This window comes from Dendropsophus ebraccatus, chromosome 11 (genome assembly GCF_027789765.1).
Source record: "Dendropsophus ebraccatus isolate aDenEbr1 chromosome 11, aDenEbr1.pat, whole genome shotgun sequence".
Lineage (NCBI taxonomy): Eukaryota > Metazoa > Chordata > Amphibia > Anura > Hylidae > Dendropsophus > Dendropsophus ebraccatus.
The window spans coordinates 63,216,787-63,288,409 of record NC_091464.1 but is presented as its reverse complement, the minus strand read 5'-3'; the positions used below and the strand labels follow the sequence as shown (position 1 = coordinate 63,288,409).

The 71,623-nt window shown below is 43.2% G+C and overlaps 3 protein-coding genes across 8 annotated transcripts in view; 1 reads left to right on the top strand and 2 right to left on the bottom strand.

Annotated features, from left to right (window-relative positions):
* Positions 1-33,952, top strand: part of SON (SON DNA and RNA binding protein) — a 76,721-nt gene extending 42,769 nt beyond the window's left edge. For 2 of the 5 annotated variants that reach the window (XM_069944602.1, XM_069944601.1), the window contains 8 exons: positions 1,476-1,619; positions 9,577-9,753; positions 24,558-24,668; positions 25,852-25,968; positions 27,668-27,815; positions 31,217-31,282; positions 31,860-31,975; positions 33,023-33,952. In XM_069944602.1, coding sequence (XP_069800703.1) covers positions 1,476-1,619; positions 9,577-9,753; positions 24,558-24,668; positions 25,852-25,968; positions 27,668-27,815; positions 31,217-31,282; positions 31,860-31,975; positions 33,023-33,187 — 1,044 coding nt within the window. In that variant the 3' untranslated portion in view covers positions 33,188-33,952. Of the gene's footprint in view, positions 1-1,475; positions 1,620-9,576; positions 9,754-10,405; positions 11,947-24,557; positions 24,669-25,851; positions 25,969-26,807; positions 27,135-27,667; positions 27,816-31,216; positions 31,283-31,859; positions 31,976-33,022 lie in introns of those variants that run through there. The other 3 variants (XM_069944603.1, XM_069944604.1, XM_069944605.1) reach the window with 3 other exon arrangements.
* An 8,725-nt stretch (positions 33,953-42,677) lies between these two features.
* Positions 42,678-51,271, bottom strand: DONSON (DNA replication fork stabilization factor DONSON). The gene is made up of 10 exons (XM_069944708.1): positions 50,855-51,271; positions 49,984-50,055; positions 47,162-47,362; positions 46,860-47,038; positions 46,330-46,508; positions 45,978-46,104; positions 45,002-45,100; positions 44,066-44,264; positions 43,770-43,976; positions 42,678-43,339 (listed from the first exon to the last, which is right to left on the bottom strand). Exons 1-10 carry the CDS (start codon positions 51,188-51,190, stop codon positions 43,202-43,204), a joined length of 1,737 nt encoding a protein of 578 aa, XP_069800809.1. The 5' UTR covers positions 51,191-51,271; the 3' UTR covers positions 42,678-43,201.
* Positions 51,272-53,130: 1,859 nt separating this feature from the next.
* Positions 53,131-70,571, bottom strand: CRYZL1 (crystallin zeta like 1). 2 transcript variants are annotated; one of them, XM_069944418.1, is made up of 14 exons: positions 70,374-70,571; positions 69,945-70,018; positions 69,523-69,594; positions 68,168-68,245; positions 67,704-67,776; positions 66,554-66,598; positions 66,310-66,378; positions 58,413-58,546; positions 57,682-57,793; positions 57,411-57,509; positions 55,982-56,100; positions 55,151-55,255; positions 53,997-54,043; positions 53,131-53,314 (listed from the first exon to the last, which is right to left on the bottom strand). In XM_069944418.1, exons 3-14 carry the CDS (start codon positions 69,586-69,588, stop codon positions 53,215-53,217), a joined length of 1,047 nt encoding a protein of 348 aa, XP_069800519.1. In that variant the 5' UTR covers positions 69,589-69,594; positions 69,945-70,018; positions 70,374-70,571; the 3' UTR covers positions 53,131-53,214. The 2 variants fall into 2 exon arrangements, with proteins under 2 accessions (XP_069800519.1, XP_069800520.1); XM_069944419.1 differs by having other exon boundaries at positions 70,527-70,548.
* Between the last annotated feature and the right edge of the window lie 1,052 nt (positions 70,572-71,623).

Below are 71,623 nucleotides of genomic sequence, written 5' to 3'. Positions count from 1 at the left end.
CCGTGTTGGAAATTTCCAGACGATAGTTGGACAAAATATTGTTAAGGTTACAAACACACTTGGCGGGTCTGCAGCGAGTCTCCATGCTGCGTTTTTGCAGCGAGACTCGCTGCAGATCCCGGCCCTATACTTTTAATGCCAGACAAACACGCAGCAGGGATGTACATCCCTGCTGCGAGTTTGTCTGCAGCCCACCCCATTAACCCCCCGGCCGCCGGAGCTGATACTTCACCTGATCCCGGCTCCGGCGGTTCCCGATGTCTTCAGCAAGCCGGAGCAGGGACCAGGTGAAGTATATGCTCCAGCCAGCCGCCCGCAGCCCCGGCCGCCCGATCGCCCCCCCGCAACACCGATCGCTCGCACGCCCCCCTGCAGCCCCAGCCGCCCGATCGCCGATGGGGGCTGCAGGTGGCCGATCGGGGCGGGGGGGGGGGGGGGCGTGCGATCGGTGCTGCGGGGGGGGCGGCCGGGGCTGCGGGCGGCTGGCTGGAGCATATACTTCACCTGGTCCCTGCTCCGGCTTGCTGAAGACATCGGGAACCGCCAGAGCCGGGATCAGGTGAAGTATCGGCTCCCGCGGCCGGGGGGTTAATGGGGTGGGCTGCAAACAAACTCGCAGCAGGGATGTACATCCCTGCTGCGTGTTTGTCTGCCATTAAAAGCATAGGGCCGGGATCTGCAGCGAGTCTCGCTGCAAAAACGCAGCATGGAGACTCGCTGCAGACCCGCCAAGTGTGTTTGTAACCTAAGGAAAGATCTTTTATTCATGAACAGTCTTTCACAAAAGAATACTCAGAACGTTCCCCGAATATTCACGGAAAGATTGTTACTTCTTTGTCTGATGGCATTGTGTATGGGCATTTAGAACAGCTTTAATGGCTGATATGGATTAGTGTGTATGCCTGTCTATGAAAAGGTTGTTCATTAATAGACATGAGCGAATCGGGTTAGAGTCCATCTGAACCCGAACGATCGGCATTTGATTAGCAGGGGCTGCTGACCTTGAATAAAGCCTTAAGGCTATGTGGAAAACATGGATGTAGTCATTGGCTGTATCCATGTTTTCCAGACAACCTTAGAGCTTTATCTAACTTCAGCAGCCACCGCTAATCAAATGCCGATTGTTCGGGTTCGGATGGACCCGAACCCGGTTCGCTCATCTCTATTCATTAACAGTCAACCTACTTTTATCCATGGTTATCTTTAGACAACTGCACATGTGACTATTTATCCATGGGTTAATAAATTGGTTTGTGATTTGACGACCATTAGGATGCAATCTGATTCTACCATTTCATTCTATAGAAGCGCTGGAAAAGCAAAAATCCAAAACCTGAGGGAATTCCATAGAACCTGTATAAAAACACTTTCACTTTTTTCAGATTTTTGGTGCAGAATCTGCTGCATCTGAAACCTGTCTTGTTTTTCCTATTTCGATGTATTAACACTTTTTTTTATTCAATTTTTTTTTAAAGAAATGTAAACAAATTGCTCAGAGTAAAGAAGATGATGTGATTGTAAATAAACCTCATGATTCCGATGATGAGGAAGAAGACCGACCTTTTTATAATCATCCGTTTAAAGTCAGTGAACATAAACCAATTTCCTTTAGTCTATTGGTAGGTACTTCTTGTTGTATCATTTCTGTAGCATGTATAAAGAATTGTGTGGAGGATGGTGGTGGTGCTCGACAGCAAAAATTATGTCTTGATTTGTAACATTGCAAACTCCGCACATGGGCTCACAGAATAAACCATGTCAAGGAATGCCATAGGGTTTAAACCGCACCCATACAGACGTGTTAAGATCGATTTATGTATTTTTTTTGTAATTGTATCCGGTCTTAAAAAAGAAAAAACAACAAAAAAAAAAACCTTAAAGCAGAAGTCTCACCTCAGACATTTTTTTCCCCCCAAAAGAGTCGAGGAGGAGGTGGCTGAACATAACATGCACCTACCTCCTTGGCTTCAGCGCAGGGCTCTGTTGTCCCTCACTCCAGTTCGTGGTCCCCCCGGCAGCTTCCTGGTCTGAGGGGGGACCTGGGTCGTGATGTGTGAACCCTGCTCAGCCAGTCGGGCGGAGGTGGGACCCCACTACATCCGCTGACTGGTTAAGCGGGGCTGATACGTCACTACCTGGGTCCCCGCTCAGATTGTGAAGCGACTGGGAACTGGAGCGGGGGACAGCAGAGCCCTGCGTTGGAGCCAAGGAGGAACGTGTATATTATGTTCAGCCACCTCCTTTCTGGCTCTCTTAAAAAAAAAATGGCTGACGCCAGACTTCCTCTTCAAGTGAGTGCTGTTAAAATATTGCTTATAATTAAATCCAAATATAGTAGTATTAGTATTGCACGACTTTCTGTATTTTTTGGTACCTTTTACTCTGTCCACCTAGTGTAGTGTCAAGGTGAACACACATGCTTAGTTTCGCTCTCTGGGAATTTGGAGGGGGTCATGAATATAGTAAAACAATTTCTGAGGCTGCAGCACCTTCTTAACCCCTTCCGCCAATATGACGTCATGAAAAGCAGTGCCAGAACGCATCATGACGTCCCTGGACGTCATGCCTTCTCTGCCTCCTTCCACTATCCCTATCTGAGATCGGGCAGCAGGAGGAGGCTGTGTCACACAGCCTCCTCCTGCTGCCACTGCCCGGAGGGGAGCCGCACTCCCCCTGTGCAGTTAACCCCATAGACGTCGCGGTCGTTGCGATCGCAGCGTATATGGGGAGATCTGATGCCTCTAACGCTGATCGGGCGGCAGGAGGAGGCTGCGGACATTGCCTCCTCCTGTTGCCACTGTTTTTATTCTTCCCCCGCCCCAATAAAGCTCCGTGTGCTGCTCCCCGCCCCGCCCCCTCCCCTCGATCCTGCTCCGGCTTTCTCCCCTGTGCTGCCTCTCTCCCCCCTCGATCCTGCTGCGGCTTCCTCCCTGTTCTGTTCCCTTTCTCCCCATCCGGCTTCCTCCCCGTTCTGCTCCCCCTCCCCCGATCCGTCATCCTCCCCGTTCTGCTCCCCCTCCCCGATCCGGCTTCCTCCTGTTCTGCTCCCCCGATCTGGCTCTGGCTCCTTCTCCCATTCATTCCCCGTGCTCCCCAACCCCTTCATTTCTGCTCCAGCTTCAAAGCTCTCTAACATCCTAAAAAGTAAAAGGACGTTCACCAAATGACATCACCATAAAGTAGACAACTTCTAGATTTTGCAGTAATAATTAGTTCATGTGGCATAACTATCTTTCTTAGGAAAAGAAAATTTTGAAGATAAAGAAACATACATTTTTAAAAAATTTTTACAAAAAAATACTGTGTATCAACTAAAGTATACCACAAACATAAAGAGGAATATGTCACAAAAAAACTCAGGTGTCTCAGAATAACCGTGACACCTAAAAGCACTGCAGAGTTATCACTACATAAAGAGAGGCAGGTCGGATTTGAAAAATAGGCCCTGGTCATTAAGCCCAAAACAGGCTGCGGAGGCAAGGGGTTAATGTGACATTTTGTTTTACCTACCTATGCACCAACAGAACATAAGTAGTTATATATTCTATTTTAGCTATCTTCCTGGGATACCTGGTTTCTCTGCAATGTATTACATTAAAGGGGTAGTGCGGCGCTAAAAAATTATTCACAGAATAACACACATTACAAAGTTATACAACTTTGTAATGTATGTTATGTCTGTGAATCGCCCCCTTCCCCGTGTCCCACCACCCCCGCCCGTGTACCCGGAAGTGTGTGGTGCATTATACATTACCTGATCTGTGTCGAGGACCGTCCGCCATTTTGTGCCAAACGTCATCTTCGGACAGAGGGACGAATCCTTGCCGCCGCCCCCCCTCCGCCGCATCACAACTGTGCTCAGACGCGATGGGCTGAGCACAGTTATGCTCAGCCAATCGCGGCTGATGACGCGGACGGCCCTCGACACGGATCAGGTAATGTATAATGCACCACACACTTCCGGGTACACGGGCGGGGGTGGTGGGACACGGGAAGGGGGCGATTCCAAAGTTGTATAACTTTGTAATGTGTGTTATTCTGTGAATAATTTTTTACCGCCGCACTACCCCTTTAATGAGATGTGGTCAGAAATTGGCCCGATCACCATTTTTTATCTTATGTTTGTAGAAGAGCCAAAACTTATTAACTTTTATTATCCAAAAAGTAAGAAGAAAAAAAAAGCCAGTTGCACTCACCGAAGTTGTCTTCTGCGGTTTATTTCACTTTAAAAAAGCAAGGACATCGTGCGGACATGTGATGAGCAGGCGCTCAGTGAAAGGAGTGGTGACTAGGTCTGTAGAAGCGCCGTGAGCGTGAAACAGACTGTCACCACTCCTTTCACTGAGCGCCTGCTCATCACATGTTCGCACCATGTCCTTGCTTTTTTAAAGTGAAATAAACCGCAGAATTCAACTTCGGTGAGTGCAACTGGCTTTTTTTCTTCTTACTTTTTGGATTTGTGTTGCTGTACACAGTTAGCACCACCTGTTGTGGCCAAATCCTAACCGATATACACTGTTGGCTCTACCCACACGCTATACCTATAGTGCCGCTAGCCCTCTCTATACATGTGCATTAACTTTTATTATGTAGACAAGGGGTCTCTGTAGTGAAGAATTGTTATGAATGACTTCTAATCAGTTGCCAGTCAATATTGCTTTAAGGGATTTCTAAGCATATAAAAAATACAGAAAAGTACCTATATGTTTGAATGCTCACCAAATGATGCCAACAGAATTCAAATTTAATTACATTTTAATTTGTGTAACTTTGTTTTGATCGTGCCAGAGCTTGCTAGAGATTAGCAAAGCTTTTACAAGTACCACCGGGCTTCTTTAACTCCCCCAAACCTCCCTTATACCTCCCCCATGGTCTGTTTGTTTTTTTTTAGTCAAGTGGCTTACTCTTAGCTCCCCTGCAAAGCCAAATGTTGCTGCACATATTTCTACCAAGTTGATGTGATAAATGTGTATTCACATGTTTACATTTTTGATTGAATTTAGTTAAAAAATAATAATTGTGTGTGTGTATGTATGTGCGCATATATATATATATATATATATATATATATATATATATATATATATATATATATATAATATATACTAGAAAATGTACCCGGCGCTGCCCGGGTATAAAGTGTCAGTGTGTTAATTAGATTTTTTCTGAGGTGCCCAGGAGGCCAAGCTAAGGTATTGTTTCATCTGAGTTAATCAGTGAAATTAGTGTATACCTTTTAGTGCATAGTTGGAGGGGTTCTGTGTACCCACAATGTATAGTTTTTAGGGGTCTCTGTAGTGCATAGTTGGGGGGGTCCTGTATACCTGTAGTGTATAGTTGAGGGAGGTCCTGTATACCTGTAGTATATAGTTCGGGGGGGTCCTGTATACCTGTAGTGCATAGTTTGGGGTCCTATATACCTGTAGTATATAGTTGGTGGAGTTCCTGTATACCTGTAGTATATAGCTTTGGGGTCCTGTATACCTGTAGTATAGAGTTGGTGAAGGTGCTGTATACCTGTAGTATATAGTTGGTGGAGTTCCTGTATACCTGTAGGGTATAGTTTTGGGGTCCTGTATACCTGTATTGTATAGTTGGTGGAGGTCCTGTATACCTGTAGTGTATAGTTTTAGGGTCTTGTATACCTGTAGTATAAAGTTGGTGGAGGTCCCGTGTACCTGTAGTGTATAGTTTTGGGGTCCTGTATACCTGCAGGGTCGTATTTACCATTAGGCACCCATGGTCTGGTGCGTAGGGTAGCACCTTGCAGAGGGGCAGTACCCTCCCATTGAGACTTGCCAGAAAATCTGGTGTCTTTTCGAGGGGGGTATGGCGGTATTGGTCAGGTCTGGTATAGCAGTGTTATCCAGTCACAGTATGGCGGTATTGGTCAGGTCTGGTATGACAATGTTATCCAGTTACAGTATGGCGGTATTGGTCAGGTCTGGTGTGGCAGTGTTATCCAGTCACAGTATGGCGGTATTGGTCAGGTCTGGTATAGCACTTTTTTCCAGTCATAGTATGGTGGTATTGGTCAGGTGTGTTATGACAGTGTTACCCAGTCACAGTATGGTAGTATTGGTCAGGTCTGGTATAGCGGTGCTATCCAGTCACAGTATGGCGGTATTGGGCAGGTCTGATATGGCAGTGTTATCCAGTCACAGTATAGCGGTATTGGTCAGGTCTGGTATGGCAGTGTTACCCAGTCACAGTTTGGTATACCTGTTGTGCCCTGTATATACATGTACTGTATAGATGGAGTAGGGGGTCCTGTATATACATGTACTGTATAGATGGAGTAGGGGGTCCTGTATATACATGTACTGTATAGATGGAGTAGGGGGTCCTGTATATACATGTACTGTATAGATGGAGTAGGGGGTCCTGTATATACATGTACTGTATAGATGGAGTAGGGGGCCCTGTATATACATGTACTGTATGGATGGAGTAGGGGGTCCTGTATATACATGTACTGTATAGATGGAGTAGGGGGCCCTGTATATACATGTACTGTATAGATGGAGTAGGGGGCCCTGTATATATATGTACTGTATAGATGGAGTAGGGGGTCTACCAGTTATTACTGTGGATGTTGTGAGGCAGCTTCCCTAGCAACCATTTCTCCCTGTGAAAATGAAAGCAGTAATCCTATTGGTTGCTAAGGCTCCAGCTGCCGTGTCTGCTGCAGCTAATTATATCACCTGTGTTTGCAGTGAGGAGATTTTCCCATTCATCTCTATGGGCGCCTCTCTTTCCCCTCCCCCTCCCCTCCTGTACATCTGGCGGGGACGGGACCTTCGCTAAAACCTTCCCGGGCACCCGATGTATCTGTGTGCCAAATTTGGGGTCAAACGGTTCAGGCATTTGGAAGTCTATTTGGGACAGACAGACAGACTTTGATTTTTATTATATAGATATATATATATAATATATATATTACACACACACACTACCGTTCAAAAGTTTGGGGTCACCCAAACAATTTTTTGTGTTTTCCATGAAAAGTCACACTTCTTCACCACCATACGTTGTGAAATGAGTAGAAAATAGAGTCAAGACATGGACCAGGTTAGAAATAATGATTTTTATTTGAAATAACATTGTTTTTACATCAAACTTTGCTTTTGTCAAAGAATCCTCCTTTTGCAGCAATTCTAGCTATTAATCTGTTGAGGTAAGCTGGAGAAATTGCACCCCACGCTTCTAGAAGCAGCTCCCACAAGTTGGATTGGTTGGATGGGCACTTCTGGCGTACCATACGGTCAAGCTGCTCCCACAACAGCTCAATGGGGTTCAGATCTGGTGACTGCGCTGGCCACTCCATTACCTATGATAGAATACCAGCTGCTGCTTCTGCTGTAAATAGTTCTTGCACAATTTGGAGGTTTAGGGTCATTGTCCTGTTGTAGGATGAAATTGGCTCCAATCAAGCGCTGTCCACTGGGTATGGCATGGCGTTGCAAAATGGAGTGATAACCTTCCTTATTCAGAATCCCTTTTACCCTGTACAAATCTCCCACCTTACCAGCACCAAAGCAACCCCAGACCATCACATGACCTCCACCATGCTTAACAGATGGCGTCAGGCATTCTTCCAGCATCTTTTCATTTGTTCTGCGTCTCACAAACGTTCTTCTTTGTGATCTAAACACCTCAAACTTGGATTCATCCGTTCACAACACTTTTTTCCAGTCTTCCTCTGTCCAATGTCTGTGTTCTTTTGCCCATCTTAATCTTTTTCTCTTATTGGCCAGTCTCAGATATGGCTTTTTCTTTGCCACTCTGCCCTGAAGCCAAAAATCCTGCAAACTGCCTCCACTGTAGATGTTGACACTGGTGTTTTGCAGGTACTATTTAATGAAGATGCCAGATGGGGACCTGTGAGGCGTCTGTTTCTCAAACTAGAGACTCTAATGTGCTTATCTCCTTGCTTAGTTGTGCAATGCGGCCTCCCACTTCTTTTTCTACTCTGGTTAGAGCCTGTTTGTGCTCTCCTCTGAAGGGAGTAGTACACACCTTTGTAGGAAATCTTCAATTTCTTAGCAATTTCTCGCATGGAATAGCCTTCATTTCTAAGAACAAGAATAGACTGTCGAGTTTCAGATGAAAGTTCTCTTTTTCTGGCCATTTTGAGCGTTTAATTGACCCCACAAATGTGATGCGCCAGAAACACAATCTGCTCAAAGGAAGGTCAGTTTTGTAGCTTCTGTAACGAGCTAGACTGTTTTCAGATGTGTGAACATGATTGCACAAGGGTTTTCTAATCATCAATTAGCCTTCTGAGCCAATGAGCAAACACATTGTACCATTAGAACACTGGAGTGATAGTTGCTGGAAATGGGCCTCTATACACCTATGTAGATATTGCATCAAAAACCAGACATTTGCAGCTAGAATAGTCATTCATTAGCAATGTATAGAGTGTATTTGTTTAAAGTTAAAGTTATCTTCATTGAAAAGTACAGTGCTTTTCCTTAAAAAATAAGGACATTTCAATGTGACCCCAAACTTTTGAACGGTAGTGTGTATATATGTATGTGTATATCTATATGTTATGTATAATTCGTTCCAGGACTGTGCTTCAAATCCACTGTTAAACCAAAGCAAATTTTCCCTTAAGGAATCATTGAAATGCAGACAAATGATTCCACACCTCAAAAATAATCATTTTTTAAAGTTCTGAATGACATGTAAATCAAATGAAACAATGAGAAACAGCTGAATGTCATATTATGTTACTGTACAGTATAGCAAACAGCATGTGAAGTATAATGTATAGTAAGTGCATAAACCTGAAAAAGTAGCAGCAGTTTGTAGATATGGGGAATTGAGAATCACAGAGCTGTGCAGGCACATTATAGCAGGAATGGAAAGGGTAGGAAACACAGGGGCTGCAGAGACTGCAGGGAGCATGAAAGAATGAGCAGGACAGATGTGGGCACAGTATAGCAGCTCTCAGGGAGAGGGGAGAGAGGGGTTACACCTAAAGTGTAAAGTCTAAAGTGACTGTACCACCAGGCCCAGGCTGAAGCACTGGAGGCGGGCCGACCCACCCTTAGTGGGAAGAAACTCCAACCCCTCCATGATGTGACTCCATTAGAATCAATGGAACCCTATCATAAAGGGGCTAAGGTTTCCTCCCACTAAGGGTAGGTTGGCCCGCCTCCAGTGCTTCAGCCTGGGCCTGGTGGTACAGTCACTTTAAAGTCACAATTTTGAAAAACTGAGCTTCTTTCAAAACACTCTTAGTCCAAGTTACTCTTAAACCAAGGCAACAATAAATATATATATATATATATATATATAATATAGTTATGGCTGTTTTGGTGCTGTACCACTTTCAGTGAAATGACACAGTACCTTTACAGTATCACATCAGTACTGCAATGTGATTTGTGAACACAGCCTAAAGTAACAATTAACATTTCTGTTCATATCCATTCCTGAATCAGTATTCAATAATTAAAAACCTAGGCATGTGAACTCTCCCTATCAAGTCCTTGCTGTGAATTACCCTCCTCATCCTTCATTTTCACCTACGTTATTCTTGATCTTGTTTTGTCTTCTGTCTAGAACCCCAGCCTGAAACCTGCTCCTAAAAATCAGGTAACTTTGACTAAGGAATTCCCAGTGTCCTCTGGGTCTCAACACCGGAAGAAGGAGGATAAAGTATATGGCGAATGGGTTCCAGTTGATAAAAATTCAGAGGAAAGCAAGGATGACGTCTTCACAAACACAGGCCCCGCACAGGTAAGACATTCTTGAGTATATATAGTCACACCTTTGTTCATTCATTCCTTAGTTTAGGTCATAATAATTGTTTGAAGGCTGTAAGGATTTTTTTTTTTTATTCTTGTCCTGCTTGTTGATGTGCTAAAGTTAAGTCTTGAGTGTCTGAACATAATTTGATTTGTTTGTGTGGAATTGGTTGTAATCCAAAGAATTGATCTAAATTTTGTGATAATTGACAGATTGACAAAAAAAAAGTAATCTTGTATACACTTTCAAGGATTTTCTTAACCCAGCGTTATTGTGTGACTGCAAAAATCATGGAAACTTATTGAGTTCTGACAGTATAAAACCTTCTCAGTTCCTTCCTTGGACTTTATTATTGTATATGTTATATCCTCTGGTAGCTAAGAACGTATGAAAGATGGATCAAATGCCATTATTGCTAAAAGTCCTTAGGGTACCTGCACAAACCTGCTGCCGATGTGTGCAATGCTAAATAATGCAACCAACCTGCCAGCATGTTAAGGCTTGGCTTCTAATGTAATAATACTCGTGTCTTCTGTTTCTTGGTGAATCTGTTTAATTTTTTTTTATACTTTTTTTTTTTTTTTTTTTTTTTTTTTTTTTTTAATGAAAACCTATTGCAATATGGCATTTTCTTGTTTTACAGTTCTAGAATTGTTTGAGGAAGGTGGATTATAACCATACTTAGATACCTGTTGCCAAACCAACGTGTACTGATGGGCTGAGACCCCCCCTTCCTTCTTTAATGGCCTCACAATGGACCTAATGCTTCCAGATCCTGGGTTCTGATTGGTTGCAAACTGGTCATTAAAGAACACTAAAGGACTGATCCCTAATCGCTACAAGAAAACGCAAAGACAACCAGCCCCCAGATGCTCAGAAACTATGTAAACTTCATCAAAACTATGGACATATATTTTTTCCTTTCTGTGCAAAGTTGTGAACGCTCTCTGTATTTGTCCACGTAAATATTGTCATGGTATGGATTGTCCAAAAACCATGAACCAAAGTCCGTAAGCAGATATGAATCACTTTTAGTAGACATGTAATAATTTTACCTTTTTTTTTTTTTTTTTGGCAAATAGAACTTTTAACAAAACAAAAGTTGGTGCTTAACCTATATTTGGCTACAGCTTAATGCACAATGCCTGTTTTCACATACTGTATCTAGCCATAGTTGGAGGATTAAGCTATAACATAGGTACTGGAAAGATGGATGCCCTTACTTTGCATGAAGTTGCTTTCAAAAACGTGATTTTTTTTTTTTTTTTTTTTTTCTTAAAGCTATGTTTGGTTCCCCTAATGACTTGAATATATATATTTTATTCTGGTTCTTTGACCTTTATAGTTGGTTGGACTAAAGAATGGTGCGTTTGTCATACATTGCACTGGCCAGACATTGATGTCTATGGTGCTTTAAGCTTGGCCTCCTCCTCTTGGCATTATAGTTAGCCTTTTGAAACAAGATTATATACCGCATAAGAATAATTAATAATAGTTGATTGAATGCAAAGTATAGTATTGCGGGCTGCTCCTGTCTGCCTAGAAGCAACTTGGCAAAAAAGCCTTGATAGATTCAATACAGTCAATGAACATGTATGAAAAATTTCACGTTGAGAACTACGGTCACAAAAATTTCCACCAGGTTCTCAACACCTAATGTAGCGTTAAGCCACCAATTTTACTGGTAATCTAATCAGTCACAGAGATGAAGGTCCGAAATTTTTTTTATGGTCTGCCCCAATTTTTAAGAGACAATTAGAAATGTTAATTCCATTTACTTTGCACTTGCACTATAGCTCCTCGGTCTTTCACACTCTCTTGTCTGATTAAAACTGATTTTAGAGGATACATCTATTGTAGCTTAATTATGCAAGGGTGTAACGTTCTGATCTAGTCATACATTAGGACATTACTTAATGTCAACCAACTTGGTATCATTTGTACAGCTAACTAATTTGCTCTTTGTAAAAATATGATGCTTTTTGGGTGCGATCGTTCCAAAAATATCACAGAAATTACCAATTTCTGCCTTGTAACCAGAATCCACAACTACCATTGCTCCTCGTCCCTATAAATCCAGATATGTCTGTGAGCATCTTCGAGTTGCGTTATGTAGCTATAAGAACTTTTTTTTTGGTCTTTCAAAATAGGTAAAAAAAAGAAAATGTGATTTCCTTGTTTTTTTTTTTTGCTTAAGTGTAGGCTCACAACATTTGTTAAAAAAAGAAAAAAGCTAAATTAATGGTGGCGGCAAATACGCAAAAAGCTGTAAGGTGTTAGAACACACACAACAATGTAATCCCTCCACTGCCAGAGACTTTGCAGTGCCTTGCACTATGGACGCTTCTGGTAGCAGAGCAGTGCAAAACTGCTTGTAAATATGTTTCTATTGTAAATGGACTCACTCTAAAGTCAGATACCGCTGTATATACATATTGTTATGTTTAAACTGTATGAAAATAGTTGAATAATGGGCAGAGTAGTCGTGTGCTTTACGTTTTACACCAGAATGTTTTTCTTTTTCTTTTACCGATATATTTCTGATTATTTTTGCTTGTGAAAACTTTCGTGTGAACTTACTGGTTTTTTTTGTTTGTTTTTTTTTGTCTTGTCTGCAAAAACTTTTTTTTTTCTTTTTTAAAGAAGCACGAATTGCTCTGACAGTTCTGGGTTATGTCACATTACACCCAGTTTCAGTCTTACTTTGTTTCTTTTTTTTATTGTAACGTCGAAGAGAAGCCGATACGACTGCCTTTTGCAGAATATGTTGACTTTGTCCGATGTCATGAAGTCGTTTTTGACTATTTGATAGAATTGACAATGTTTTTCCTCACGACCCATTTGGCCGTTGCCGTTTTAGCCATTTAGTTATGGGGTCATTTTGCTTTGTAAGGATTTTTAAGCAAAGTTCCAAATTTGTTGGATGGCAACAGCTACTAGCGCTTTGTGTTGGCGGAGGATATCAAGAGGCATTTATGAAAACTGGCATTGAAACCTTAGCGAGTGGGCAGATTTTTGCTGCCTCTTTTTTTTGGGACTATAAAATGCACCTTCAGTGGTTTAAACCACTTTTCATAAGTGTCTGTTTTTATATGGAGAAGAAAAAGTCAACGTAAGTCAACATCACAAACTGTCAGATACTTATTCCTCATTCACATCAGATACCAAATAACACCTTCTTGTAAATTGTTTAATTTTTCTTTATTTTTTTTCTCTCTCCTGGAAATGTAATTTTAAAATCAAATAAAACAGATGGTCCAAAATTTTGTTTGTTTGTTAATGTTCATTATTCACTATGACAGGTTTCTATTGGATATAAAGGTTGTGATATTTAATGGGTTATGTCTTCAGTTTTAATATCCAAAACTGGTTTCCAAAAAATGTATGGGTAATGATTCCGTGATCAACCATTGCCCTACAGAAGTTTCTGGTATTGGGCCCAATGTGTCATGATTTCCATTGAGGCACAAGTATGCAAAAAAAGCCAGTGGAGCCTCATTCAAGTGTCTCGAAACAGAGGACTAGCCAGATATCTCTTTGGGAAGGACCCAGCCCGGCTCTTGTAGGGAAACCACCATATTAAGTGGTCCTATAAATCAATGTAATAACAAGGGAAAAACCAAGGCCAGGTATCCATGCACAGACAGCTGTTTCGGGGTGTTGCCCCTCATCAGTGTGGAGCAGGAATCTGGCTAGGTGGGAGCAATACCTAGTAGAGTCACCTGTTTCCATTGAGGCACAAAGTTAAAGACCATATGGCGGTGTGAGGGCATGAAGAATTAAAAATCTAATTGTCCTTGTTTTGCCTTGAAGGGGTACTGCAGCAAAAAAAAAAAAAAATCTTTCAGATCAACTGCTGTCAAAAAGTTATAAAGATTTGTAATTTACCTTTATTTAAAAAAAAATAAAAAATCTCAAGTCTTCCAGTAGTTATTAGCTGCTGTATGTCCTGCAGGAAGTGGTGTATTCTTTCCAGTTTGAAAAAGTGCTCTCTGCTGCGACCTCTGTCCATGTCAGGAACTGTCCAGAGCAGTAGCAAACCCCCATAGAAAACATCTACTTCCTGTCATGTAAAGAGGTGGCAGCGGAGAGCAATGTCTCAGAGTGAAAAGAAAACACCACTTCCTGTAGGACATGCAGCAGCTGATAAGTACTGAAGACTTGAGATTTTTAAATTGGAAAAAATCTGTATAATTTTTTTGAAACCAGTTGATTTGAAAGACTGTGTTTCTGCCGGTGTACCCCTTTAAGTAACATTGTCGGTTTAGACTTTTAGTTTACCATTCAGGAAATGTGAAGACTTATAGGCCATTTATACTCCTCTGGGCTGTCTGGGAAATCTGATATGAAAAGCAGCTGTCTGGGAAATCTGATATGAAAAGCAGCTGTCTGACACCAGTGTTTGGAGATGGCTTTCCCTTGAAGTGGGTAATCTGTCTTTTTGGAAAGATTTCTGTTAGGGATGGTCCGAACCTGCCGAGGTTTGGGTTCGTACGCACCTGGACTTTCGGCAATGATTCCCGCTGTCTTAAACCTCTGTGGAGAGGGTGGATACAGCCTATGGCTGTGGCTTTATCCCGGTTTTCCAGGTGGTTCTCCCGCTGTATCCACCCTTAGTAGTGTTTCTCAGCTCCAGTCCTTAAGTACCTCATTGTGCTAAGGTACTCAACCACCTGTAAAGGGGTACTCTGGTGACCTGTGGAAAAAAACATAAGTCCTGCAGAATGGCAAGTTCTTACTTCTGTCCACCCATGAGCTTTCTGATGTGCTTCCTTCTCTGGGCTGGTCCCTTGAAGTGGAGTTCTGGGAGCCCAGTGCCCGGGCATTTTCCTGCATGCTGCTGTCAGACTAAATTTCTCTGTAGCCTTCATGGAACACAGTCGGAACAGCTACTGGCAAAATGTGGGGCATGTGATAAAGTTACGTCACTCTAGGGGCAAGGTATTCTGTTATGTATGGAAGGGGCGTGGCTTTCAGGCATGAAGTATGGAAGGGGTGTAGCTTTCCAGCATGGTGAATGGAAGGGGCGTGGCTTTCCATAATGTATGGTAGGGTGTGGTTTTCTGCCATTATGTAAGGAAGGGGTGCGGCTTCCCATTATGGTGCGTATAAGGGGCATGGCATCTCGTCATGATCAATGAAAAGTTCTTGGCTTAAGTGCAGTCCTTTACATTAAGCTAGGCCCCGAAGCTGAGATTGGAGTCATATAGTCTTAGACTTCTCAGGTGAGCCCCTTGCCAGTGCAACGGAACAGTGCAGAAAGATTAGTAACTTATACTTACTATATTTACTCAACCACCTATATAGTAGTTAAAAAGCCACTTTTCCCTATGCGGAGTACTCCTCCTTTAACTATATCTCCTGTGAAATACTAAAAAACCTTTTTGGGGGTTCTTGAGGGCTGGAGTTGAGAAACACTACTAAACAACCAACATGGCCAGGGGCTTTAGGCCGAGCCAGAAATCTATCGGGGAGGTGAGATCACCAACTTTGTTCTAAGGCTTCGAGTGACTCATACATGGACAGCAGCTTATTTTCTTTCCCCATTGAAAACAAAAGCCATATGCACACCAGTTAGGCTGAGCATGCACGTTTATGCTTAGGAATAGGTGTGTGGCTACCATTAGACTCTAGCCAGACTCTCCTCATTGTCAGCCAAGCTAATGCAGCAAAGTAGGAAATCTGTTCATTGATTGTCATTAGCTAGTGTTAGCAAACAGTCAGGCCTTTGACCACAAAGTTGACTAGGAACAGTTCTGACGTCAAGAGAAAGAAGACCCACAGAAATGAGTGATGGTTTCCCAGATAATACAGGATTTTCTGACATTGTTGGGGCCACGTTACTTCCACCTAATCTATTATAATAAGATACAACCGCTTTTTTTTGTTATGTACTTTTGTATCTTAACGTAATTGCTGTGGTGTTTTTAGTGGGTGATGATTGCCTACTTTCTTGGACAATAAGTTTTGTGCGGAAAATGTGATGCTTGTGACAGGGTAGCAGAATGTCTTTGTGGGTCAGGAGATATTTACACAGGGGCAGTGATGGCTCGGCAGCTCAACGTTTTTGACCATCGGCAGATCCCATTCAGAGATGGCCCAAAGATGTGGGAGATGGCTTCAGCTGTAATGGAGCTGACAGGTAATGCAGACCTCACCATTACTATTTCACGTACCTTCAGTGGAAAGTCACGTGTAACACTGAAAATTGTTAACTTATCCTACTCAGCTTGTCTTCCTGAGTTGTAGACTAACCTTAGCAAATTAGTAACATTCTCCCTGAATCACTGAGGCTAAGAGCTTTATCAGTTACTGTGGCCTAGTTTGCTTAAAGTGACATGTCCGAGGAGAACAAGCTACATCTCTATCACTTCTTTAGGCGCTGAGCTGCAGTAACTCTGTGCAGCCACTACACAATATATGGTGCTGTTCCAGTTCTGTTTCTTCGAACAGCTGATCACCGGCACTGCTGGATGGTGGCACCCTACTGCTCAGATACTGATGACCTGTCCTTAGGAGTAAACTGTGACCTGCAGACCCCTCTAAAGGGGCAGGAGATTTAAGTGACTCTACCCACAATCTGCCCCCCCCTTCCTCCCCCCCGCAAAGCCACTTGTACCTTCGGATAGCTGCTTTTAATCCAAGATCTGTCCTGGGGTCCTTTCGGCAGGTGGTGCAGTTATTGTCCTAAAAAAACAACTTTTAAACTTGCAGCCCTGTGCCAAACTGCTGTGGCCTGGAGTATCTGTGCCCTAACTTTGCACCACCCCTCCATCCCTCCTCCCTGCCCTCTTCATCATTAGGAATGCCACTAGCCAGATTTTTCCTATTCCTTTGCAGTGGCCTTAACGACCCAGCCCATGTGCAGTGCTCACACAGCTGATGAATAGGAGAATACCTGCCTGGAGCATTCCTAATGATGAAAAAGGCGGGAGGAGGGACAGAGAGGTTGTGCCAGCCTAATTCACAGGCACTCTAGGCCACAACTATTTGACACAGGGCTGCAAGTTTAAAAGTTGTTTTTTAGAACAATAACTGCATCACCTGCCGAACAGACCCCAGGACAGATCTTGGATTAAAAGCAGCTATCCAAAGAGGTACAAATGGTTTAGGGGGGTCAGATTGTGGGTACAGAATCACTTTAAAGAAACACAGCTGCATTTTCCCCCAAACAGTGTCGCTCTAGCCAGTGATCTGCAAATAATATTGCAGCATTTAAGTGAACTAGAGCCAAGGTGTAGTACCAGACACAATAAAAACCGTCCATGTTTTTCCATACATCTTCTTTAACATTCTTCTACATCAGGCTATACTACTATAAATTAGTGTTAAGCAAACTTGCCAAAAGCTCTGCATTTTACTCCCTATGGCTAGAAAAGTTAAATGCAACCCTAGGGAGTCGGGGGAAACATGGACACAGCCACTGGCCATAGGCTGTATCCATGTTTTCCTGGCAACAATAGAACTATATCCAACTTCTCCAGCCACTGGGAGTCAAATGCTAAGCATTTGAGTTCAGCCAAGTTCGCTCAACACTTATGGGATGTATATAAATTAGAAAATCTGAAACCACACCACACCTGTTTGCAGGTTTTAAGTGGTATTGCATCCCAACCTTACTCCTTTTAATGGAGGTGAGCTGCAATACTAAACACAACCTGTAGACGTGTGTCGCTGTTTCTGGTAGGGAGCAGGCATATATATTTTTAAAAGGGGTTGTCCAGGAAAAATCTTTTACTTTCAAATCAACTGGTGTTAGAAAGTTATATAGATTTTGTAATTTACTTTAATTTAATTTTAATAACTTCCCATACTTATTAGCTACTATATGTCATGCAGGAAATGTTTTATTTTCAGTCTGACACAGCGCTCTCTGCTGACATCTCTGGCCGAGACAGGAACTGTCCTGAGCAGGAGAGGTTTTCTATGGGGATTCATAGAAAACAGAGACAGAGTTCCTGTCTTGGCCAGAGGTGTCAGCAGAGAGCACTGTGTCAGACTGAAAATAAAACATTTCCTGCATGACATATAGTAGCTAATAAGTTTGGGAAGACTTGCGATTTTTTAATAGAAGTAAATTACAAACGTATATAACTTTCTGACACCAGTTTATTAGAAAGAAAAGGATTTTCGCTGGACAACCTCTTTAACTATTGGACAACCCCTATATTTGTGTCCAGTTTCACTTTCACAGAAGTATTAAGAAGACATATCAGGAAAAATATTCTCAAGTTGTGAGAAAATATTTCATAGATTAGATTTTATTCTGGGGACATTAAACTTAATATGACTATAGTATAAATATACTTCAGGAGTAGTTTTGTGGCTACCTTTCATTCTACTAAATACTTTTTTCACTCCATGTGTTCCCTTGCTAAATATTTTTTGAGCTTTATTTTATTTCAGGATTTTATTTCTCTTCCTCCAATCAGGTCATAACTTCAGAGCTCGATTCCTTAGTGTAGTTAGGCCGCGATTGCGCTCAGAAGTTCTGACCAGATGGAATCCGGTAAACAGGTGGATGGTGCTGATCCAGTGCTGATGTCACTCTGGGGCAGGAGGGGAACAAATAAAATCCTAAAAATAAAGATAAGTAAGCCTTTTATATACTTATATATATTTTTTTTATACTTTTTCATCTGCATGGTTTTAAGAAATGTTCTACCCAATATTTAAGTTTTTTTTTTAATTTTTTTTTACTGTGTTTGCTTTTGTTGTTAGTAGACGACTCCAGCCATGCTTGAAAATTCATGTTTCAATGCAACTTCCCACTCCTAGTCTGGGCATTGGTGCCAAAAAGGAAGGATCTGGGCTGCTGTTTGCAGGGTCCCTCTCACTGGTGAGCTGTATTATCTGTCTCTCTAGAACCGATTAGACATAATAATTTGGTCTCCAGTGATTTTCCTTTTAAAACTACCAGAACAGCAGGGAACAATATGTCAGATATACAAAAAAGTAAAAATAAACACTAAACCAATGATGTAGTTGATTATGCTACCTTACATAATAAAGGGGGAAAAATCCAAATCAAATGGTGTAAGAAAATACATTTTACTTCTATTTACAAAAAAAAAAAAAAACTTCCAGTCTTCCAGTACTTAACAGCTGCTGTATGTCCTGCAGGAAGTGGTGTATTCTTTTCAGTCTGACCCATGACACTCAATTTATCTCTTTGCAGGGTTGGGCTCCATAAACTTTTAATGTAGCACCTCACTCACCTTTAGAAGGAAGGAGTGCCGAAACTACAGCTCTGGTTTATATCTAGAGATTGTAGCGGTCTGCATTGAGACCCCCACTGATCAATATTGACATGTCTACCTAATCTGTCACTCACCCACCACCCCCTCAGTGACATGTACGCTTTCATGTTTGTCATCGAAGAGCACCTATGTAGACCTATATAACAGACTACAAATAGACCCTGTGTAGTCTGATCATGCAGTCACATTCCCTTTCTTTCATCAGTTGCTTCCAGCTAATGTACGTGTGGTAGCTTAGTAAGAAGTAGGGGACAGATAAGGAAGTTAGACTGTAGGATCAGACTACGCTGGGTTGGTTTGTAGTCTGTTACCATGGAGACACACAGGTTTGGATAGAAGCTGTATACACAAACCGCTTTTTACAATCCAAGATTTTTAATAAATATTTGAAAGGCATTATTCAATGCATAGGATTAGTTGGAAAAGCATATATACCCTTTCAATCTTTCTTTAAATCAAACCTGAAAACATCTTTATTGCAAATTGAATAAAAAAATGATAAATCTGAATTTTCAGGATTGGCTGGATTTGTGCTCCTATAAGAATAGATAGCATGCACCCTTGTAGAGCAGCTACTCAGGTGATTTCTGAGCTATACAAGCCACGGGCTCTGTGTAGGAGCTACACATGCGTACTGGGAACTTGTTTCATACTTGAGTATACTTCTATATACAGTTTATATAGATTTTTCTTTTTTCATTTTTTTTTTGGCAGCAGTGCTGGGTAGTCAAGCTGCTGGTCTTCCCCAAACCATATAGTAAATGCCCCCAAGAATCCTTTCTTTATATAATTCTTCCTTGGCCCATTAAATCTTCCTGTGTCTTTAAGTACAATAGGATTCTCACAGTGAAGATATTCTAATGGAGCGTTAAATCTAAATACATTTGTCTGGGCTTATTAAAGTTTTTGCTCCCGACCATCCATTAGTAATGTGGGTTGTTATTACAGCTTAATTATTTATAAGCTGCATAGTTGATCTGTATCTCCTATATTATGCCCCTTCCTCTTGGTTTTCCTGCTGGTCTAAAATTGACTTGTATGGCCTTTTTACAAATGTGTTATGTCGCTAGTTTGCAGCAACCATCTTATTATACGAGTTGTAGACTGGTGAATTCTGATCAGATTGTTTGTCTCTAGTGCTGTTCCTATCGGGAATGAGGGGAAGCAGGGAAAGGGAGGCCTAATGCGGCTCATAACAAGATATTGGACTGTATGTGCAAAAGGTAAGCAGGGGTTGTGTATTCAGAGATATTAGTCTACATTCTCACTAACAGAATTCCTGCAAACCCTTTGGTTTTGCAATGCAAAATTATGTAAATTATGGAAGTGAACACTTTGCTAATAATGTGTTACCAGGGAAGCTCTGTTCTTACTCTAAAAAAATATGTACAACTAAAGGGTGTCAAACTGGCTTGTGGAGTATTCTAAGCAAAGCAGTGCTTCATGGGAAAAAAAGTATGCAATATAGCCCTCCCCTAGGAATAGCGGGACTCTTTGGTACCACCTGTTAGCAGTAGATGGCACCAGACATATCTCTTCCTTCTGGAGCAGGGCTACTCGACATGTTTTCTACTGGTTTGTAAAATTCTAAATAATCACCACCGGGTTATCCTATTTAGAGAGCCCATAGTCTGCAAGCCATTGGCAAAACCTAATGCAACACCAGAAGTCCCTTCCATTCTAGTAGTGACTGCTAATCCTGTATAGTAGTTAGTTGACTTTGGTGGGGTCTACAAATGGATCAGCCACTGCAGACCCCAAAAGTTTCGACCGTTTAGCCAAAATGCAGCTGTATGTAATTTTATGTTCTAACATGAACATAATGTTAGCTACACCTCCAATAAAATATCATTAGGATTTTATGATTTTCTCTGCATCTTATACCTTAGGGGTCATTTACATGTTTTGTGCACGGTCTGTAAATGTGCTATGGAATCGACTTCTTCAAATCTCCCAACATCATCATTCATTATGATGCTGACAGCTCTGCAACTGTTTAAATCTTCGTGCTACTGTACCGACACAGCATATATACGGACTGTGCAAAGAGCGTGTGATCGACCCTATAGAGTGTGTGATGACGGCAGACAAGGCCACCATCTTGTGCTGTACAGTGGCTTAATTTGTAGTATCTATAACGGGCACTTGGCCTCAACAGTTGTACCCGCCATTACTTTGAAACCCGCTTCGAACAAGTCCTTTCCACTTGCACTATTTTAGGCATTTGACTAAATGTAGGTAGGCTGCCATAACAATAGTGTTTTGAACTACATCTCCACATTTAGTAGCTGCTAATTTGGCCAGGAACTAATACACCCACCCTTCCTACACACATGCTCGCTTGTGTTCTCAATGGAAATGGGAGACTAAGCTGCTTTCCCTTTGCTGAAGACTCTTCTCCATTAATAACAAAATCATTGTGCATGGAAAATTAAACATGCACACTTCCTCTTTTCCTTTACACAATGTGTTGGGTAAAATACAGGAGGTCTCTCCAAAATCTATACCTCAGTTTTATCTTAGTTAAATCTATACCTATCTATATGTCAACTGGACATACTGGTAACCATGGCCCAGAGGAACGTTGCATCTCCAAGAGAACAATTTAGTTTGAGTCAACTCCACTGTATTAATAGTACTAATGGAGCTTAACATCTTAACTGCATGTGTTCTGTTGTAATGAGGCTATGGGGCGGAGTATTGTCAGTCCTCACTGTGAATTTTCAAAGAGTTTTTCCTGAAGATCTGGATAAAAGAGAACACTCTTGAATTTATTTGCTGAATAAGAAGTTGGGCTTGGGACCCGCCGAATGCCATGGGATTGTGTCATTTTTTATATTGGATGTCCTTATTCTACAACGTTGAACTGAACGAAGACCAAGGAAAGGTGCCGTCAATACATGGCAAACCAGCAATGGAACCTCAGACTTGCGATTCGAACACTTCACAAAGGGCCTTTTAAAGACTCACTAAAGAAAGGTTACAGTTCCCAAACACCGGAAATCACTGCATACTTTGGCTGAAGAATTATGCATGAAGCCAGATGCCGTATGGACAATTGACTTCATTGCTATGACTCTTTTGGTTGAATGCATGTGCTGCCGAAAAATGTCAAGTAAAAGAAAATAAATGAGATATTAAATATTTGTGTCATGATGGTCTTTCTTTCTGTTTGAGAATTTAATCGCCCCTTAATATAGTCATGAAGACCTTCATATGTATGGGTTTAATTCTGATCATTGAGGCATTGATCTGAACCTAATTTTAAAGGGGTTATCCAGTCCTATAAAAACACGGCCACTTTCTTCCAGAGACAGCCCCACTTTTGTCTCCAGATTGGGTGGGGTTATGTAACTCAGTTCTATTGAAGTGAATGGAGCTTAATTGCAAACTACACCTGAACTGGAGACCAGAGCTGTGCAGTCTCTGAAAGTGGCCATGTTTTTGTAGTGCTGGATAATCCCTTTAACTTTGAGTCACTGGAAGCTTGTAGGTAAAAGCATTGTTGCTGTCAGACCCTTCTCTGGTCTCACAGAAGTCACTGCCACGAAAATAAACTTTTGACATGATCTCCTCGCTCTGCACATTCCTCTCAGCTCTATGTCACATGACGAGAAGGCCACATAATGTTCTTGTTCCTTTGATCTGAACACTCTGACTGATAAAAACTTTTGAAATGTCTCCCTGATGTGTCAAAAGTTTATTTTAATGACAGGCACTGTTTAAACAAATTTCTGACATGTGAAAAGTTTGTATTGGTGGGATCCGGGGGCTGGAGGCCGACTGATAGCTAGAACGGAGGAGCAGTGCCCGCTTAGTACTTATTCTCATCTCTAAAACAGCTTATTAGAGCAATGTATGGTCATAATACATATAAGATGAGACACAGAAACTATAAGTTGAAAAGGGGGCTAAAGAACTAATGCATTAAAGGGGTTGTCCAGACAAAACGAAAAATGGCAGGACAACAGGGTGACGTAACCCTAACAAACAAGTCCCCCCCCAATGCACAGAAATATTGATTGAACCTGCTGATATCTGCAGGATTGGCCACCTGTCTTATATGTATGGTGTCCACCCAGGTCTACTCCAACACAAAGATAAGGTATACTGAATTTCAGCACATCTAAACTTTAAGTTTTAGGTGTAGCTATGATGCCATCAGACGTGTCTAATTATATTTTACTCCTATCTCACCACTACAAATACACCGGAGCCTGAGGTCAGGAGGAACAGCTGTCGGCATAGTGTAGATTAGGGATGGGGATCCTCAAATTACAAAAATGTAATAAATACTTTGATTAAGGGTGCGTTCACACGTACAGGATCTGCAGCAGATTTGATGGTGCAGATTTGATGGCCCAGAATTGATTTGCTTTGAATCTGCGCCATCAAATCTGCTGCAGATCCTGTACGTGTGAACACACCCTAAAAATAAAAAAAAAAATAATAATAAATGGGCATGATTGGAATTGTAGTTTTGCAACAGCTGATGGTCCAAAGGTTACCTATTACTGGTTTAGGCAGAGGACAGGAGCCTATGTGAGAGAGCGTAGCACTGTATACACCTTACTGTCCATGGAGGATATTAGTAATCAGCTTCATTTTTTTGCTTGAAGGAAGGCAAACCACTTTTTGCAAATGTATAGATGCATTATATTCTAGTTTTTTTTCTCTTTTTTTTCTATTCAGTTTATTATTTACTTTTATACAGTTAAAATTGAGGTAATGCGTTAGTATGTATGAGGACAGAATACCTGGATGTGTGTGTATGTTTTGTATTTTACATAGCAGTGTTTGGTGGCCAATGTTAACATGTACCTTATCCACTTACAGGGAAGCTTTAGACCAGGGATGTGGAACCTGCGGCCCCCCAGCTGCAGCAAAACTACAATTCCCATTATGCATGGACAGCCAAAGCTTTGGCTGTCCATGCATGATGGGAGTTTTAGTTTTGCAACAGCTGGAGGGCCAAGATTCCCTATCCCTGCTTTAGGCTAATGCCACTCATTGTGTACAATTCATTCACTGAATGAGTAGGTAGAGGCTTAAATTATTCCAGCACTTTACTTCCTCCCTGCTGATGGGTAGACTAATAGACATACAAATATTCATCAAAAATTCATTTTGAATATTGTACAAAACCAAGGAGTAGCCATCTGTGTGTAAGTTCTAACAGGAGGAGTAGGCTTGTAGATAGGATGCCCCTCAAATTTAACTCACTCAAGGGGCCTAATGCCAGACAATGGCTTTCTCTGCCAGACTTAGATTTGAATGAAGCATCAATTCATGTGTCAGTAACACTCCCAACAATAAAGAGAACACCTTATCATACAAATGGAATATTAACTGTTCCATTCTAATAGGAATTATAGTTTTCCGCCTTTATTGTATTAAGTTTACATGGAGTTCATCTTACATGTATGAAGAGGTTATTCATTCTACAGAGCAGTAGTCCAGCCTAACACTGTATAATGCATAAGTGATAAATGATATGTATATGTGGATTAAGCTGCTGTATGTTTTCTCTGGCAGCCAGTGGACATCACCTCTGCAATGAATGAACGTGCAGTTGCCCAGACCAGGCTTACAGGAAATCCTTATGACATTGAAGCCTTGTATATGCTGAATCGTGCACAGGAGCAGGTCAGTTTAATTTGTCTTTTTGTTCTTTTATCTTGGTAGCAAAAATTATTTCTAGCACATTTGACATGTAAATAAGTGTCAAATGAGCTATTAATTATTAACCATTATCAATGAAATACATATGAATACATATCAGAATTATCTATCCTTTTTTTTTTTTTTTTTTTAATAAACAAAAAGGTGTGTGTGTGTGTGGGGGGGGGGGCTGGCAGGACCAGGTTACAAGGTTATCCATCTGTGTGAGTGGCTGCTAGGTAATTTGGCTGCACTCCCTACTGGGAAAAGATGGATCCGGTCCTGGAATACTTTTCTCAGTTTCCCAGGATGGGATCCATTTTTTCTAAGCACTCAGAAATGGCAGGGAGTGGAGCAGACTTCAAAGCCTGAAGCCTGATGAGCAGAATGCAGATAGGAACATAGCACTTTGCTTCATTCCTACTGTAGATTTGCTCATCTCTAGTTTTGTCTACAGGAGAAATGTAAAATTACCTAGCAGCCACTCACACAGATGGAGAACCGTGTAATGTCCAGACAGGCCTGTAGCAGCAACAGCCGTTGTTTGTTAGTGGCTTATAGCTCTGGATAGTATATGGAGGGCTTTGAGACCACTTCCATATGTTCTCATATTTACCTGTGGAGTAGTAGAGAGCTGTTGAATTTATACATGGGAGAAATGTGGTCATCTGTGGAGTGTGACTCCTGTGTGTGTGTGTGTATATGTGTGTGTGTGTGTGTGTGTGTGTATGTGTATATATGTATATATATGTATATGTTCTCCATGCAAATATGCTTTACATCACATCTTCTGTTGATTTTAGATTTTGAAAGTTATAACAAAAGTGACACTTTAATAATATATAATTTATTTTATAAAAAGAAAAAAGTCCCATTAGAGTAGCTCTTTAAAGGATGTTTTCTGGACTTTTTCTGGTTTTCCAGACAGCACTGTACATTTTGTAGCTGCCATGCTGGGTTATTCTATTCATCTCAATGAGAGCTGAGCTGCAGCTCTGGCAAATAGTTGTGGGTCAGCCCTTATCAGATATTGACAGCCCATTCCATTATAGGCCTGTCTTTATGCAGTTCTCAGTGGTGTGATGGTGTTTAATATAGATAACTTAGTCCATAAACCGCCGTTGACATTTACGGGGAAGCCCTAATCCTGTCCTGCTTTCTCCTGCAGATTGATGCCTGGGCTCAGTCTACTTCGATACCTGGACAGTTCACAGGGAGCACCGGAGCGCAGGTCCTGTCTGCAGAGGAGATCAGTAACAGCGGCCCTCAAGCCTGGCTTAAAAAGGTACGTTTCAAACAAGCAGAGGTATTGGCCTGGATTACGCAAATGCTGAGAACGTGGCCAGCGCTTGCTTCCAGTAGTCTCTTAGTACATGTTCGCCTGCCATCACAACATGGCTGCAATTTCACAAACCGCCACAAAATGAAACAACAAATTACTGCAACATAATGTTTTGAGTTTTTCCCCTACCATTCCTCTTTAGTTTCATTTTGGGCTGGTTTCGTGACACCACCAGTCCTTTAAAATCTTACTTTTTTTCCCCCCTTTTTGGTGAAATGATGAATTCCTGTGTTTCCCCAAAACCGGTCTGTTTCACTGTTCCTTTAGCTGTGTTGGTCGTTCACATGATAAAAAACAGAATATACAACCCATAGATACAATTTTGGATGCTTCATACAACAAATCCCTTGCTCTTCTGCTGGAGCCCTGATACAGAAAAGCAACTGATGGTATGCAGAGAAGTGGAGATGTCGTCGTCGTCATCAAGAGAAGACTGACCGTGTGCATCCAGAGGAGCATTGCAAGATTGTCCTGGTGGGGAACGATCACCTGACCCTCTTCAGACGTTTCTGCAAGACCTCGGTTAAGCAGCTGCTTCCTCGGCTCTCCCCTCTGCATACCAGATTTTGCTTCAACATTCACATGTAGCAGTGAGCAGCGGGACTTCCTTGAAATCATATCACTCCCGCCGTGATTAAGAAGGGTCCGTAAGGAAAGTTCTGTGTTACCATGTGAACATAACACACAGAGCTGATGGACGGAGAGGAGGTGCACTTGTTGTTTTGCATTGTGACGGCACAGCGAAACAGACCTTGATGCTGAAAAATTCTATCATTACAAAGCAGGTTCTAAAGAGGAATCGGACCCCGGTGTGAATATGGCTGGGGTCTATGTCACTCCCAGCCCTTCTTTTATGAGAATGTCCTGGCATTGAGAAGGGCGAATGGAACTCGTAAGTAAGTAAACCCTTGGGTGTTGAAAGCGAGGAGATCCAGCATGGAGGGAGGTTCTTCTGCATGATCTGGTTAAGTCCAACATTATGTGGACATGACAGGTCAGAGGCCTTTCAAACCGGTTCTACACTTTAATGGTGATTGAGTACGCTTAACTTTTTTTTTTTTTTTTTACTGTGCAATGTTGAGGGACTGCTCGGTATCATACTAACTTTGTTGGGGGGGTTGGGGGGATGGTGGGGGGGGGGGAGGCGACCATTTGTTACTGTTTTTTGCCACAGTCCAGGATGAAGTGATGAGTCTAGGTATCAGGAAGACGGTAGGACAGCTTCCTGCTTGGGTAAGCAATGGGTTACAAGAGAGGGGATAGTTCACAGTCACCTGTGAACTTTCACCGCTCTGTATGGAAACTTGTTGCAGGGTCAGATCCTTGTATGTGCCTCGTGTCCATGGTCTCTGCCTGCTCTCCTATCACAGCGCTGCGGCCACAGAGGCATAGGTACGTAAGCATTTCAAGAGTCTTTACATTTAATTTGCTTTGTACAAATGGTCTAAGGACTAATTGGTAGAAATGTCAGGACTGTTACCATAGGAAAGTGTGTACTGTAACTGTTCATAGCTGTGTCTGTATAGTGATGGTTTAGAGGCGACCTGCATTGGGTTAAGGATCTGCGTTGGAGAAGCTTTGCAGTTGCTTTTATACTAATACCCGGCTCGGCTATTTTTTCTCTTTCGTGTCTTTCTCCTAGGATCAGTTTCTGAAGGCGGCACCAGTCACCGGAGGACGCGGGGCTCTGCTCATGAGGAAAATGGGCTGGAAGGAAGGAGAAGGACTGGGAAGAAATAATGAAGGAAACGTAGATCCTATTCTTCTTGATTTTAAAACTGATCGTAAAGGTAATAGATCTGATGAGATTTTTTGGTTTTCCATAGTTTCTCCCCCTCTGGATTTCTAGGAGCATGGTGGCATGTTCTGTTATGGCTGCAGTAAAAAAGGGAAATGGCGTCCACCACAACGATGTGACATCTCATTGGTATAAGGGTGGGTTCAGACTGAGGAATTCTCGTGGAAAATGTCCGCGGAATTCCGTCAGCTGTCCGCCCGCACATCTGGGCGCCTTTACGCCGGCTCCATAGACACCATTCTATGGGCCGGCGTATTCCGCTATACGCTGAAAGAAGTGTCATGTCACTTCTTTTAGCGGATCACGGAATACGCCGGCCCATAGAATGGTGTCTATGGAGCCAGCGGTAAAGCGCATGCCCGTGCGGGCGGACAGCTGACGGAATTCTGTGGATATTTTCCACGAGAATTCCTCAGTCGGAACACGCCCTAAATGAGAAACTGAAAGCAGAATGGTACGACAAAGGATGCTAATAAATACTTGATTATGGTCAAAGCGAATTGGTCACCAGAACATACCTTTGTTGCTTGTGCCTGGGTTCTTATTGTGAAAAACACTGTGTGTATTTGGAATGTGCGTAGTGTCAAGGAGGTGGCCCTTATCACCAGTGTTGAGCTGACTTATTGGGTTCAGCAACGTTCTCTGAACCCAAAAACTTGGCATTTGAAGTTGGATGGCGTCTTAGGGCTGCCAGGAAAACATGCAGCCCATAGCCCTGGGGAACTATAGGCCCTACCTACTTGACATTATTCATGTCAATTAAATTATTGGCCCTTTTTATGACTATGACTATAAAAACATATACACTTGTAACAAAGGTATGTTCTGAATGATCATTCAGTACATAAAGCAGCAAACTGCACCATATATCTCCAAACTGTAATTCTCACTAAAGGACATCCACCATATCCTTCTCAGTCCAACATATTATGCAAAAATAATGAAAAGATTGGTGTTTAATACACCTGTACCTGTGTACCCCCAGACTGTAGTCCTCTGTACTACTGGATCCTCAAAGAAGGAAATCCACAAACTCTGGCCATAAATCCATGCAAGATAGTTTGATTTCAAGGTACTGGTACAAATTAGCTCACAGGCTGCTACATTCACCCAAGCCACCACCTTGTGCATGTAGAAGGAGAAGCATATCCTCCGAAACGTCCACAGGACACCAGGTGGACGCTTGGGTGAATGTAGCAGCCTGTGAGCTAATTTGTACCAGTACCTTGGAATAAAACTTGCATCTTGCATGGATTTATGGCCAGAGTTTGTGGATTTCTTGCTTTGAGGATCCAGTAGTACAGAGTACTATGGTCTGGTGGTACACAGGTACAGGTGTATTAAACAACAATCTTTTCTCTCACTATTTTTGCATAATATGTTCTGAATCATTTAATTGACATCAACCTTGTGGTGTTGCCAGCTTGAAAGGCAATCACGGGGTGAAGGATTTGCTTTAAAGGGGTTGTTCACCAAAAATGTTTTTCTTTCAAATCAACTGGTGCCAGAAAGTTTATACAGATTTGTAATTTACTTCTATTAAAGAAGTCTGGTGTATGCCCTGCAAAAAGTGGTGTATTTCTTTCCAGTCTAACACAGTGCTCTTTGCTGCCACCTCTGTCCATGACAAGAACTGTCCAGAGCAGCAGCAAATCCCCATAAAAAACCTCTCCTTCTCTTCAGACTGGAAAGAATACACCACTTTCTGATGGACATACTGGAAGACTTGATTTATATATATATATATATATATATAGATAGATAGATAGATAGATAGATAGATATAGATATATATATATATATATATATATATATATATATATATATATATATATATATATATATATATATATATATATATGACACCACTTTCTGACACCAGTTGATTTGAAACAAAAAATATTTTTTATTGTGAACTACCCCTTTAACCCCTTAACGACAAAGGGCGTATAGGTACGCCCTATTACCGGTAAGGGCGTTTAGAGCGGGGCCGCACGGCGACCCCGCTCTGAACCGCGGTGGTCCCGGGTGCCACTTGTAGCCCGGGACCGTAGGTCTATGCTGCAGAGATCTCAATGAGAGATCAAAGTGTATATACTAGAAGTCCCCCAGGGGGGCTTTCTAGTATATGTGTAAAAAAAAAAAAAAAAAAAAAAAAGTGTTGTTGTCAATAAAAAGCCCCCTCCCCTATTAAAAGTCTGAATCACCCCCCTTTTCCCAGGTTATAAATAAAAGTAAACAAATAAATAAACAAACATATTTGCTATCGCCGCGTGCGTAATCGCCCGAACTATTAATTAATCACATTCCTGATCTCGCACGGTAAACGGCGTCAGCGCAAAAAAATCCCAAAGTGCAAAATTGCGCATTTTTGGTCGCATCAAATCCAGAAAAATTGTAATAAAAAGCGATCAAAAAGTCGTATATGCGCAATCAAGGTACCGATAGAAAGAACACGTCATGGCGCAAAAAATGACACCTGACACAGCCCCATAGACCAAAGGATAAAAGCGCTATAAGCCTGGGAATGGAGCGGTTTTAAGTGACGTATATTTGTTGACAATGGTTTGAATTTTTTACAGGCCATCAGATACAATATAAGTTATACATGTTATATATCTTTTTAATCGTAACGACTTGGAACGTGCATAACAAGTCAATTTTACCCCAGGGCGTATGGCGTAAAAACACATTTCCCCCAAATAAACAAAATGCGTGTTTTTTTTCAATTTCACCACACTTTGAATTTTTTTCTGGTTTCGCAGTGTACTTTATGCAAAAATTCAGCCTGTCATTGCAAAGTACAATTAGTGACACAAAAAATAAGGGCTCATGTGGGTTTCTAGGTGGAAAAATGCAAGTGCTATGACCTTTGATGCACAAGGAGGAAAAAACGAAAACGCAAAGATCGAAATTGGCTCTGTCCTTAAGGGGTTAATGTCATTAGCTCTGATGACAGCCGTTTTGCATTGCAACAGCTGACTAGAGACCACACAAGTTTAAAAGGAAGGTTGTCTTCTGCAGCCAGTGGTCTGACAGCCTTAGGGTGTGTTTACACAGAGAGATTTATCTGACAGATTTTGGAAGCCAAAGCCAGGAATGGATTTGAAAAGAGGTTAGATCCCAGTCTTTCCTTTATGACCTGATCCTTGTTTATAGTCTATTCCTGGTTTTGGCTTCAAAGATCTGTCAGATAAATCTGTCTGTGTAAACGCACCATTAGACAGGATTCTTCATATCTCGTTTTGTTTGCCATATGAGACCTATGATCAACATAGATAATGATTGTAAGGGAGGAATTGCTTGGGTTTTTTGGTGTATTTATTTATTTTTTATATCATGTTGTCTTTATGGACAGCGTTGTTTTTACTGTACTAACTTTTTGTCTTGTAGGTTTGGTAGCTGATGGGGAAAAAGCTTCTAATAAACTGGCTCTGCCCGCAATGAAGGATCTGTCTGGTGAGTTGCACCCATGTGTTGGGTAGTTGAGGACACCACTGATTCTCTGACCTGTAGATTGTAATTCATCTTCTCACCTATTGCACTCTAAATCTTTGGGCCCGAATAGTGCTTCTTACTGGCATTCACCTTGAAATGGATAAGCTTTCCCTAAAGGGGATTTTAATGACAGTGTATCATCTGACAAGATATATTAGGAAGGGGCCATGACCTGGTCTGCAGTGTATGTAATCCCTTTTTGTGCTGAAATTGACATTAAAATCTGTGGTTGGCCTTTGAGGAATAGGGAACATTCGGCCCTCCAGCTGTTGCAAAACTAAAATTCCCCTCCGTATCTTTGGCTGTCTAGGCATGATGGGAATAGTAGTTTTGCAACAACTTGAGGGCCAAAGGTTCCCCATGCCTGCCTATCATAAGAAAGTGAAGGGTTCAACATAGTTGCCATATATCAATGTACAGAAGATGGATGAAGCGTCATTAGCTGTGACTAATACACAACATTGAATATAACTAATTCCATAAAGTTGCTTCAGTTTTTTTTTTAGGCAGCGGTCATTACTTTACGTTTATTTTGCAGGAAAGCATCCCATCTCCGCTCTGATGGAGCTGTGCAACAAGAAGAAATGGTCCCCACCAGAATTTGAGCTTGTGGACGACACCGGCCCTGAGCACCGCAAGCGGTTTCTTTTTAGGGTAAGAGACTTTTTAGGCTATGTTCACACGTCGTTTTTGCTAAAATAATGCCCATTGTTTTCAATCTTCAATGATTCCCATTAAAGTCAATGCAAACAATGGCGGTTTGTTCACAAGCTGTATAGAATAATGTCCGTTCACAGCTCCCGTCAAATTAATGATCGCGATGTATATTTGTGTTCTTTATTTTACGTTGTTTACACAATGATTTATTTTCTGGCCGTCATTTAACCTTTTTTCAACTAAATTCAATGTAACTTTTAAAAAGCCACACCCAAAAGAATGTGAAAAGCGGCAAGCATTAAACCTGAACCTAAGTAATGAACCAACGGCTTTCATTGCAATGACTGCCGCCAAAGTATGCTAAACAATGGCTGTAATGTTAAACTCAAAACAACGGCTGTAGAAAAACATTGTGTGAACATAGTCTTACATAGACTTTCCAATGGGGAGGAAGAGAATCGGCATGTTGGCTGGCCAGGCATGATGGGAATTGTGGTTTAACAACTGGAGGACCTCAAGTTTGACACCTGTGACACAGTGGATCAAGCTTTCCCTTTTCCCTGCACTGCACCTCTCTTCTCTTGTTTGGTTGAAAATGTAGGGACACTTATGAGCACTATGAGTAAGATATTAGAGCATGTTTGACACCACTGCATTGTGTTATGCCTCGGTCAGAGGGCTCAGAGCATGACTTATATTTGCTCTTTTTAGAATCTGTGCCATGCACTAACCAGAGGATCAGTTTTGCTTGGAGTTTAACTTTTAAAGCTGATGTTCAGGATATGAAAAAGCACAGCTACTTTCTCATCGAAAAATAACCTGAGTACAGGGGCGATGCTGTGAGGTATTGCAATTCAGCTCCATTCACTTCAATGGAATTGAACTGCAAAACCCAAACTAAGGACAACGGTGGTGCTGTTCTGGAAGAAAGCCGCCATTTTTTTAAAGCCTGATATGGACTTCTCCTCTTGGCTACAAAATAAGTTTGCATTCCATGTAACTAAATTCCTAGACATAAGGTTTTTTGTTTTTCTGCCCTTACAGGTAACCGTAAATGGAGTGTTATGTCAACCAAGTCAACCCAGTGTTACCAAGAAGCTGGCCAAGGCTACAGCTGCCGCCGCTGCCCTCCAGGCCCTGGGTGCATTACCGAAGGAAAACATGACCTCTACAAGTAACTTCTGCAGTGCCTCCACCAGTACGTTGTAGGTCCTTGGGATTTTTTTTTTAAATAGATGAAAGAAATCAGTACAATAAAATGGACATGAATCTCTGATATCTACGTAAAATCCAGGCAAAGTCTGAAACTTTTTTTTATGATTGCATGACCTTAATGTGTTTTGTATCCAAGGCTGAGTCTGTGGCTTTTGTAGTTTACGGCTTGTTTGGGTTATAATTTCTTATATAATTGTTTAATTAAGGAATGTTGCTCTTCATACTTTCTAGTTCTTTCTATCACTGGTAGAACGGCTTTGTGTGTGATGCTATTTGCATCGGGAACTTACCATCTGTTTCTCATGCTGGATCTGGGGAATGGTACAAGATGATGAATCCAGGCAGCTTTGATGTCTTCTATGCTAGAGGAACACATTTCATGGGTTAATGTATACCCATCTAGTATCCAGAGAACTGATTGCAGTATTTGCTTTAGTAATTGTCTCTAACTGTAGTGAAACTATAACTCCCAGCATGCCTTGACAGCTGCCGGCTGTCAGGACATTCTGAAAGTTGTAGTTTTTCCATAGCTTGGAGTCTACTTGCCTGTCATATTGCCTGAGAACAGATGATAAGGTGACTGACACAGCCCTCTGTTCTACCAGTTTGTTTATCGTGCCTGTGTTTCAGCTGTGATTTTATACATGAATCTGTCCGGATCCTTATAGCTTCAGCAGAGGAGCTAAATCTATCTGGGCCAGAAATATGGCCTGCAAGAGATCAAATGTTGTTTAATTGTAAATAAATCTTAATAAAGTATCATGTCTTGGCTGATTCATTGGATTCTTTACTTTGGGACTGGATGGAAGGGCAGAAGATGAGAATGTGTATGAGTGTGCAGTATGAAGCCACAGTCTTTTCAACCTCAAAAAAGACCCAAACAACACTCTGCGGTCCTCCTATCGCCTTTTCCATAGGTGAAAATTTTCATATTACACTCCTTATAATCATTGATGTATGAAAGCTTTCCCTTTACCCACTCCTAGCCAAGTGCCCTGGTGTTGTTCTTATCCTAGTTTTCTGCTACATTACCAGTCAGTTTCCCACATGATATAATTGTGTTCAGACTCTGATCCCTTCTACATTTTATAAACCATATGATGCAAAATCTGTGTACATGATGGGAAAAGTACCACTCATGCCTCTAGGCAGCGTAATTGTGTTACTCATGGCCCCGTCTTCTGACAGTACTTGCACATTACCTGTTCCCAGGTGGTGTAATTGTGTTGCTGAAAGCCTTTGTGCTCTGCTGTATGGTGCTCCAAATATGCAGTATCTGGTCCCTGAAAGTGAATTGTGTTATCCAATGCTACAACTAATACTATACAGTATCACATTGCCAGATGGTGTACTAGTCTACAGCCACTTAGTGTGCTAAAATTCAGGTCTGTTCACATACACTGTTCAAAAAAAAATAAAGGGAACACTCAAATAACACATCCTAGGTCTGAATAAACGTGACCTTGTTGGATGGAGTGAGATATTATGTCCCAGGTGTGCTCAATGGGGCCAGTCAGTAGCTTTCAAATGACTCTGTACCCACACTCTGGCCCCACCAAACCACTTGTACCTACAGATAGGTGCTTTTAATCCAAGATCTGTCCTGGGGACCATTTGGCAGGCGATGCAGTTAATGTCATAACTTTTAAACTAGCAGCCCTGTGCTCTTTGGCCGTGGCTTACATTGTGTATGCATTAGGCTAGCACAACCTCTATGTCCCTCATCATTAGGAATGCTCCAGACAGATTGCCTCCTATTCGCCAGCTGTGTGAGCCCAGCACATGGGCTGGATTGTTAAGGCACCTGTGTAGTTTTCACTGCAGAGGACTAGGAAAAATAGTGAAGAGGAGGGACGGAGAGGTTGTGCTAGCCTAATGCATACACAAACTAAGCCACGGACAAAGGGCACGGGGCTGCCAGTTTAAAAGTTTATGACAACTGCATCACCTACTGAATGGACCACAGGACAGATCTTGGCTTAAAAGCTGCTATCTGAAGGTACAATCTGTTTGGGGGGGGGGGGTCAGATTGTGGGTACAGAGTCTCTTTAATGCCTTCATCTTGCTGGAACTGCTGACATACTCCAGCCACATGAGGTCTAGCATTGTCCTGCATTAGGAGGGGAGGAACCCAGGGCCGACGACACCAGCATATGGTCTCACAAGGGGTCTGAGGATCTCATCTTGGTACCTAATGGCAGACAGGCTACCTCTAGCGAGCACATTGGGGGCTGTGCAGCCCTCCAAAGCAATGTCACCCTACATCATTACTGACCTACTTGAAAACTGGTCATGCAGGAGAATGTTGCAGGCAGCATGTGCTCAGTGTGAACCTGCTCTCATCCGTGAAGGGCACAGAGTGCCAATGTTGAGTCTGCCAATATTGGTGTTCTTTGGTAAATGCCAATGTCCTGTACAGTGTTGGACTGTAAGCTCTTGGACTTGTGGAAGTTGGGTGCTCATACCATCCTCATGGAGTCTGTTTCTGTAGACACATTGATATTAGTGGCCTGCTGGAGGTCTTCCTATAGCCCCCTCCATGTCTCCGCTCCATGCTCTGGACACTGCTGACAGATACAGCTAACCTTGCCACAACCTGCATTGATATGCCATCTTGGATGATCAGCATCACCTCATACCACCTCTGGGTGAGAGCAATGACAAAATGCAAAGGTGACCAAAAAAATGACAAGCCAATGAGTGTACTACAGCGCTTCACTATTACTTTAGATTCACTCACCTCTATTTGCAGTCACAGATATGAAAGGCACCAAATGTCTCCCTGACCCAACAGCTATCTAACAGTGTCAGCAGTTTGGAACATGAATTATAGCGAACAGATTCCCTTGAAACAGCAGGACCTCACAGGAGAGTGGCCAGTTCTGATCGACTAGATCAATAATTACACCTCCATCATAGTTAACCACACATTTCCTACTACATAGGATTTGGCCATAATCCAGACTGCAAAAAAATATTGACATGCCCTAGTGCAGACCATAATCGCAGCACAGTCACACCAATAAACAGTCTTAGGGCTTATCTGTAATTTGCAGATGACATAGATAGTGTCCATGTCTGCAAACCATACAGATCCATAATTCTAGCTACATATGCAGATACAATACAGATGCATTTTTGGCAGACATAATATACTGTCTGGGGGAGGGGGGGAATAAAAGGAATATGTAGATGTAGCCTTATGCAATGCAGTACTGCATCCAAACATACAGGTTTTCTTTTTAGTTACACAATACCGCTACCAGCTGATTCAATACATGCTGCAGGTATTGTCAGAACACATTTCACCTGAGGGTGCTCTTACAATGGACAGCTTTTGAAGTCCAAGGCTGTGTTTAAATATGTAAGGTCTTTTTAGGCCCAATTCCCACATTCCGTAAAACATGGAACCTACAGAGGGGTAATCCCTTTAGTAGACTCTGTCCCTGCCCAGCATCACGATCAATATGCCGCCAGGAGGGGGCAGAGTGTTTGAATTTTTGCAGCACTGTAATGAAACTCCATGAGTGAACATACCAAAAACCAGGTGTGGATCATAAAGAATTACATAATATCAAGAACCTGCCTCTACGTTTCTCCTCTTGGCTTTGTAATAAAGTTTACAAAACTTTTTTTTTTAAATAAAAAACAAAGGGCAGTGACGTTTACCTGATAGGACATTCGCTTTAACTGTTTGAGCTCATAGAATCATAATAACTTAAATTACTTACGGTAATTGTTTTTCTTTGAGCCCATGACAGCACCCCTGGAGAGCGTCCATCCCCCTTCTCATAAAACAGGAAACAGCCGCCAGGCAATCAATCAATCAAGCTTTAAAAGGAGCCGCATCAACCCCTTACACCAGTTCGTTCCACAAGTATCCTGGATTCTAGAAGATATAAACACAACTCTGCTCTCCAGCAGAGAAAAATAGCTCCCCTCAGTGGAGAGTTCACTTTCCACCTAAGGAGGCAGAAGCAACTAGAAAAAGGTTTTCTACATTCATTGAGAACTGAATGAATAATCTTATCTCACATGTTTAATGATAATACCAAAAACCCTACTTAAACACACCCGGTGAAGAAATTTTATATATATATATAAAAAGGGTGGGTATTTAGAGGGGTGCTGTCATGGGCTCAAAGAAAAACAATTACCGTAAGTAATTTAAGTTTTCCCTTCTCGCCCTATGACAGCACCCCTGGAGACTAGACTAGGCTAAATTAGGGGGGGGGGGGGGACTACTGCCTGCAGGACTTTTCTCCCGAAGGAGAGATCCTCAGTACCTGGCAACTGCAACCTATAATGCCTGAAAAATGTGTGAGGTGAGCTCCAAGTAGCCGCTCTGCAGATCTGAGAGATAGATGCTGCAGCCCTCTCAGCCCAGGAAGTAGAGAGTGCTCTAGTTGTATGGGCACCAAAACCTGTAGGAGGAACCAATTTAGAAGAGGAATAGGTTAGGAAAATAGTATCCTTAATCCATCTGGCTACAGTTTTTGCGGAAGCTGACTGGCCCCTATTTTTGCCGGAAAAAAGGACTAGCAACTGTTGAGATTTCCTCCATTCCTTTGTTTTTTCTAAATACATGATAAGGCACCTTCTAACATCTAATGCATGAAATCTTCTTTCTCCATCGTTCTTAGGCTCGGGACAAAAAGATGGTAAAATCACCTGAGAGCGATGAAAATCAGTTACCACCTTAGGTAAAAAAGCTGGGTCTGGTGACAGGACAACTCTATCTGGAAGAATGTTCATATAGGGTTTATTAATGGATAAGGCTGATATTTCCCCTACTCGTCTAGCCGTCGTAATTGCTAATAAAAAAGCCAATTTTAAGGTTAAGATCTTATCTGATAGTTCTTCTAATGGCTCAAAAGGTGATACTGACAGGGCTGTCAAAACGATGTTTAAGTCCCACGGTGGAGTGCTAGGTGTAATCATGGGTCTAAGTCTGCCTGTAGCTTTAATAAACCGCCTAATCCATGGGTGGTCTGCAATTTTATGATCAAATAAAGCGCTAAGGGCAGATATTTGTACTTTTAATGTGCTAGGTTTTAACCCTAACTCAAGATCTTTCTGCAAAAACTCCAAGACTTTAGGAATGTCTGGGGGTATTAACACGTTTACCGGGACAGACATGAATTTACAAAAAGCTTTCCAAGTCCTCAGATATATTTGGGAAGTGACTTTCTTTCTGCTAGCTAATAAGGTATCAATGAATGCATCTGATAAACCTCTATCTAGCATTAGTCTCCTCTCAATAGCCAGGCCGTCAGATGAAGATTTAGTGATGGATCAAAAACTGGTCCCTGAGATAGAAGATCTGGAACTTCCGGAAGGACCCACGGCCTGGCTACTGAGAGCTTCCTGAGCCAAGAAAACCAAACCCTCCTTGGCCAGAAGGGTGCCACTACTATGACTAGCGCTTTGTCCTGACGTATTTTTCTCAGCATCCTCGGAATCATCCGAATGGGAGGAAAAGCATAGAGCAGGCCCTTGTTCCAATCCTGAACAAAGGCATCCACTCCCGACAGAAGATCCCTGGGGTTGAGGGAAAAGAATCTCTCCACTCTCCTGTTGTCCCTGGTAGCAAAAAGATCTATTAGAGGGACCCCCCACATGGTCGTGATCTGCTGAAATACTGCTGGACTGAGAACCCACTCCCCCTGGTTGAGTGATACTCTGCTCAGGAAGTCGGCCGTGATGTTGTCCGTCCCCTTGAGATGAAGGGCTGAGATGGAGGCTAGATGATTCTCTATCAACCGGAAGATGAAATGGGATACTCTCATTAACTGATCTGACCTGGTTCCCCCCTGATGGTTCAGGTATGCCACTACTGTAGAATTGTCTGTTAGAATCCAGACATGTCTGTTCGTGATAATGTGTAGACAACGAGATAGGGTGTAAAGGACTGCTCTTAATTCCCTGAGATTCTGAGGGTCCTGACACTCTGAGCTGTTCCATTTCCCCTGTAGGAGTAAGGATTCTGCGTAAGCCCCCCACCCCGTGGGGCTGGCGTCTGTCGTGATTTGAAATATGTCTCTTTTCTGCCAAGGAATGCCTTCCGTCAGGTTCTTCCGCGTCACCCACCACTGTAGGGACCTTAGTACTGGGGGAGATAGTGTAAAAGTTTTGTCTAGTGACTCTCTCTGTCTGTCCCAGGTGTCTAGAATCTGTGCCTGTAGAGTCCTGGAATGATACTGTGCCCATGCTACTGCTGGAATGGCAGACGTCATAAGTCCCAGGACTGACATGGCCTGTCTTAGGGAACAGGAACCCCGGGTTAAAAGATCCTTTACCCTTGTTATGATCAGGTCCACCTTTTGGGGAGGAAGAAAAGAACGTTGAAGCAAAGAATCTAGTCTTATCCCCAAAAAGGAGCAAATCTGGTTTGGGCACAGGCAGGACCTCTCTAGATTTATTTCCAGACCTAGTTTTGAGATGTTCTGGATTGACAGGCAATGCTGGGAGACTACCCTTTCTGATGGCCCTACTATCAGAAAGTCGTCTAAGTATGGAATTATGACAATGTTCTGCTCTCTGACATGAGCCATGCTCTCCGCAATCAGTTTTGTGAATACTCTGGGCGCCTTGCACAAACCGAAGGGGAGAGCCCTGTACTAATAATGGTGAATCCCCCCCCCCCATATGAATTGCCACACTCAACAGATTCTGGTGGTCCGGGTAGATGGGGAGATGGTAATATGCATTTTGAAGGTCCAGAGTGCACATGTAGCAATTTTTTGAAAGGTTCAGGATGGCCGACTGAATAGTCTCCAGCAGAGGTGCCGGTTCAGGTCCTTTAGGTTTATAATTGTGCGAAACGCACCGTTGGGCTTCCTCACTAGGAACAGGGTTGAGTAAAAGCCCAACCCCCCGTTCCCAACTGGGAACCTGAACCAGCACCTCTTTCTGGAGAAGAGAAAGGACTTCGGACTCTAAAGCCGCTTGTTTCTCTGGATATCGGCTCAAATCTGTTATGATAAAACGATGACCTGGGGGAGACAGAATTTTTAGTTTTAATCCATGCTTTATTGACTCCTTCACCCAACTGCTTGAGGTTATCATCTCCCATTCCTGAGAGAATCGCATCAGGCGTCCCCCCACAGGTCCCCTGGCGTCATTTTTTATCATCTTTTTTGGAGGCGTTAATCTTGGAGAACAAATAACCCTTCCCTTTACCAGGGGCTTTCCAATTTCTTTGCTTTGGATAAGATGTTTGAGCCCCCCCCCCTTCCCTTGCTATGAAAGGGCCTCTTGGGAGGTGGAGGAACAGAGGGGAACTTCCTCTTACGGTCCGAGGCTTTTTCTAATATAGAATCCAACGCTGGACCAAACAACAACTCTCCCGGACATGGAAGGGCACATAATTTGGATTTAGACGTAGCTTCCCCCTTCCAATCTTTTACCCATATAGCTCTACGGGCTGAGTTGGAGACTGCTGTAGCTCTAGCGGCTAACCTAAGGGTGTCTGCTGAGGCGTCAGTCATAAAATCCACCACCCCAAAAATAGTCGGGAAGGCTTTTAGAAGATCTTCCCTAGGCGTACCATCTCTGATATTGGATTCTAATTCCTCTAACCAGAGCTTCACGGATCTAGCTACTGAAGTGCTGGCTACCATGGGTTTGAAAATAGCTGCAGCCGCCTCCCAGTCTTTCCTAAGAAAGCTATCTGCCCTTCTATCCATGGGATCCTTCAATGTGCCCGTATCCTCAAAAGGCAAAGCCCCCTGATTTCTCGTTATCTTAGAAACTGGAGGATCAATCATAGGGGCTCTATGCCATCTTTCAGTCTCTGTTTCGTCAAAGGGATATTTGCGTTTCATAGCCCTAGGTACAAAAATTTTTTTATCAGGTTTTTTTCCACTCTATCTATAAGATCCTTCATAGTATGATGGATTGGAAAAACTTTCTTCCTAGGGGCCAGACTTTCAAACATTTTGTCTTGAATAGATAAAGTCTCTTTAGATTCCTCCATATTCATTGTGGCTCTAACCGCCTTAACTAGGAACTCTACTTTGTCCACCGGGAATAACGGCCTGCCCGATAATTCATCAGATGAATTGTCAGAAGATGCTTGACATTCCCCCTTTTCCTCTGGATCAGATTCCAGCGTAATAACGGGACTGGAAGAGTGGGATATAGCCACCTCGGTTCTAGATGTAGAGGCTGAAGAAGCTGAGGTAGAGGCGGCTGAACCAGACCTCTCCTTAGGCATAGCCTTCGTAACTTCATCTCTAATTAAACCCCTGTAAGTACAAGTGAGATAACCTTTAGGGAACCGTTGGACCAGCATAAAACACAATCTACATAAACAGATAAATCTCACTTAATGCTCTTCATAAAGGAAGGAGACTCCTCTTCCATAACTTTAGAAAGGAACATATTGCACAGGGACTTAGAATAAGAGGAATGCACTTTCTTATGACACATCAGGCACTCCTTTTTACTCTTTCCTTTTTTAGAAGAATCCTCTGCCTGGGATTCCTTTGTCTCAGTGTGTTCTGCTTCCTCCTCCATGACTGAAGCTGAAGAAGCTGTAGTAGCAGTAGTGGGAAGCACCTCCACCTGCTGTAGTATGCTGGTCCAGAAGCTGGATGGGTTCCTGTTCCAGTTGGCACACACTTGAAAAAACCACACTCCCGCTTTAAATTCATAGAGGGGGACCGCCCCCCCCCCGCTCTCACCAATCGGTGGCGAGCTGCCAAACACCGCCGACAACAGACCGCCCCTCCTAGCCCCTGATAGATTTCTGAAGCCATCAGGTGGGAAAAGTCCTCCCCCAAGCCCCGGAGCCCCCAGCGCAGCCAGGCCCCAGTCGGCGCCGGAAGTACGCGCAAACCGGAAGTCATACTGCACCCAGGGCGCCCACCGGAAGTATGCCGCATCACATGACCGCCCAGCGACGTCATCGCGCCGCCGCGGGCACACCCGCCCGCCGGAAGCCACCGCCTATGCTGCCATGAACGCCAGGCCCCCCCCTGCAGGCCCGGAACCCGGTGGAAAAACTCACCCTGGCGGAGGGAGAAGGGAATTCAGGCAAAAAGGAGGGGAACCAGGAGGACCGCAGACTGACCAGGTGGCTCTTTTCTTGTAAGAGGCTTACACCGGCAGGGTAACCCGGGCTATCAATCCTTAGGAACCGGGCGCCCACAGCTTCAGCTTGATCCTGGCGACTTCTGGGAAGGTGCAGAGGAGCTGCACCCTCCACCATCCTTCTTCTCAGAAGACAGGAAACAGAACTGGAGTAAGGGGTTGATGCGGCTCCTTTTAAAGCTTGATTGATTGATTGATTGCCTGGCGGCTGTTTCCTGTCTCATGAGAAGAGGGATGGACGCTCTCCAGGGGTGCTGTCATAGGGCGAGAAGGGAAAAAACGATGCCAGTTATGTGATGCATAGACATTGCCTATAAGTATCATGCATTACATTGACATTTGCCTTCTGCCACCTTTATACTAAATAAAACCAATAAGAGCGCAGAGGTGACATTTTGGAGTTTATTACTAGATACATCATCCAAACACAATCACATGTAAAACAATTAAATAAATTAAGTCTGGCAGTGGAGTCATTTAAAAACAGATCTAATACAACTATATAATACATTGTAAATAGCAAGTAGCCATATCCATATTCACTACCTATAGTGCCGCTACTTTCTTTGTGTATGCGATTCAATGGGTACCTGGTCATTGTCAGAACAGGCAGCAGGTGAGTGTTTTTACAGCACCTTGACCCTTTCAGACTAGGGCCTCACAGTAGTGAAGTTTTTTTGTCTTTTTTAAATACTTTAGGACTCTCTATTAAAACGAAATCTGATTAAAAAGGTCAAATCATAAAATACTTAAAATGTTAACAATGTATGGCTCCTACATCCAGCGTAGGTGTCGCCTTCACATGTTCTTTACCTCCAGAGATAATTGCTGCAGGACAGGGACATATAACACTGACAGGCAGTCTCACTTTCTGGCAGTGAGCAGTACACACAGCGGTAGCTCATAAAGCGCTCAGCATTTCCAGGTGTATTTGTAGTCGCTCAGTTCTAACTGACGTAGTGAGGATTTTCCCAGCGTAGACACCTGGGTGAATTGTTCTAGTGTCTGCGGATGAAGACCACAGTTTGCTAGTTCTGCACCATCACTCTCCTGGGGAAAAAAAAACAAATTTTAGGACCATGAAATACAAAAATCAATAAAACATCATAGCGTACTGCTAGGATTTATTGGTCGGATCTACATTCATTTATTATGACAGGAAACCCACACTGCAGGAAAATGCAGCACAGCCCTGTTAATATGACTATCTATTCTACTCCCCCTGCATAGCAGACGGCCATGTCTGGGCAAAAAATGTCACTGCATACCCCCGAGGTTGAGCGCCAACATAAGCAGTAACGTAATGGCCTATACTATTGATATACCATAACATTACAAGATGTGACCACACCCTTAAGAAAGTCATCTATCAGTACATGCAAAATGTGCTGGATAGGAAACACTGCTGTAAATATAGGGTATAAATCAGTATAAACTCACAGCTCTGACCTGCCAGTGCAGGTTTCTATAGAAGTCTTACCTTGCTGTTTTGGGGGTGGATTGCGGTATTGAAGACCGTAGTTGGCTCATGTGTGTACAGAGATGCCGAGAAACTTCCCCTCTGAGCAGCTTTAAGCAGCAGCGTCAGAGAATGCACCGTATGTGGCATCACCGGGCCAGTAATCTCCAGGCTGAACTGATCTTTATATCCAGAACGCACCTGAGTTTTCACATTAACAGTCCTAGTCTGCAAAGAATGAAGACCAGGGTGTCAGACATGGTATTTTTAACCCAGGCACCTCCTGTCCATCTGCCCCATCTCAGCGTATACTTTACCTTCATTGTATGCATAGTAGCCCCCCTAAAAGCCACTGGCGACAGCAGAGTTGGAGGAAGTCCTGCCTGTGGACCGGCAGCGGCCACAATGCTCTTGCAGTTGATCAGGAAGTTAAGCAATGTAAAGGTATTTGCGCCTTTGACCAATACAACAGATTCTGGCCTGTGATCCACCTTCACTTCATTCTTTTCCTTTCGACTGTTGCAGATGTGGTTAAGGTAGAAGCATTGTTGTCAAGTCAGTCACTGCAACAATAATCAAAGGCACTTACTATACCTAATAGTCTGTAAATAAAAGTGTTGGTCGGTGGGTCTACAGGGGCGCCAACTTAAAGGGGTTGTCCAGGCTTAGTAAAACATGGCCACTTATCTCCACAAACAGCACCTCTCCTGTCCTCAGTCTGGGTTTGCATCTCAGTTCCGTTGATGTGAATGGAAAGGAATTATACCACCACACAACCTGAGGACAGGGGCTGTGCTTTATTTAATCCTAAATAACCCCCATATGGCAGCTCCTCCTTAAAAAACACAGCAGCTGATTTGTGGTAAAGCTGGGTATTGCAGCTGTAATAGATATAAAAATGTGTCTCTATTACACTATTGTGATCCCAACCTGTATATCATATATTCTAGGTTACTTATATATGTACAACAGTATATTGGGGTCACACTACTATACAGACACATATATGGGCACTGATGTCCAAATGTTGGAAACCCTATGTGGCCAGTGTTAAATCAAGAATTAATCCCATATCAGTATAATTTACCAGCATTATACCGTATATACAGGCACAATATGCCAGTGACACATCTAATATGAATTAAAGCTAGTGTTTTTGGCCATTACAGATCAGGGAGGACTTTCTGTTGTAATCTATAGACAGTAAACCCTGTGTGGGCTATGCTGCAGACTTATGTTACATAGAAGGATACAGCTTGATGGATATTGCATCTGGCTTTTTAATTTTATCTTCAACTCCCATCTCTTCCAACCAAGAGAAACTTTCATCTTCATCACTGTCCGCAGGAGCTCTGAAAATACAAACACGGCCTCAATTATATTTATAAACTGCAGGTTATAAGATGAGGAGACACTTGCTTGGCTTAAAGGTAAGACTGGTCTCTTTGGCCTGTCCATTCCAGAGTTCTGACACCCTGAGACCTCACAAGTATGGAGAACGCTGTTCTGATATTCTTCTGAGCGTTGTGTGCTCCCGCAAATCTAAGAAAAGGTTTATTTCCTAATTCTTATATCTATCCAAAATTCTGAGTTAGGGCGGGTTCACACTACGGAATTCTCGCGGACAATGTCCGTGGAATTCCGTCAGCTGTCCGCCCGCACATCTGGGCGACTTTCCGCTGGCCCCATAGACACCATTCTATGGGCCGGCGTATTCCGCTATACGCTGAATATGCTATGTCACTTCTTTTAGCGGATCGCGGAATACGCCGGCTCATAGAATGGTGTCTATGGAGCCGGCGGAAAAACGCGTGCCCGTGCGGGCGGACAGCTGACGGAATTCCACGGACATTGTCCGCGAGAATTCCGTAGTGTGAACCCGCCCTTAGGGAAAACCTTTAAATGGTTCATAAGATCAAAAATCACATGGCTAGTTATGTTCCTCCACAAGGAGTCCAACCATCAAGTCCCCTACTGATCACAAGAACAGGGACACAATCCCCCCACAAATAAGGGAGCGCTCAGCACATGGCAGAGCACAGGAACACTGAGTGATGCCGTTCTCAGGATCAGTGGGGGTCCTTGTGCTCAGACCCCCCAGAGATCAGCAGACCCCCCCAGAGATAACAAGTATCCTTTTAATGTGACTTCCTGGTATAGAGTTTTATTACAAAGTAAAAGGGGGGGGGGGGGGGGGGGGGGGGGGGGGTCAAGGTGACTATCACATACTCTTCTCCATCACTTTTATGCCCAGATTCTTGCATATGGTCATTAGATTCAGATGGATTCAGAGATTCAGAGGATTTTGTCTTTTTATTCGGATCGCTCGTCACAAGTGGGAGAGAGAAATCAATGCCTAGAACACAAAGGGAAAAAAAGTTTAGTAATTGAACCAAGAAGTAAAACCAAAACATTGTTCAAGCCTGTAAGAGTGTGGGTAATTGAGAAATCAGATTGGGAATTGGGGCTATTTTGCATTGTGCTTTCAGGGCTGTGTCCATATAGCAGTCTACATGTTCCTGGGTATGAGCTATAAGTCCAACACCTACACAGCCAGTGTAATGGAGGAAAGTATAAGTACCTTCATTCTTCATTGCTTCTCTTATGCCTCTTGTGGTTGGAGACATGACGGCAGTGATCACATCGCTCCCCGCTATACCGGCCGCTCGGAACAGCACTGTGAACTGATAGGTACAGACGTAGAAGTATGGACACAGCTTGGCTTTCAGCAGGTTGTACAGAGACGTGAAGCTTAGAGCCCTGCACAGCAAGGAGGGAATAAAACTAGAATTAGATGTAAATAATTCCACACTATGTAAGGACATTGGGATAAATGAAATAAGAAAGGGTATGTTCACACTGAGTAAAATAGGCAAAATTCCGATACTAAAGCCGCTGCTCTCCTCTCAAAGAAGTGATGTAACTTCTTTGAGTGGAGGAGCGCGCTCTCCCATAGACGGGCTATGACACTAAGGCAGGCGGAATTCCGCCTATTTCACTCAGTGTGAACATACCCAAATGGAGGAAAGATTTCCCTTTTACTTGCATCATGTGGGTAATGTCCTGTTCACATGATGCAGATGGGAATGAAGCCTGACAGACAGCACCTACCATTCACTCATTAACACTTGCTGCAGAGCTTCGTCCTGGGTCCAGGGACTATTTTTCCCCGTCATCTTGCGGTCAGCTCCAATCCTGGGGAAGAGCTGCAGCCATGGAAAGGTGGGATGAAGCCAGTAGACAAGAGCTTGCTGGAAGGCACAGCGGAGATCGGTGGACAATTTAGGTTCCTATTAATTCACGTTGAGAAAAAAAAATAATAAATTACATGTTTCTAAAAACACCACATAAAACAGGGGGAGACACCACTCTGATAAGCCCTATAAACAGGATAAAGTGGGGTAACACATTACCGGTATAGTAAGAGGTAAGCTGACTGGAGATGCCCGGCAATGTAGGACTAAGCCCTGAGCTTCTTCTTGGGCTTTTAGGTGGTCAGTCCAGGTAAATGACTGGGAAGAGGTGAACAGTAGGCGCGTCTTCAGGCTCCAGTCCGCAGGATAGGTGACTGATGCTTCACACGGTTCTGCTGCTGCGATATGCTTCTCTGGAGACTGCAGGAACAAAAACATGATATATGTTGCAGTCTGCTCATTTTTCTAATGAAACCTCTGTGAAATCTATGTGTCACAAAAAAAGAGTGGTATTGGAGCAACAGAGCCTCTTTTATATCATCTGTGGTTCAGGCAACATGAAACACCTGAGCACCTTAAGAGTGGGTGACAAGTAGGGCTGGGCAATTAATCGGCAAGAGGGGGTCTGAGGATTTGATTTTTCCCCAAAATTGCAAATTCGATTTTCAGAACGAAAAAAAAAAAAAAAAAAAAAAAAAAAAAAAAAAAACTACGAATGTGCGGACTCCTGCGGGGGAGAAGAGGAGACATCAGTTTAGCGTCCTTTTATTCTTCCTGGGCTGCCGCATGAATAGCACAGGACGGGTTAAACTGCACAGCTTTCTCCAGGTTCTTGCTCTGATGACTTCCAGGTCCCATCCGCACATTTTCCTACTTGCGGGCAGCAGCATGACCAGGGGTCAGAGATTATCAGACGGAACCCTAGCACAGCAGTGCACCGATAACCTCTGAAAATGTGCTGGACGGGACCAGAAGTCATCAGAGCAAGAACCAGGAAAAAGATGTGTGTTTTTAACCCTTGTAACCCCTGTAAGTTATAAGCTGCAGCACAGATGGGGTACACATGGAGGAGGGGGACTTATAACAACTGCTAAGCTGGTGTATCTAAGCTTGTTGTGTGTGATACTGTCTGAAGAGCCTATGTATCCAGTCCATTCAGTGTTAACAACTGCTCAGCTGCAGTATCTAAGCCTGTTTTACATATTTATTAATGATACAGTCTGCAGAAAGTCTAAGTCTATCATGAGCTATATTCCCTGCTGTGTGGGTGTATCTAAGCTTTCAGATGAACCAGTGTTTCTATGCCCATTATGTGTGATGTAAACCGATCATATAAAATACAGTCTGCAGTGCTAGTGTATCTAAGCCATCACCTGTGATGAGGGATGGGTAGGTGGCAGAACAGTTGGCCACCAGCGGGTGCTGCATACAGCGAGGTAACTGATACTGGCTGTGTATACAGCGCCAAGGATGTGACATGTGCGAGCCATAATGTTATATGTAGGTGAGGGTATTATGTACAGAGGAAGAGGTGTGGCTTGGCATGCTGGGATTTGTAGTGAAGGTGCTAGGGGTGCTTAAATTGTTACTAATGTTATTATATGAAGAATAATGTAAAAGGCTACAAACACACTTGGCGGGTCTGCAGCGAGTCCCCTTGCTGTGTATTTGCAGCGAGACTCGCTGCAGATCCCGGCCCTATACTTTTAATGGCAGACAAACACGCAGCAGGGATTGGGGGGGGGGGGTGGGCGTGCGATCGGTGCTGCGGGGGGGGGGGGGGGGGGGGGGGCGTACGGGGATGCGTGTTTGTCTGCCATTAAAAGTATAGGGCCGGGATCTGCGAGGGGACTCGCTGCAGACCCGCCAAGTGGGTTTGTAGCCTAAATGGAGTGGAAAGTACGCTGTGCTAGACTAACAGTGCCAGCCAGCCAGCGTCCCTCCTCCCCCCCCACAACAGTGCCAGCCAGCGTCCCTCCTCCCCCCCCACAACAGTGCCAGCCAGCGTCCCTCCTCCCCCCCCACAACAGTGCCAGCCAGCATCCCTCCCCCCCCCCCACAACAGTGCCAGCCAGCATCCCTCCTCCCCCCCCCACAACAGTGCCAGCCAGCATCCCTCCTCCCCCCCCCACAACAGTGCCAGCCAGCATCCCTCCCCCCCCCACAACAGTGCCAGCCAGCATCCCTCCTCCCCCCCCACAACAGTGCCAGCCAGCATCCCTCCTCCCCCCCCACAACAGTGCCAGCCAGCATCCCTCCTCCCCCCCCACAACAGTGCCAGCCAGCATCCCTCCCCCCCCACAACAGTGCCAGCCAGCATCCCTCCCCCCCCACAACAGTGCCAGCCAGCATCCCTCCCCCCCCACAACAGTGCCAGCCAGCATCCCTCCCCCCCCACAACAGTGCCAGCCAGCATCCCTCCCCCCCCCACAACAGTGCCAGCCAGCATCCCTCCCCCCCCCACAACAGTGCCAGCCAGCATCCCTCCCCCCCCCACAACAGTGCCAGCCAGCATCCCCCCCCCCCACAACAGTGCCAGCCAGCATCCCTCCCCCCCCCACAACAGTGCCAGCCAGCATCCCTCCCCCCCCCACAACAGTGCCAGCCAGCATCCCCATAACATTTTAAAAGGGTACATATCATAAGTAGAGATGAGCGAACCTGGAGCATGCTCGAGTCGATCCGAACTTTCGGCATTTGATTAGCGGTGGCTGCTAAACTTGGATAAAGCCCTAAGACTATGTGGAAATCATGGATATAGTCATTGGCTGTATCCATGTTTTCCAGACAACCTTAGAGCTTTATCAAAGTTCAGCAGCCCCCGCTAATCAAATGCCGAACATTCGGGTTCGGATTGACTCGAACCCGACCCGGTTCGCTCATCTCTAATCATGATTTCATTTTTTGGCCATACCGCCCATCCCTAGTGACTAGTGTATAGTATGTGTCAGGGTTTGGGAATGGTTCCTGCAGCTTTACCCCGACCAACCAGACATTACCTTGAGAGCGTACATAATAACTAGTAATGGATGAGCAGGTACCTGGGCTTCTGTAGTGACGGTGGGTTCAGTGCCGAGACTTTCTCCCCAGATCACATCTTCTACTGAATGATACTAGAAAAGACAAAACCCTAGTTATATACAATGCATTACAAAAAAAGCAAAATACAAGTATAGAAGTGTCCCTGTATCCCTATAGCACACCCTCAGAAGCAGCAGCAGCAGCATGGAGGACAATATGGAGAACAAGCTATGGAGATCTAAGGGCCCTATTCCACCAACAGATCTGACGACAGATTATCTGCCAAAGATTTGAAGCCAAAGCCAGGAGTGGATTTGAAAAGAGGAGAAATCCAGTCTTTCCTTTATGACCTGTTCTCGGTTTATAGTCTGTTCCTGGGTTTGGCTTCAAGTCGTCAGATCTGTTGGTTTGTGCAAACTCTGTTGAAATGCCAATGACCACTTCATTTTAGGTGTCTGAGGATATTCAGAAGTCTCAATATACACAGGGTTAGTGAATGTAAACTTCCCCAACTCAGAGGGTGCTGAGTTGGGCGCTTCAGAACATATATACACACACGTATATATATATATATATATATACACACACACACACACACACATTATAAAAAGTTGTCACAATCTGGCTTTATAGCAATGTAAATACACTATGTAACATTTGAGAGGGGGGGGGGGGCTCAAAAAGCTCTGTAAAGCGGACCTGAGAGAGAACTACAGCGTTACATCACCGAGTGCTCTGACGTCACCACAGGAGACTGTAAACAGAGCCGGCACGTGACCATTCACCGGCGTGCCAATATTAGTGACGTGGCAGCCTCCGATTGGTTCCAATGTAAGCGGCAGTTTCAAAGGGAATGAGGGTCTGGCCCCCTAGAGGGCGCTGTTCACCGACCTGCACGGGCTCCTGAGCGGGGATCTGCGGCTCCCTCACCGGCTGTGCCCAGCTCTCCTGCGGGCAGCACTCCGCCACACTCTCCGTTCTCCTCTTTGCCGCCACCGTGTTTTCCAGACTAGCGAACGGGTTCCTGCGCTTCACCGCCCCGCTGCCGCCTTTGTGCGGCCCCGGAGAGAACGGCCGGACCCCCGATACACGCTTAGCCGCCTCTCCCGGGGAGAAGAGCGCCGTCCTGGCTCCAACTTCACTGCGACTCCTCCGCCTGCTCAGCCGCAGGATCTCTGATGGCTTCTTAAAACTGGGGGAGTATCCGGGTAACATCTCGGAGGACATGGCGGCACGGAGCTCCTCACACTGACGGCTGCTCAGTCTAATGTGGCGCGTTTTCCCTTCTGACGTCACTCTACGAGCCCCCACCCACTCCCAAACCTTGGTTCCCGCCTCTCGTTAAATTACTGATAACCACTAGAGGCCGCTGTCACTGCCATAGACGTGTCTGGATGTGCTACTCACTACGACCAGCAGATGTCGCTATTTGCTCAGAATTCCAGCTGTGGCACAACTCCAACTCCCAATTACAGTGAATGGAGCTGAATTGTAATACCACACACAACCTGGGGACAGGGGTGGCGCTGGGTTCCCAAGAAAGTAGCTAATTTTTCTAATCGTAGATAATCCCTTTAAGGGCCATATTACACAAGTGGATATTCTGGATAAGCGAGCGCTGATCTGCTAGGTTGGGGCTCACTTACAGAGCCTATAACATAGCTCAACTATCCTCCAGCAAGGGCTGTATGTGTGTGTGTATATATATGTATATGTATATGTATATGTATATATATATATATATATATTTATTGATGTCCATGCACTGGCTGTTTTTTCCCAATCCTGGATAACCATCAAAACTTTCTCTGCATCACAGAACCTTCCTCCTCCATCCGGACTCTCTATGGCTGAATCCCTTGTGTGATTGAAGAACATCCCATAGACAAGCTGTATGGGGACCTACCACCTCATAGTCACATGAAGTACTCCAATTTATCCCTATGTGTACCTTAGTTTCTGTTTAAAACAAAGACTTGGTTTTTTTTTCACCCTCTAAGCATCTATCAACCCCATTTTAGCACATGGCTTTAAATAACAAGGCACCAGAACCTAGAAGCGGTCAAACAGCATGGACAGAGAGCGGTTTAAAATCATCAGGAACCAGAAAGGTAAGTGTACTTTATTATTTTGAAGCTAGCTCTCCCTGGCCATATCTCATAATAAACCCCTTTAAGGCTTATCTCGTTAGATGTTATAGATGGGGTTACAGGTTATTAGTTTTTTACATCTCTCACCACACAAAGTGCTGGGCAGGTGTGTAGGCACCTACTGCTGTATGTCCATAGTACTGCTGAGTGATCCTGTTTAGGGTGCCTTCACGCACACGGGATCTGCAGCAGATTTGATGCTGTGTTCAGTTTATTAGGTCAAATCAGCTGCGGATCCGCAGCAGAAAATCAGCTGCGATACGGTGTATGTGAAGCCACCCTTAAGCTTTTCTGCTGTAGCAACAGGTCAGTGCTTAGTGTAACCCCTTCTTGTTGTTGTGCTGCTGCTGTTTCTTTCATTTCTTCTAGCAGTTACAGTGCATAAATAACCCCTTCTCCCTCCACAAGCCATCTAGCACTATTTACTTTCACTTTTACCATCACTATATCATGGCACAGCAGAGCGTAGGGGAGTAAGTGCTGTGCTGTGACTGGCAAGGGAAGGAAGGGAATAGAAGTCCTATGTGTGTACTACAGCCAAACAGCCCAGCTCTGGTCCCAGAATGAGATAAAGATGGAGGGAGCTGGCAGGGGCCTTGGTACCATCAGTGACACTATTACTACTCTGAAGGGTTAATCTAACACAATTGTGCAGGTTTATTTAAAATCTTTTGAAATTGTTTTTATTTTATGTTTTCTTAAATCAATACACACATTATATATATTTTAGAGATGAGCAAACAGTGTTCGGGTTCGAGTCGATCCAAACCCGAACGATCGGCATTTGATTAGCTGGGGCTGCTGAAGTTGGATAAAGCTCTAAGGTTGCCTGGAAAACATGGATACAGCCAATGACTATATCCATGTTTTCCACATAGCCTTAGGGCTTTATCCAAGTTCAGCAGCCTCCACTAATCAAATGCCGAAAGTTCGGGTTCGGATCGACTCAAGCATGCTCCAGGTTCGCTCATCTCGAATATTTATATATATATATATATATATATATATATATATATATATATATATATATATCACTCCACATTACAAAATCCTAAACCAGGTTACGGTCCCCTAAACCTCTCTATGGTCTATTCAGCTTTCTCATAGCTGAACCACCAGCCGTTTCTTTACTTCTTTTCTTTGGACCATTTCCATGAAGACTTTGGCTTCATACATCGGCACCGGTTCATCCAGATAAGGCCTAAAACACATACCAAAAAAAATAAAAAATAAAATCACTTAAATAGATATGCAATATGGCGACAACATATAGTGAATGAACCAAACTGAGTACTCTGCTGAATTAATATTCACCATTTTAATAGTGTATTCGGATATAAATGCTTGTCGTTACATACAGCCACCTCTAGGGGGAGTTAAATGCACATGCATGTATACAGGTAGTATTGCAGGAATCTATAAATCTGTATGCAGTGAAGGCCACTAAGTAAAGACTGCAGTTGCCGTAAGACAAGGTAAAAGTACTTCAGTGCTGGGCCCTCCAGCCATGGGCCCTATGGCAGCGGCATGTCCTGTCTCTGTGGTGGATCACCAATGACCAGGAATTTCTGCTGCATGCTGCATTTCTCATCTATGTTATCATGCCAATGCCTTAGTGATGTTACTTTTCAGAGGTCCAGTAAAAGCAAATGTCATGGTGTAGCCCTAGTCTAAGCCTTCTGCATGAAATTATTGGAAAACTGCAAATAAAACACTTTTTGTAAAATGAAAGGTGGAATCTGATTGGTTGCTAGGGGTAACTGAGCCAGTCTCACTTTACACCATGTTTGCTAAATCTGCTCCTATGTGTCCAAGTCTAATGTGTATATGTGAGTGTGCGGGGGGCCACAGTGGTAAATGGACATTATACTGAGTTTTCTTACTTGAATATTCCACCTCCCAGTTTGTCCATAACATCTTTCAGGATATGTGGGACTATAGTTAAGGAGGTACATCCGCAAACATCATGTCGGTAATAACTGCGTCGGGACTCGCTTTATTCTTGCCACCGAAGAAGATGTATGCAAACCCGGAACACGTATGGCCATTTGCTACATGTGTACACAGCCGAGATACACCAATTGCCATTGTGCAACCCATACTTTAAATATCTCAGGATTCCTGACATTACTCCAGAGATACGCCAGGAGCGCATCACTTACCTCTTCTCCATCAGCATACGTTACCAGCATTAAACAGAACAAGGCCGCATGCTGCTCTATGCCAGGGTGACAGCACACAGACCAGAGGACCCCATTACCAGGATGCCAAGAGGCTGAGCGGTGCCCCTACACTAATATATGCACTGTCTTCCCCTGGAAACTAGCATTTGTATTGTACAGAACTCTGCGACAGCTCCTTAAGCTCCCACTGGTGCTACATGTATCTTTCACACTGGAATACATCTATCCAGTATATAGCTTTCCACTATCACTATATCTTAGGGTCCATTTACACAGAAAGATTATCTGACAGATAATCTGCCAAAGATTTGAAGCCAAAGCCAGAAACAGACGATAAATGGAGATCAGGTCATAAAGAAAAGCCTGAGATTTTTCTATTTTCAAATCCATTCCTGGCTTTGGCTTCAAAACTTTGACAGATAATCTGTCAGATAATCTTTCTGTGTAAATGGACCCTAATGCTAAGTTTACACAGAGCGATAATTGGCCCGATCGCATAATTAACAATTTCGAAGTAACAATTTTTTTTTTATAACGATCAGCGTTTAGACGGTACGATATATATTGTACAGAAAAATCGTTTTGCAATCGCGCGCCCGCAGCCCGGCCCCCCCCGCTCGCAGCCCGGCCCCACGGTCAACCGCAGCCCCCTGCGCCGCCGATCGCTACCCCTGCCGCTCCGATCGCCATGGATTTGTTTATACTGTGTATTTATTAAATAACCTCATGATTTTATTGTAGCATCTCAATGACCAACACCCCACACTTATAATACAAGTGAGCTGCACCTATTGCATCCATTCCTGAGGATCCAGAACACTATCTCTCTCTCATCATTACGTATAAAGGATATGAAGGTATTTTCCTTGCTGAGAACTTGACAGGCTCCAGGTTTCCTCATTGAGATAAGACAGTGACGCACGCTTAAGGAAGAGAATATTGCTGTCCGGTGGATCAAGCTGCAACCAAATGGAAAAAGAGGGTTACGAGGATGTCATGTGATTTACTAAGAAGCATGGCGTTCCAAGTCCCTGATGCAAAATGTGTACAAGGGCCATGTGTAGAGATTTCAGCATCCTATAGACAAGACACCATCTATGTCTCCCTGCCTCGTCTCAGCAGTGACAGCCCGCTAAGCCAATCACCACCCACAAGGCTGTCCCGTCTCAGTTATTGAGTGGCTGAGTGGCCTGTCACTGCCGATACAAGGCTGTCTCAGAAGTAGTGGCCGGAGATTTCAGTAGGGGACCCCAGGGGAATGTGGTGAGGAAGGAATAGGAGGCTTATATTTCCATGCAGTCCCAGCACTATAGCAAAATGTTTAAATGGCTGGAGTACCCCTTTAAAGTCTATGGAAAAATGTCTGAGTGTACTTTTAAAAAAAATATTTTATTGCCTTTTCACATTTTAGAAAGAAGTATTCCTTTACTATGTGTGCTGAACAGTAGTTTTTCAATAGTAGAACATTATTAGATAAGAAAACTTATTTTACTGTGTGTGAATTTAGGGCTCTGTTACATGGCCCAATACTTCATGCAAGTGAGCACCAACCTGGTTTTTCAACAATGGCTGTTTGGGTATTATGGGAATTGTAGTTTTGCAGCAGTGGGAGGGCCAAAGGTTCCCCATATCTGCACTAAATAAATAAAGAAGGAAACATCACAAAGCCCCGCCGTGTCTGTTACCTGGAGATGTTGTTCTCTGGTCACCCAGTGGCTTCCGACAGCGAGGAGGGAGAGGACTTCGTGTTTGTGGGGCAGAAGCTTGGCCTTTGTGACAGAGTCTTCTGCGTTGTACAATATCACTGCCATTAAAGAGATGATTATACAGGTTACTATTTAGTCCTGTAATAAACACTGCATCCAGAAGGCCTGGTTCACACTTGGTCATGGCGCAGCACAATGTGGCGACTTCATAGGGGCTAATAATGACTGTGATCACTGTGTATATTACTGAGCAATGGAAGTGACCAGGTAAAGCATGTGTTCGTCCAGTGTGGAAAGCCAGACTGATCAGCTGTAATCGCCCTGCAAGTCCTGGGAAACATTACTCCTCGTCCACTGGAATCAATGGCCACCTAAGTCGTTATTCTGATAACTGATATTTGTTTCAGTTGCTCAGTTTCAAGACCTCTTCTTGCCGTTACTCAAAAAGAACTTGTAGTGGAACCCTGGTCATGTGATGGACATGGTTAGAAACCGTGCGGTTCTATCACTGGAACACACTGGTATTCCTGGAAGGAAACAATGAAGGTTTCTACTGAATGACAGCAAGCAGAGATATTGAAAACCATAAGAAATTGCTACATGAGATAATTTTTGTGTGTGTGTGTGTGTGTGTGCACACGCATACGTGTTAAAGGTTTATTCTTATCTAGTAAACATGGCTCCCTGGCCACCTTCAGCCCATCAAAAGCAGCTAAAGAGTGAAGACCATTGTAGCACTGCACCTGGGTGTATGGCCCGTTTTATGGGATCAAAGAATTCTGAAAGAAGCAGAAAGTCAGAGTGTAGCAGAGCGAGCAGGGATAGCTGTCAATCACTGCTCACTCTGCTACACTGTGCTGCAGCACTACTGACACAGACAGCTTCCCCAAGTAAAATGTTGTGTCTATTGGTAACATGTACTATATAGACATGAGGAGAGGCTGCAGCACTAGTGACACAGACAGCTTCTCCCCCAGTGTAATGTCTATTTGTGAACACACTGAACATTAAAGGGGTTATCCAGTGCTACAAAAACATGACCACTTTTGCCCCCACTCTTGTCTCCAGTTATTATTATTATTATTTATTTATAAAGCGCCCTTAGTTCCAGAGCGCTATACAATAGATAGGCAACAGGCAGGAACAATACAAGATCAGAAAACATTACATGATGGCAAAAAGACAGACTGGTACATGGGGGAAGAGGACCCTGCCAGCGAGGGCTCACAATCTATAGTGGTTTGCAGTTAAGCTCCATTTACTTCAATGGAACTGAATTCCAAACCCCACCCAATCTGGAGACATCAGAGGGGAAAAAGTGGCCATGTTTTTGTAGCCCTGGACAACCCCTTTAATACAACAATGTTATCAGGATTACAAACTTCATTCTAAACCAGATATCACTGACCTCCAGCATCGAGGATAATGTCAAACCCCAGTCCTCCGGTCTCTTCCAAGCCTTTTTCTGTGAGGTTGACGTTGCCTTTTGACACATCTATAATTCGAGCTGGAAACAAGACGATTAGTTATTACTGCTTGTAATAAATTTACAATATTAATCTTAACCATTAAAGTCCATCAAGGTTCATTTTTTATCTCCCTTGTACTGTCAGGGCGCATATATAGCAGATGCAGAGTTGGCTACAGTTGCATACAGAACCTGGTGCTGAATATCTCACCTATAGGGGGCCTCATTTTATCCAGGTACTGTTTGTCCTCCTCGTGGTGTGCGGTTGTGATCACGGTGGCTCCTCTATGATGGGACAGCTGAATTGCCAGTGTGCCAAAAGGCTAAGGAATATAAAACAGGAAACACTGAATAATACAGTATTTGTATTATAAATTTTGGATAAGATGAATAAAAACCAATATGTCCTCCAATGCTGCTGCTAGGTTGTCCCCTGGCTGGAAAAAAACCTGTCTAGTTATGTAGTGTCAGATCTATGAGAGAACAGTGATGGTAGTGATGGCCGCAACCAGACACAAACTGGGGACAGTTGTGGTGCTGTTTCTGGAAGAAAGCAGCTATATTTTTCTAATCCTGAATGACCCTTCTTCTGCATGCAGAAGGATATCCAGCATGTTCCTATTTATTATATCAGCACTAGAGATAAGCGAACCTCCAGCATGCTCGAGTCTATCCAAACCCGAACATTTGGTATGTGATTAGCGGTGGCTGCTGAACTTGGATAAAGCCCTAAGGCTATGTGGAAATCATGGATATAGTCATTGGCTGTATCCATGTTTTCCAGACAACCTTAGAGCTTTATCCAAGTTCAGCAGCCCCCGCTTATCAAATGCCGAACGACCGGGTTCGGATTGACGCGAACCCGAACCCGGTTCGCTCATCTCTAATCAGCACACATCTTTTACTTGACGCACATGTAAGCAGTAGTGGAGTAATACGTACACTTGCTCCATCCAATACCAGCACCATCTTCCCTGGTGCTAGGTGTGCCAGACTGTGCAGGGCGGTATAGACGCACAATCCATCTCGTATGGTTCCTGCGGCCTCCACCCAGCTCACCTTATCCGGTTTATGAACTATAGAAGATAACACGGCATAGGCACTTATAAGGATTTTATCATCTAACTCATACGAAGAATTTACTAATTTATTTCAAAATTTGTACATCAGGTCCAACAAAGTGTCACCTGGTAATGGTTGATGGATAAACCTTTGTTTGATGACAACTGATATTCCTGATCCCACCATTATTATGCACAAGCATGTGCATTGCTCCTCCCTTCACTTACTGTGAGTCTGTCATACATAGGCTGCATAACAACTTTAAAGGGGTTTTCCAGCGCTACAAAAACTTGTCTACTTTTTCCCCTCTCGTCACTAGTTCAGGTGTGGTTTGCAATTAAACTCCATTTACTTCAATGGAACTGAGTTCCAAATCCCATCCAATCTGGAGACAAGAAAGGGGGAAAAGTGGCCATGTTTTTGTAGCGCTGGATAACCCCTTTAAATGGGTTGTGAGGCTTTAGAAAACATGCCACTTTCTTCCAAAAACAGCACCTCTCCTGTCCTTAGTTTGGGTGTGGGATTTCCAGCTCTGTTTCATTGAAGTGAATGGAGCCGAATTGTAATACCGCACACAACCTGAGGACAAGGATGGCAAGGGCTGTATATATATTGTTAGCAATGTCAGTGCAGTGGGTGTTTTTTTTTTTTTTTTTTTTTTTAAATCCTGGATAACCATAAAAAAAAACCAAAAAAAAAAAAAACCACACATTATATATACATATATATAACACACCAATGATGGCTAACCTTGACACTCCAGCTGTTGCAAAACTACAACTCCCATCATGCCTGGGCAGCCAAATCCATATCTTTGATTGTTCAGGCATGATGGGAATTGTAGTTTTGCAACAGCTGGAGTGTCAGGGTTAGCCATCACTGATATATACATATATATATCTTGTTAGAGATGTCTGTGCAGCCCTTTCCGTATATAGAAAAGAAAAAAGTTTTTTTACCTAGCTCTCTATGTTCCCAATTTCCTTCTAGCTTTTCCTCGCTGTCAGGCGAACCTTCTACACCCATCTCTGCAGTGACAGGCTGCTCAGCCAATCACTGACCGAGATGGAACAGCACCACAGCCAGTGATTGGCTGAGCGGCCTGTTACTTCAGAGACGGTCTGAAGCAGAAGCAAGGAGAATACCAGGGAGCATGGACAGGTGTGTATAAAGTTTATATTTTTTTTTTTTACACAGTCATCGGCCATTGGTGGCGCATTGCTCTTACACATAGTCATGCAAGGTCAACGGTCAACAGTTTTCAACATGTTGAAAGACAACAATCAGCCAATGATCATTTCTTCGGCTGATCATTGTCTTCATCACACAGATCGATAATCTGCTGAATCGGCCTGATTGGGCAGATTATTTCTCTGTGTAATAGGGCCTTAGTGCGGCAGTAAAAAATTATTCACAGACTAACACACATTACAAAGTTATACAACTTTGTAATGTATGTTATGTCTGTGAATGGCCCCCTTCCCCGTGTCCCACCACCCCCACCCGTGTACCCGGAAGTGTGGTGCGCTATACTCACCTGTCACGTGCCGACACCCGTCTCCGATCTTCAGCGAGTGACGTCTTCTTCGGGCGGACGGCGAACAGCTCCGACTGTCTCGAATGCCAGCCGCCCCCTGCAGCGTCATCCGATGCTCAGCCGCGATTGGCTGAGCATAACTGTGCTCAGCCAATCGCGGCTGAGCACAGTTGTGACACGGCGGAGGGGGGACAGGCGGCAGCGACTCGGCCGTCCGTCCGAAGATGACGTTTGGCACAAGATGGCGGATGACCCTTGACACGGATCAGGTAATGTATAATGCACCAACACTTCCGGGTACACGGGTGGGGGTGGTGGAACACGGCGATTCACAGACATAACATTCATTACAAAGTTGTATAACTTTGTAATGTGTGTTATTCTGTGAATAATTTCTGAGCGCCACACTACCCCTTTAAGCAGGAGATTTGTACCAATGTAGGAGAATAAAAGAGTTACGATCTCTATAAAGATATATTAGGAAATAAATTAGTGCAGAATTTTGGAACTATACAAAAAAATAAATAAAATTATATATATATATATATATATAGTAAGGAGAGATTATGGAGACATCTTTGCGCTCAGCTGGTGGACTGCAGTGTATGTAGTAAGCACAAGATATGGTCAATATTCGACTTCGCCTACAAGGGTGGTGTTGTGGGCGAGGGGCGCGAGTGACAGGGGTGACGGGGAGCACACGGTACAGGTGGCTGGTGTGGCTGCAGTTAGAGAGGGAGACAGTGACAGCTGCACTGATCACTGTCTTCCTTTCTATCAGCCACCCCGAGTCCTCCTTCACTTCAGATTGGCTGGGTTAGAAGCGCTAACCCAGCCCATTGAAGAGAAGGAAGACACGTGATGCCGTCTCGGAGGGTGCGGGCCAGGAGCAGGAAGCGTGTCAGGTTGGACTGAGGTATGATGATTCTATGCATACGGTGGGGGTGAGTGTACCTAGATAACAGCGAAACTGTGCAGAATCTTTAATACCTTGATATTGGAAAGACTGAAAGCTACGGGTGGGCGACGTATTAATGCAAAAATATTTTTTTTTTGGGGGGGGGGGGGGGCGGGAATACCCCTTTAAGGACTTCATGTCTGGGAAAGACTGAGATGACCCTGGACAGGAAAGCGGATGATAACATGGGGTTCGGGAACAGGAAGCACAGGATACAGCCACAGATGAGGAAAAACAAGATGCAGAGACACTGCTGACACACAGGAAGGATGAGATTTTACTTTCACTCAGAGAAAACAATTAATACATGATAAAGAGCAGTGCATGTGACCTGCGGGCTCAGGGTCCATAGCTCTACTACAATATATCTGCAGTCAAATTTGATAGCAGAGTTTACTACTAAATTCTGATATCGTAATATATATCAAAATTATCAATTATATAATTATAGGGGGAGATTTATCAAGCTGGTGTAAAGTAGAATTGTCTTAGTTGCCCCTAGCAACCAATCAGATTCCACCTTTTATTTTCCAAAGAATCTGTGAGGAATTAAAGGTGGAATCTGATTGGTTGCTAGGGGCAACTGAGCCAGTTTCACTTTACACCAGTTTGATAAATCTCCCCCATAGTGCTTGAAAAGCACTATATTGTAATCCGTATTCTTCTTCCGTTTCTTCCAGCTATTTTTCTGCGCGTAATACAGCCCGAATTGCTTTGCGCACAGACTCCGTTCAAACTGCGTTTTGAAGCCCTCGGCGGTGTGAGGTGTGCTATCTATTTTTCATTTCGATCGGATTTTTCGTTTTTAAGAAATTTATGTTTAAAGACCCCGAATTTCCCATAGAAAATAATGGCCCATTGGAAATAATGGCCACACTCTAACCACTAACAGCCAATCACAGCACATATGCAAATAGCTGAAATATAGCAGCCAATAGAAATTCTAAGGTCTTGTCAGGCAATGTCTACAACATCCACAGTCACATGTCCACTATTGGCCAATAGAAGATGTAGAAGATGGAAGGTCCTAAACAATTTTGTCTCACTGACATGATTAAGATTGTCATGGTAACCGAACAATGATCTTTACTATTATAATACTATTATACCCGAGTCTCTCTTAAAGGGACCCATGTCGCTCTTAAAAGGGACAGGACCCAAGTCGCTCTTAAAGAAACAGGACCCAAGTCACTTTTAAAGGGACGGGACGCATGTTGCTCTTAAAGGGACCCAAGTCGCTCCAAAAAGGTACTGGACCCATGTCCCTCTTAAAGGGACCACATGTCGCTAGAGCAACTTGGGTCCCTTTAAGAGCGACTTGGGTCTCTTTAGGGTACCCAGGTCGCTCTTAAAGGGACCCAAGTTGCTTTTAAAGGGACGGGACCCATGACGTTCCTAAAAGGGACCGAAGTCGCTCTTAAAAGGGACCCAGGTCACTCTTAAAGGGACGGGAGCCAAGTCGCTTTTAAAGGAACGGGACCCATGACGCTCCTAAAGGGACAGGACCCAAGTTGCTCTTAAAGAGACGGGACCCAAGTCGCTCTTAAAGGGATGGCACCAAGGGTTAAAGTTTCTCTTAAAAGGAAGTCACTGGTAAAGGGCGCTCTTTTCAAGCACTATGTATTTTCCTGGAAATGCAAATCTACTTTTTATGTGCACTAGGCATCCATATATACCAGAACCAAAGAGATTGTTCATTGGGTGAAATTAACAATGAGCAATTGCTTTGACAGATGACAGACTGACATTGTCTGACAAGGATTCAGCCGTGTCTGAAGTGTTTGGCCAACAGTTGGACAAAAGACCTTTTGTTCAGGAAAGATCTTTTGTTCCTGAATGGATCAGAAAGAAAAAATATTCTCAGAAGGATCAATTGACCGGTGTCATCGATCAGGTATGATCTGTATAAAAAGCTATTTAAGCGGGAAACCCATGGGGCTAAAAATCACACAAAGTTGTAAAGTTGAAAAAGGTGCAAAAAAATAAAAAAAAAAGAAATTATATATATATATATATATATATATATTATATATCTCTCAAAAAAGAAAACATGGTCAAACCAAATGGTATCCACAGCCTTCCAGGATGATCCAAAACGATTATACAGTATATCAAAATCACATTAACACTTTTAGTGTGTACTAGAAAATGTACCCGGCGCTGCCCGGGTATAAAGTGTCAGTGTGTTAATTAGATTTGTTCTAAGGTGCCCAGGAGGCCAAGCTAAAGGTATTGTTTCATCTGAGTTAATCAGTGGAATTAGTGTATACCTGTAGTGCATAATTGGAGGGGTTCTGTATACCCACAATGTATAGTTTTTAGGGGTCTCGTATATCTGTAGTGCATACTTGGGGGGGCTGTATACCTATAGTGTATAGTTGGGGGGGTCCTGTATACCTGTAGTGTGTAGTTGGGGGGGGGGCTGTATACCTGTAGTGTATAGTTGAGGGAGGTCCTGTATACCTGCAGTGTACAGTTGGTGAAGGTCCTGTATACCTGTACTGTATAGTTCAGGGGGTCCTGTATACCTGTAGTATATAGTTGGTGCTGTATACCTGTAATGTATAGTTGGTGGAGGTCTTGTATACCTGTAATTTATAGTTTGAGGATCCTGGATACCTGTAGTGTATAATTGGTGGAGGTCTTGTATACCTGTAGTATATAGCTTTGGGGTCCTCTATACCTGTAGTATACAGTTGGTGAAGGTGCTCTATACCTGTAGTATAGAGTTGGTGTAGGTCCTGTATACCTGTAGTGTATAGTTTGGGGTCCTGTATACCTGTAGTATATAGTTGGTGGAGGTCCTGTATACCTGAAGTATATAGTTGGTGGAGGTCCTGTATACCTGTATAGTTTTGTGTTCCTGTATACCTGTAGTGTAAAGTTTGGGGTCCTGTATACCTGTAGTATATAGTTGGTGGAGGTCCCGTGCACCTGTAGTGTATAGTTTTGGGGTCCTAGTTTGGTTCTATCAGATAAGAGGTCCCCGACATGGTTGCAACGACTTGGCTTTTTTAAGTGTGGCACTTATCCGTGCCGCACTTGTACGTTTGCTAAAGTTTGCAGTACATTCTGCAACAATTCCAATACCAGACATTTCCCTATCAAACAACATATGGATTGTAATTCCACACATGTGGTATATGTCATTGAGTGTACATTGTGCAAAATCAAATATGTTGGTTGTACCAGCAGAAAATTAAAGGTTCGTGCTCTAGAACATCTCAATGACATTACCGGGAATCCAATAAGAAATAAATCGGGTGCATCATTACATTTTATCAACTGTCACCATTCTAACTGTAAACCTTTTGTAATTTATGGCATTGAAAAAATTATGCCTTTGGCAAGAGGGGGTGATATACATAAACGATTGCGAGATCGGGAAGCTTTTTGGCAATTTATGTTGGGCACACGTGCCCCTGAGGGCATGAACATACGCCGGGAATTATTATTTCATTATTAATTTTATTTTTATTTATATTATTAGTTGCTGCCTTTTAGTTTCCCTCACACATACACATATACATATATCATTTCTATTAGTTATGTGTCTCCTTGTGTAATCTCACTCATGTTATGTTTGTGTTTATGTTTATGAACATGCCCCTTGTTCACACTTATGCAATGAAGAGCGTTTTTTCTATATGGTGACTTTATAGTCAGTTGGCATGTATTTTCCACTGCCCACACATATCTGATTGTAACATTTACTTACTAGTACATAACAGGTATGTTTTGGAATTGTCTAGGATTTATACAGGGATATACAGTTTGCATATACACTTATATAAATATAAATAAATATTGTTGCAACTTAAGCTGTATGGATGTTTTCACATCCATGTTTCCATGTATATATCTATTGGTATCCTAAGAATATGTGGATCTATTATTCATTACTATTATGTCCATCCTTTACTCGTCTGTCTGTTTATCCGAAAGTGTTTTTACTGTTTACTTTTGTGTATATATATTTTGTAAATGGAAGTGCTGAGTGTGGTGACTACACCAACAGCACACCCTATGTTCATTTATTCACTCCCACTGTTATTCAATTCACCTGGTTGTAAGGGATTTAAGGAAGGAATGTAGTGGGGTGGGATTATCAGTGAACAAGAGTGCGCATGCGCTCGAAACGCGTCTGAATCCTGTGGGGTCCCTGCACTATGGTGTATCACATGCTTGATTTGCAATGAAAAATAAAGGCAACGTTCTTCGCAAGTGCTGGATCATTGTTTTCCTTGTATACATTGGGGTCCTGTATACCTGTAGTGTCCTGTATACCTGCAGGGTCATATTTAGCATTAGGCACCTATGGTCTGGTGCGTAGGTTAGCACCTTGCAGAGGGGCAGTACCCTCCCGTTCAGATTTGCCAAAAAATCTGGTGTCTTTTCGAGGGGGGTATGTCTGTATTGGTCAGGTCTGGTATAGCGGTGTTATCCAGTCACAGTATGGCGGTATTGGTCAGGTGTGGTATGGCAGTGTTATCCAGTCACAGTATGGCAGTATTGGTCAGGTCTGGTATGGCAGTGTTATCCAGTCACAGTATGGCAGTATTGGTCAAGTCTGGTATGGCAGTGTTATCCAGTCACAGTATGGCGGTATTGGTCAGATGTGCTATAGCAGTTATTTCCAGTCATAGTATGTTGGTATTGGTCAGGTGTGTTATGACAGTGTTACCCAGTCACAGTATGGTAGTATTGGTCAGGTCTGGTGTGGCGGTGTTATCCAGTCACAGTATGGCGGTATTGGTCAGGTCTGGTGTTGCGGTGTTACCCAGTCACAGTTTGGTATACCTGTAGTGCCCTGTATATACATGTACTGTATAGATGGAGTAGGGGGTCCTGTATACATGTACTGTATAGATGGAGTAGGGGGTCTACCAGTTATTACTGTGGATGTTGTGAGGCAGCTTCCCTAGCAACCATTGCTCCCTGTGAAAATGAAAGCAGTAATCCTATTGGTTGCTAAGGCTTCCAACTGCTGTTTACTGCTGGAGACATGCAGCTAATTATATCACCTGTGTTTGCAGTGAGGAGATTTTCCCATTCATCTCTATGGGGCACTCTTTCCCCTCCCCCTCCTCTCCTGTACATCTGCGGGGACGGGACCTTCGCAATAACCTTCCCGGGCACCTAATGTATCTGTGTGCCAAATTTGGGGTCAAACGGTTCAGGCGTTTGGAAATCTATATGGGACAGACAGACAGACTTTCATTTTTATTATATAGATTTGATCACCTTTATGTGTATGGACAACCCCTCTAGGCTTACCTTACCTAAATAATGCTCATGCACCCAGATGACATCAAAGAGGCCGGATTCTTCAAAATCAAGAGGCAAAATTCCTTAAAGACACAACAGAAATACGTGCTTCTAAACATAAGAAGAGCAGCATAACACACACATGCAAACGCATCAAAATGCCGTACCGATGTAACAATATGATCAACTTCCCTTGGGGAAAAAAAGCTAAAAATATCAGTAAAAAAAATATAAAATGCAGAAAAAAAAATTGCTTACCTACAACTTCATCATCTGGCTTAAAAAAGGAAACTTTAGGTCCCACTAGAATTAAAAAAAAAAAAAAAAAAAGAAAAGTTGTTAAGATTCTTTTTATGACGTAGGTCCTACACCGATTTGTATATAGGATATAGGAGAAGTTGCAAGAATCTTGGTTGAGGTGGCACAGGCTGTGTGATGTTAGCCTGGTAAGAGGGTGCCAGACCACCTTCTACCAATAGTAGACAACCCATTCATAGAGTTATAGTTGGCACACTGGCACTGGGTGGCATAGTAGTGCAACGCTTTATTGTTCAATGTTACAGAGATGAGGCCTGAACACTCCACATCTATTAGTTTATTGTACAACAGCTGCGCTCTCTGGTCCCCATTAGTTCTGTCCACCTTAAAGTACCTGTCATCATAAAAAAACTTTTGACACATCACAAACATATAAAAAAACAACAACATTTTTTTGGACTGTGTGCTCTGATTGTTGAAACTCCCACCCATCTCTAGAAATAGCTGAGAGAAGTGTGCAGCCAAGCGCTTCTCTCCCCAGCTCCTTGCAGGAGACAGTTTCCATTGCAAGTCACAGGGAGCTGGAGAGGGAAGAGCTTAGACAAGTGTTTCTCCCAGTTATAGCTAGAGATTGCTGGAGGCTGAAAAATTCAGACTTTCACCAATCACAGCTTTTTACTTTGTTTTTTAAGAGAGGTTATCTGGCTTTAGCAAACTTTTGCTAAATGGCTGTGGTCATATAAGAAAAAAAAAAAATAATGAGCCTATGACGACCTCTCCCTGATGTCCCAGTGGGGCGTCTCTGTTGTACCCTGCATCCAAGATGGACTCATCTCCGGAGTGATAGCCTGTTCATCCAATTACTGACAGAGTCGCAGCCAGTCACTCCTGAGATGAGTCCATCTTGGAAGCAGTGGGGCTGCAGTCAGCAAGGGACAACGGAGAAGCTCCACCAGGACACTGGGGCAACATGGATATCTTTTATTGATATCTATCCTGCTGTGCAGCCAGCTCAGTAGGCGGAAAGGGGGTGACTGAGTCACTGTCACCCCCTGCGACAGCAAATCTGTCACTTTAACACCGTAATAACGAATGTAGACATAAAACAAACAATAACACTAGGCAAGGTATAATATCCATTGGCACTCACCTTCCAGGATTACTCCAGCTACATCTCTTCCCACTGGTACACATTCCTTGTTCTGATATAATGCGGAAATTAGCTGAATATAGGAAAAGATGGCAAAGAGTCACAAGAATTCTACGTTTTACAACATTTTGGTACAATACGTTTTATATATGGGCCATCCCTTTATCAAGACAAAGTTATACATGTGTGACGCTTCCTCTTATAAGGGATTGGTACTTCTGCAGCTTCTTAATTATTCCTCTATGGTTGTCACCTACTTTCTGCAGCAGGGAGCCAAACATATAAAGGTGTGAATGTGATGAACATAACCAATAGGAAACTCTAATTAATCCAATGTTACACATACAAAATCAATTATTATATGTTGAGTTCAAATGCAAGGGTTTTGTGGTCTATTTCTCTACAATTCATATCTTGTGTGTAATGTGTATGTTATAGCTAGCAATAGAGCAGGATACCGATACCTTTGTATTGATAGAAGTCAGGGCACAGGCTTTTACTTGCAGTTTCACATGATAGTCGCTGGGAGATGAGACAGGTTCCTGAGACACATGAAGAAATCTTGAGGCTATGTAAATCATGGTAAACTGAATAAATCATCATTACAACATAAAATGGCAACAGTGTGGCCATAAAAGGGATGGTTGGAGCAAGTGAGGTCAGACACAGACACCTATTTTTTTGTTCTGATCTAATGTTTTTTACCATTTTACTTTTATGTTCACAGGTATCGCAGAAGATTTCACACTATATATCACAGATACTACTATCACAGATATAACGATGCTGTTATAGTAAAAAAGAAAAAAAAAAAAAATCAGTAATACAGCCATTCTTACTAGTGCTGAGCAGACCTGTCAAATCGCTAAGTGTTTGATTCCCTGCGGCTGTAGAAGTTGGATACTGCCCTAGAGAGTCCTGGAAAACAGCCTTAGGGCTGCATCCAAACACTGAGTATTCAAATTTGGAGAACCTTGCCGTACATAAACATTCCTACCTGTCCAGGCCCCCCATATGCCTTCCCAAGGTCACGGTGTCTCAGGATCCCCTGCTCAGTGACAGCCTCATTTATTCAATCAGCCAGCACTGTCCAATCTCAGCTAGTAATTGGCTGAGCAGCCATCACTGAGCAGGGGACTCAGATGCAGCCGGAGGGAATTAGGGTAAGAATGACTGCTTTATTGTTTTTTTTACTATAAAAAACCCTATACCTCAGCTTTTACAACCCTTTGGAACTTTAGTCTGCTGGGATACAGTATGTGTGAACCCTGATTGTAGATTTTTATTCTATTTTCTGTAACTGACAATGGAGCTTGAGCTGCTGTTAACAGCAGTCCAATGATTTCCTTTACTGCAGGGATGGGGTACTTACGGTCCTACAGCTGCTGCAAAACTATAATTCCTATCATGGCTGGACAGCCAAATCCAAAACCTTGGTTGCCCAAGCATGACTGGAATTAAAGTTTTGCAACAGCTGGAGGGCCGATGGTTCCCATTTTTGCTGCTTTACAGAATCCACATGAACTATAGATGCATTAACGTCTATGGGAGAGCTTTGTGGGCATGCTCTGTGACCTGTGCAGAGACATCTAAAACAGTTTTCGCCTAGAAAGCCGTGTTCATGAATAGTAAAAAACAAAACAAAAAAAACAATCCCATTGCAGAGATGGCATAATAGACATCAGCTACTTCCTTGTGTGTTACTGTAGGAAACTCGCTTTTTAATCTTCCTACATAAAACATAATATACTCTGCACAAACAATAAATATATATATAAGATATGTGCCAAAAGAATGACTAAAGTTAATAAATAAATACCTTTTCCAGAAACACAAATGTCTCCTCATCCTGGGAGGTGTTCAGTCTGTAGTACAGCCCTTTCATGTTGACCTGAAAAGCAGTGAAAACTGGTAATTGCGGTACGTGTAACCATGCACCCTTAAGCGACATCTTTCTTTATCATGCAAGTTGCCTGTCTATAACACCAGGTATCATTAGGGTGGGTTCACACTACGGAATTCTCGCGGATAAACTCTGCTGTCCGCGCACCTTTCCGCCGGCTCCATAGACACCATTCTATGGGCCGGCGTATTCCGCTATCCGCCCAAAGAATTGACAAGTCACTGATACTGCGGACCGATTCCTAAAAATAGCTTCTGTGTCTTCCCAAAAACTTCTGACACTGCATAAATATGAATCAGTGGGGACCATGGGAGGTGCAGGCCTCTCATAGGACATACCTAAAGTAACCTGGACTGTTTGTAAAAAGTGATTGTGTCATCAGAGTTTACACCGGTACATTCTTGTTCAGGATCTGAGTGAAAATAAGAAAATAAAAGATGTTTAAACAAACACATTTAAACTAAAAGAAAAACAAAAAACACATTTATGATTTCTTCCACTCCCCGTCACTGACAGATTTATGAATGTAAAGGACACAAATTGGCGCAGATTGTGGTCTTTAGGGAACAAGTAACATACACCTTAGTTTTATCTAGAAGTGTGGATAGATAGATAGATAGAGTTATGTCACAGACCCTGCTGTAACCAGTGACCATTTTTGCATAGCGTCAAAGCCTTTTCTGATGCTGTTCCTCCTAGAAAAGCCCGCCACACTGTATAGGATGATTTTTACAATGACTACTGATGGAAATCCACAGTATAAATACCCGGCGGCCGACTCAGGTCTCAGTTTCCAGGGCGACTGAATATGACATAGACCAGGAATGCGGAAAACAGGCCGGAGCTGCTGTGTCAGCAGGACAGGGGCAGAAAACAGGAACCCTTGTCCTCCGCCAGGCCCTACTCCTGCCTCTCCTCACCCTCTCTGCACAAGAAAAGAGACGTCTTATTTTGGTTGCTGAATGAAAACTGGAAGAGGAGGAGCGAGAGCAGGAGGGTGGAGAGCAGCCTTTAACCCTTCACTGTAACTGCTGTCTCCAGCCATCTGGAGGAGAGGCACAGTCTGCCATGGCTGCGTTCAGACATATTATAGACCAGTGATGGCTAACCTTGACACTCCAGCTGTTGCAAAACAACAACTCTCATCATGCCTGGGCAGCCAAATCCTTATCTTTGATTGTTCAGGCATGAAGGGAATAGTAGTTTTGCAACAGCTGGAGTGTCAAGGTTAGCCATCACTGTTATAGACTAACCCACCAGCCATCTGCTCCATGTAGAAGGCAGAAATCGTGAATTTATTCTAGTCTCTAAGATGGCTTTGATACGTTTATATGTAATATACTATATATAAAATAAAATTTTAAAAGTTTGACTAGTGGTTATCCAGGATTAGGCGAACATAGCTGCTTTCTTCTCAAAACAGCGCCACCCTGTCCTCAGTTATGTGTGGCATTACCATTCTGCTTTAATTATTTCAATGGAACTGAGCTGTAATACCACTCACAAACTGAGGATAAGAGTGGTGCTGTCCCCAGAGGAAAACCGTTACATTTTTTTAAATCCCTGGTTATCCTTTCACATATATGTAGAATATACACTAAAATCAGGATGTGATCCCAGCATTTTGATTGAAAATGTCCTATGGGATCTGACTTTTTTTTTTCTATCAAAGCCTGAAGGAACTTTTTCAGCAGTTCGCTTTACAGCAGCTCTTCTCTGGGATTAATCTCCACAGAGCTTTTGAACTCTATACACTATATTCAGAAGTCCCATAGACAGTGAATACAGTGGAGGCCATGCATGCCCGCTGCCAGTAGATTCACTTGGAGGACATTTGACCTTTGTTCTTGTAACATGTGGGGGTCCCACATGTTGAACCCCAACTGATCAGCTACTTAGTCTCTGCCGCTGATGAGAAAATAGCACATCTCCCCCCCAACTGTTGCAAAACTACATTTCCCATCATGCCTGGACAGTCAAAGCGAAAGCTTAGGTTGCCCAGGTATGATGGGAAGTG

Excerpts from the sequence above, each read along its gene's own strand:
- DONSON (XM_069944708.1), bottom strand. The coding sequence starts at position 51,190 with ATGTCCTCCGAGATGTTACCCGGATACTCCCCCAGTTTTAAGAAGCCA. Across the intron at positions 47,039-47,161 it reads GCTTACCTCTTACTATACCG|GAACCTAAATTGTCCACCGA; the intron begins GTAATGTGTTAC and ends GTGAATTAATAG. Across the intron at positions 46,105-46,329 it reads AGAAGCAATGAAGAATGAAG|GCATTGATTTCTCTCTCCCA; the intron begins GTACTTATACTT and ends TTTGTGTTCTAG.
- CRYZL1 (XM_069944418.1), bottom strand. The coding sequence starts at position 69,588 with ATGAAAGGGCTGTACTACAGACTGAACACCTCCCAGGATGAGGAGACA. Across the intron at positions 68,246-69,522 it reads CATTTGTGTTTCTGGAAAAG|GAACCTGTCTCATCTCCCAG; the intron begins GTATTTATTTAT and ends CATGTGTCTCAG. Across the intron at positions 66,379-66,553 it reads GCCAGATGATGAAGTTGTAG|GAATTTTGCCTCTTGATTTT; the intron begins GTAAGCAATTTT and ends TGTGTCTTTAAG.